Source organism: Trichechus manatus, unplaced genomic scaffold (assembly GCF_000243295.1).
Source record: "Trichechus manatus latirostris isolate Lorelei unplaced genomic scaffold, TriManLat1.0 scaffold00008, whole genome shotgun sequence".
In the NCBI taxonomy this organism is placed as follows: domain Eukaryota; kingdom Metazoa; phylum Chordata; class Mammalia; order Sirenia; family Trichechidae; genus Trichechus; species Trichechus manatus.
In genome coordinates this window covers 18400583-18471907 of record NW_004443944.1, presented here as the reverse complement: position 1 = coordinate 18471907, position 71325 = coordinate 18400583, and the positions used below count along the sequence as shown (strand labels likewise).

Genomic DNA, 71325 nt, shown 5'->3' with positions numbered 1-71325 from the left:
GGATCTTTGCTGTGGAGGGATGGCGTGGTGCTTCTGCCTAGAGCGCCATTTTGCCAGAAGTCTCTCTCTAGAACCAATATCTTATAGTAAAAGGAAGACTGATTTGAAATCAGACAGTAGAGTTCAAACTTGCCCCTGTCATTTTCTAGCTGTGTGACCTTGGTCAAATGACCAATCTCTTTGAAACTCTTCGTAGAATTTTCTTCATCGTAAAATGGGATGTGATATCCACAATTTACGGTTACTGAAGAGTTAGCGATAACCAATGGAAAACATGGTAGATCTCAATAAATAATAGCTGCTGTTGGTCATTCCTTTCCTTCCTTAATTATGCAGGATTGAATTGTGTCCCTCCAAAGTATATGTTGGAATCCTAACCCTTATACCTGTGGATGTGATCCCACTTGGAAGTAGAGTTTTCTTTGTTATGTTAATGAGGCCATATCAGTGTAGAGTGCGCTTGAATCTAATCACTGTTGAGTTATAAAGAGCAGTATAGACCCAGAGACAAGCGAGCATATACAGGGGAACACGGATTCTACCGGATGATGGAAGCAGATGAATCTACAAGCCCAGAAACTCCAAAGATTGCCAGCTACTAGAAGCTGAAATAGACAAAGAAAGGACCTCCCCCTAGAGTCACATGCTGAATTCAGACTTCTAGCCTCCTGAACTGTGAGAAAATACATTTCTACTCTCTATTTTTATTTCATTGTGTTTTAGGTGAAAGTTTACAGCGCAAATTAGTTTCTCATTAAAAAATTTATACACAAATTGTTTTGTGACGTTGGTTGCAATCCCCAAAATGTGTCAGCACTCTCCCCCTTTCCCTTCCCACCCTGGGTTCCCCATGTCCATTTGTCCAAGATTCCTGTCCCTTCCTGCTTTCTTATCTTTGCTTTTGGGCAGGTGTTGCCCAGTTGGTCTTGTATACTTGATTGAACTAAGAAGCACGTTCCTCACTTGTGTTATTGTTTGTTTTATACGCCTATCTAATCTTTGGCTGAAAGGTGGCCTTTGGGAGTGGCTTTAGTTCTGAGTTAATGGGGTGTCTGGGGGCCATAGTCTCGGGGGTTCCTCCAGTCACCGTCAGACCAGTAAGTCTAGTCTTTTTTTCGTGAATTTGAATTTTCTTCTATATTTTTCTCCCGCAGTCTCCGGAACCCTCTATTGTGATCCCGGTCACAGCGACTGGTGGTAGTAGCCAGGCACTAACTAATTCTGGGCTCAGGCTGGTGGAGGCTGTGGTTCATATGGTCCTTTAGTCATTTAGACTGATATTTTCCTTGTGTCTTTGGTTTTCTTCATTCTCCTTTGCTCTGAACGTGATGGGACTGATAGACGTGTCTTAGATGGCTGTTTACAAGCTTTTAAGACCCCAGATGCTACTAACCAAAGTAGAATGTAGAACTTTTTCTTTATGAACTATGTTATGCCAAATGACCTAGATGACCCCCGAGATGATTGTCCCCAGCCCCCAGCCCCCAGCCACAGTAACTCGATTCCTCTTAAGTGTTTGAATGTGTCTAGGAAGCTTCTATGGCTTTGCCTTCGTCAAGTTGTGATGACTTCCTCTATATTGTGCGTTGTCTTTCCTTTCACCAATGTTAACACTTGTCTATTATTTAACAAGTGGTTTCTCCTCACCACCCCTCCCTTCCCTCATAACCATCAAATATTGTTTTTTTCTGTGTGCAAACCTTTTCTTGGGTTTTTAGAATTGTGGTTTCATACAATATTTGTCTTTTAGTGATTGACTTATTTCACTCAGCATAATGCCCTCCAGATTCATCCATGTTGTGAAATGTTTATCTTGATGGGCACCTAGGTTGTTTCCATCTTTTTGCTGTTGTGAATAATGCATGGGTGTGCATATGTCTCTTCCTGTGATGGCTCTTATTTCTCTAGGATGTATTCTTAGGAGTGGGATTACTGGATCATATAGTATTTCTATTTCTAGATTTTTAAGGAGGTGCCATATAGTTTTCCATAGTGGTAGTACAAATTTACATTCCCACCAGAAGTGCATAAGCGTTCCAATTTCCCCACAACCTCAACAACATTTGTTATTTTCTGTTTTTTTTTTATTAGTGCCAGTAATGTTGAGTGAGATGGTATCTCATTGCAGTTTTGATTTGAATTTCTCTAATGGCTAATAATTGCAAGCATGTGTCTGTTAGCTGCCTGAATGTCTTCTTTGGTGAAGTGTCTGTTCATATCCTTTGCCAATTTTTGATTGGATTATTTGTCTTTTTGTTATTGAGGTATCAAAGTATTATATAGATTCTATAGCCAATTTTTTTTTTCCTAGTGTGTAGGTTCTTTTTTTTACTCTTTAGGTGAAGTCTTTTGATGATCATAAGTGTTTAATTTTTAGGAGCTCCCAGTTATCTAGTTTATCTTCTGGTGTTTGTTCATTGTTAGTTATGGTTTATATTGAATTTATGCCATGTATTAGGGCCTCTGGAGCCCCAGTGACCCAGTGGTTAAGTCTTCAGCTGCTTGGCAGTTCAAATCCACCAGGTGCTCCTTGGAAACCCTATGAGGCAGTTGTACTCTGTCCTGTAGGGTTGTTATGAGTCAGAATCGACTTGACAGCAGTGAGTTATTAGGGCCCTGTCATGGATCGAGTAGTGTCCCCCGAAAATATGTGTATCAATTTGCCTAGGCCATGATTCCCAGTATTGTGTGATTGTGCACTATTTTGTTATCTGATGTGACTTTCCTATGTGTTGTAAATCCTACCTCTATGATGTTAATGAGGTGGGATAGGCAGCAGTTATGTTAATGAGGCAGGACTCAATCTACAAAATGGGATTACGTCGCAAGCCAATCTCTTTTGAGATATAAAAGAGAGAAGCGAGCAGAGAGACAGGGGACCTCATACCACCAAGAAAGCAGTGTCGGGAACAGAGCACATCCTTTGGACCTGAGGTTCCTGCATGGAGAAGCTCCTAGTTCAGGGTAAGATTGTTGACAAGGACCTTGCTCCAGAGCTGACAGAGGGAAAGCCTTTCCCTGGAGCTGATGCCCTGAATTTGGACTTCTAGCCTACTAGACTGCAAGAGAATAAACTTCTGTTTGTTGAAACCATCCACTTGTGGTATTTCTGTTATAGAGGCACTGGATAACCAAGACAGAGGCTTGGTTGGGAGTGAACAGATTGGCATTTGCCATTCAGGCAGAGGAAAGCCAGGGTTTGGTATTGATGCTCCTTGGCTGAGAGCTTACGACTGGGGAGTGAGAAGCTGCCTGTTAGCACACTATTCAGGAGGACAGGGATTACATCTGGGGACGGAGGGTGGTTTTTCTTCCTCCCCAATGAGAGACACTTGGCAATGTCCAGAGACATTTTTGGTTGTTACAACTTGGGAGGGGAGAGGAGACCTATTGGCATTTAGTAGGTAGAAGCCAGGGATGTTATTAAACATAATATGATGCACAGGATAGCCCCCTCTTCTCCTGCCACAACAAAGAATTATCTGGCCCCAAACATCAATAATGCAAGGTCGAGAAGCCCTAAAGAAAAGTAATGGGTATAAATGCATTTTTATTAGAAAAATATTTTCAGTATTAACAGCATGATAGGGAGTTGGTGCAGTAGGGGGCAGTGCTTGATGAGGTATGCTTGTACTTATTTGGCTGAACAGACCTTGTGTGTAGGTGTAGCTAGCCCTTTGAAAAACAGACACTCTGTACCCGCGTAGCCCTGGGGGATCTTTCCCATGACTCAACGACTTGCTCTTTCTAAGTCAATCTGGGTGGCAGTGTTACTGTAATTCCAGAAGATGGAGGGCAATGTAAGGTTTATTAAAACACATTAGAGAAGCTAGCAGGCAACTTTTACTAGTTGTCTAGCACTTATACTAATCAAATGATTCTTACTAACCTATGTCAAACATTCTCAATTTGGCACTGAGGGAGGCACTGGGCAGGAATTGATCCCACTTACACACAGCTGAATGGCTTTTGGGAGTACCTGAGTGGTGTAAATTTTTAAGCGCTTGAATACTAACCAAAAGGTTGGTGGTTCAAACCCACCCAGAGGCACCTTGAAAGAAAGGCCTGGTGATCTGCTTCCAAAAGTACACAGCCTTGAAAACCCCTATGGAGCAATTCTTTAAACCCACCCAGAGGTGCCTTGGAAGAAAGGCCTAGCGATCTGCTTCCAAAAGGTCGCAGCCTTGAAAATCCCTATGGAGCAGTTCTACTCTGCACACATGGGCTCGCCATGAGTTGGAATGGACTCGAAAGCAACTGGTTTTTTTTGGTGTGATTTTTGGGTGAGGACATGAGATGAGGGCAGGGCATTGGTTCTCCTCACAAGTGCAATCATATTGTTGCTGGACTACTATGTTGAAGCCAGTCTTCTGGATCTGGGGTGGCTCAATGGTTCCTCTTCCCAACCACAGTCCCTCAGGGATGGGGCCCAGGCAACCAAAACCCAATGCTGTCTTCCATTTGGGCTTTCCCTTCCAATCCAGGTCCTTTCTTTTGTCCTGTCACAGGACTCAATGGTCCATGATAAAGTGGTGATGGAAAGGAGCCTGTAGTGACCGAAGCCTTTTTATCTTCCTTAAAGATGAAGGAGGATCTTATGTTATTGTTGTAGCAGAATAGAACTGCTCCATAGGGTTTTCAAGGCTGTGACCTTTCAGAAGCAGATCACTAGGCCTTACTTCCGAGAAGCCTCTGGGTGGGTTTGAGCCGACAACCCTTTTGTTAGCAGTCCAGTCCTTAAGCACGTATGCCACCCAGGAACTCCTAAAGAGGGCCTCATGGAGCCGTGGGGTGGGGGTGGGGGATGTTTTCATTTGGATTTAGGACACCATCCCACAAGGATGGACAGAGTGCTTAAAAAATGTTGAGTATTAACACCCTGCTCCATTTGATTGTGCATAGGAAAGGGATGGAAAAATACACATCAAAGCTGTTAGCTGTTATCCCCAAGAGCTCTGGAAAGGAGAAGGGGAAGGAATTGAGAGGGACCATTCACTGTTTAGAAGGAACCCTGCTGGTACAGTGGTTAAACCCTCTGCTGATAATGAAAAGTCAGCAGTTCGAACCCACCAGGATAAAGATGTGGCCATCTGCTTCTGTAAAGATTACAGCCTTGGAAACTCTATGGAGTGGTTCTGCTCTGTCCTGTAGGGTCACTAGGAGTCAGAATTGGCAACAACAGGTTTTATTCACTCTTCAATTTTATGTACTTTTGAATTATTTGCATTTAAATGGGTTTCTAAATAACTTAAGTAGCCCTGGTGGTGCAATGGTTAAGCGTGGCTGCTAACTGAAAGGCTGGCAGTTCACACCCACACAGCAGCTCCACGGGAGAAAGACCTGGTGGTCTGCTTCTGTAAGGATTACAACCAAGACAACCCTATGGAGCAATTCTACTCTGTCACTTTGGGTCACTACGAGTCGAAAATTGACTCAATGTGGCAACTAACAACAACACCACAAGTAACTTTTATCATTGAAAAAATTAAAGTTAAAAGAAAAACAAGAATAAACAAAATTAGAGGAAAAGAGATTTGAATATGTATCAAAAGTCTGGAGATATAATAAATTGGTATAAAACCCTTGAGTAGCAATTTGGCAATATTTGTTAAAAGTATAAAGAAAATGTTCATAAATGTTGACACAATAATTCCACTTCTGATAGTTTATTCTAAGGAAATGTTTCTAAATATTAAAACAAGAGGCTTTATACCTGTCTTAGTCATCTAGTGCTGCTATGACAGAAATACCACAAGTGGATGGCTTTAACAAAGAGAAGATTATTCTCTCACAGTCCAGTAGGCTAGAAGTCCAAATTCAGAGTGCCGGCTCCAGGGGAAGATGTTCTCTCTCTGTCGTTTCTGGAGGAAGGTCATCGTCATCAGTCTTCCCCTGGTCTGGGAGCATCTCAGCGCAGGAACCTCAGGTCCAAAGGATGCACTCTGCTCCCAGTGCTGCTTTCTTGGTGGTATGAGGTCCCTCTGTCTCTCTGCTTGATTCTCTCTTTTATATCTCAAAAGAGATTGACTTAAGACACTATCTAATTTTGTAGACCTCATCAATATAACTGCCGCTAATCCATCTTATTACATCATAGTGAAAGAATATACAACACATAGGGAAGTCACATCAGATGACAAAAGGTAGACAATCATTCAATACTGGGAATCACGACCTCGTCAAGTTGACAGATATTTTTGGGAACACAATTCAATCCACGACAACACCCAAGTATGGTCAATAAACAGCAATTAGAATGGGGGAAAAAAAGGAAATAACATAAATTTTCAAGTATATGAGCAGGTAAGAAAACTGTCATAGTCACAGAGGAATGTCATGCAGAAATTTAAGTAATGTTTACATAAACATAGGAAATATCCATTATACGGTTCAGAGAAAAAAAGAAAAAACATACACTTCAGTAATTTAAAATTACATAAAACATTATAGGTGAATGTGTCACTAGGGAAATTAAGGCTTAGGGGAAAAAACAGAAATTACATCTAGAAGTTAATAATGAATGTTTGGTGGTGTTTTTCTTTTAAAATTATCTCAATTAGAAAAGTATTTGTGTTACTCACATAGTGAAAAAAATGTATTTTAAGTCAGGCAAAATGGCATTTGTGCATTGATTAGTGCTTTATGATCTGTTTTTGTTCATTCAACAAATCTTTATTGAGGGCCTACTATGTGTTAGGCACTGCTGAAAAAAAGACACAATCCTTTGTCTTTACAGCGTCTAATGCCTAAAGGGGAGAGAAACATTAAATAGTAACAATGAAATATATAAATACATGCTGTGATAAAGATCATGATAGAGAATAGAGTAGAATAGAATGCTTGATGAAGATTCTGGGTGAGAGATTACATATATGTGGACCAGCACACGTGTTTGCTTTGGGTGGGAAAAGGGATCCCTGAGTGGCCCAAACGATTTGCACGATTTCCACAGCAGTGCTATGGAAGAAAGGCCTGGTGATATGCTTCCATAAAGATTACAGCCAAGAAACTCTATGGAGCAGTTCTACTCTGTAACACATGGAGTCACCATGAGTCAGAATAGACGGCAATGGGTTTTTTTGTTTTGGGTGGGAGAGGGCTTGGCACATTTGCAAAACTGAAAAAAAGATTAGCAAAGCTATAACAGTGTGAGTGAGGAAGAGAGTGGTGAGAGCAGAACTAGAGAGGAGGCTAACTTGACAAGATTCAGCAATGGATTGGATTTGCGTAGGAGGCTGAGGGAAGAGAGATGACTTCTTAGATGTGAAAAATAACGTGCGTTGGACCTAAACATATCACTGAACTTGAAAGAACACTGTGTATGTGCTTGATGAATTGATATGCCAAAGTGGGTGGTAAGGAGGAAATCGATAGCAAAAGAGAAGGAAAATTGTGCAAAAGGGTAAATATGTTAAGTCATACACAATGTGCTCTCTACTGGACAACACTTAACAGGAATGGAAAATTATGGATGGGTCTTTAGAGAAGAAATTAATAGCAAAAGGCAAGAATGTACAGAAGCATAAATATGATGAATTAGAAAAATATGAGCTACGTTTAGTAATATTTATGAAAAAAAATGTGCTATTAATTCAGAAGGCTCTTAACCCAGTAGTTCCCAATCTTGCTATACAACAGAATTACCTGGGGAAACTTTTTTTTTTTTAATTCATACTTCTAGGGGGGAGAAAAAAAAGCCAGAACACTGACCACTGGTACTGGTCTTGCACCATTGACACCACCATAATCATCCCTGCCACCTGCCACTGCTACCCACTGGAAATGGGATGAAACTGTCGCAGTTGCTGCCACCACCAGACTGAATTCTCCATTGTCTTTGCTTCTTTGCTTACTCTCTCCCAATTTAGAGTGTGAGGTGAGAGTGTCTGAGTGGCTGAGCCTACGTTGTATATCCATTTCCTAGCTGCAAGGGAGGCTGGAAAAGTGAATATGCTGGTTATTTGTCTACTGTCTCTCAGCTTCAAGCCCATCCTTCTATACTCCTCCCTGTGATGCTGGAAATGGGACTCTACAGACTATGTTTGACCTCATTCTTTTGCCAGTTTGTCTCTGGTTAGGCTCTGTGAATGGGAGGTACTGGGAAGAAATCGACAGGTAAAATGAGGGGAGAAGGGATTTTCTTGTTTCTAACCCCTGTCAGCATCTCTTCAGCAGCAGAAAACAGTTATACCTCCAATCTCTAGATCTTTCTGGCACTCTCCAAGCCAGCCGCACTGTACCTCCTCAGAAATACCAGCACCACAGCCTTCCTATCCAGTGGTCCAAGCACCACTTGAGCCATGTTCCCCTCAGTGGTCTGAACACCAGCTGCAGGGCATTTTGGAAGACTGAGTGCCAGCCACACAGTCCTACTCTTTGTCTCCCAAGTGATGTGAGCACTTGCTGTGCCTGGGCCCATTCTATGAACTCCTAGGTTCTGATAACCTCACATCTTTTACTCTCCCAAATCTAGGGATGATAGATACCTCAGCTTCCCCCAGTTTGGTCTTTCAGCCTTCCAGTACTCAGGCAACTAATTCCCAGTATTAAATCCTCTCTGTGTGAAATACCCAGCCTGGTTTCTATTTTCCTGACTGGACCCTGACTATTCATGTGAGAGACTGGCCTCTTCAGTTTCTGTAGTGGAATGTTTTTCTGCCTCCCACCAAGACTCTTCTGGCAGAGAATTCTTCAAATGTAGGCATGAGATTAAGGAGCTGAGTATTAAAAAATACAAGATGACAAATAGCTACTATATACACCTTGATTTCCAACTAGGTTGTGAAAGCTGGCAATATCTTGACCTGGATTTTAGCTCCAATTTTGTGACCGACTTGCTATGTGACCTTGAAAAGACCATTGCCTACTAGAAGCTTCTATTTGTACATGTGTCTTTAAAAAGGAGGTGAATTGGGGTGGTGGAACTAACTTTAAGTCCCTCAGCTTTGACATTCCCTGAGTTTCCAAACCATCTACAGCTTCCTCTGGCTCTGGAGGTAGCTCTGAGGAGACAATAAGAAGGAGAGGAAAGATGAAGGGATCTTGGGTCTGCATGGCACCTTAAGTAACACCTGAAGACTCCTTTTGAGGTCTAATAGGAAGAGTAATGAACAAATACTTGGCAAGGAGGGCTCTGAGTTCATCCCTGAGCAGAACAGATACTGTCAACTGCAAGGCACACTCTGACCATCTCCAAGGGCCTCTCTGGTCCATTGGTCCCTAGGACAGAATGATTCTGTTTCAATCATTCATGTATGTCATCCCCAATCAGAGACTGAGAGGTGCCAAGTAGATGGACAACCACCAAGTGCTTATCAGGTTTGGCAGGGTTCCTGAGCTAAATTTTCTCAAATTTAGAAGTACTCTTTGACATCATGCAGCCCACCACCTACATCTTGCAGACGGGAAACTGAGGACCTGAGAGGAGTATGTCTGTGCCCTATCCTGCTACAACCAAGTTATGTATTCAGCCAGGGATCAAGTTGAGATTTTGATCTGAATATCTTTTTTCCAGCTGAATGCCCTTCCCAGAGGATGTAGACCCAAACAAGAAGGCTTAATAGCTTCCCAGTGCTCACTTGTTGATACTTTGGTCTGGATCACAAAGATGCATAGGACTGGGATAGGCCTCACAAGAGAACAGACTAACTCCTTCAGAGGTGTGGAGGCAAGAGCAAATGTAAATGTGGGGAGATGCTGTACATGAAGACAATTTGGCTGAACAGGCATTTTGCAAAACTTTAAGTTAGTAGTGTTTTGAAGGCCTTGAGCACCACACTTCCCTGGCCCCCAACTCTGTTCAATGATTCCAACGTTTTCTAATCTTCTACACCGGAAGCAGGTACCAACAGACTTTTTGAGTCTTTATTGTTTCCACTGCTCCACTGTCCCTTAAACATCATCCAATTCACATGTTCTGAAACTTTAGCATCACTTCACAATACTTGTTAAAAATGAAGATTCCTGGTCTCCAGCCCTAGAGATTGTGATTCACTAGGTCTGCAGGATCCAGGTTTTAAACAAGTCCCCCAGGTGACTCTAATGCAGGGTGTTTGCTAACAGCATTTTCAGGAAGAGTATTCAGTTCAATCAGCCCATTTTAAAGAGGGAGAAACTGAGAGATGAAGAGAGGAAAGGTCTATTCAACAGCGAGTGGATTCCAGCATCTCTTAGGGCCTCTTGACTCAAGTCATACTAAATAAAGAACTTATTTGAAAAGAGATGTCAAGGTCTTAGTGTACTATAGTGACTGAGCCTCTTGATGTGGCCTTCCTTCTCAAGCCTGGTACCCTCTTATCTTGCCAATTCCTTTGGGCATTCCTTTCTTCCTTTCCACAGGTGTCTCCATGCTTTTACTCTCTCCCTCCTCTCCTCCTTTCTTCTCCCTTCTGTCTACTCCCTTCCCATCTGTTCCAACTACCTATTGCTGTGAATAAATTTTCCAAAGATTTAGCATTTTAAAACAACCATTTTATTTATCTCAAGATTGTGGGCCAGGAATTGGGGGTGGAATCAAGTTGGTGGTTCTCACTTGAGGTCTTTCACATGGCTGTGGTCAGCTGTCTGCTGGTGCTGTGGTCATCTGAAGGCTCTGTTGGCTAGGGCAGCTCATTCACGTGTCTACAGATTGATGATGATTGGTGACTGGCAGAGCATCTCCACTGGCCTCTCCAGCATGGCTGTCTCACGGTAGTGGGACTTCTTACATGGTAGCTGGCTCCTCACAAGCAAGCATCCTAAGAGGAACACGTGAAAGTTGCATGGCTTTTTCTGACTGTCTTAGTTTCGTAGAGCTTCTGTAACAGAAATACCACAAGTGGCTGGTTTTAAAGGACAGACATTTATTTTCTCACAGTGCAGGAAGCTAGAAGTCCAAATTCAGGTTCCTGGCTATAGGGGAAGGCACTCTCTGTTGGCTCTGGGGGAAGATCATTGTCTCAGCTTCTGTAGCCCTGGCATTCTTTGGTTCCTTGGCAATTTGCGCGTGGCATCTATTATCCCATGTTTGTGCTTGCTCCCGTGTCTTCTTTATATTTCAGAAGTGATTAGGTTTAGAACACATCCTATGCTGATAATGGCCTCATTGACATAAGAAAGAAAACCCATTCCCAAACAAGATTACATCCACAGATATAGGGGTTAGGATTCCAACTCATATTTTGAGGAGACACAATTCAATCCATAACACTGACTTAGTTTTAGAAGTCACATAACATCATTTTGCTTTATTCTGTTGGTCAAAGCAGTCACTGTGCTTGCCCAAATGCAGAGGGAGGGGACATAGACCCCACCTCTTGATGGGAGGCGTGTGAAAGAATTTTGGAACCCTGTTTTAAAACTGTCACATCATCCAATATCTTTTCCTCTTTCACCTCTCCTTTCTTCTCCCTTCCTCCTTATCTCTTCTTTACTTCCCCATATCTCCTCAGTTCATGTGTCCTCCCAATTATTTTCTATTTTGGAATTTCTGTACCACATTATGGAACTGTCTCCTTTACTGCAGTCACAGAAAACAAGCCCACGAGCACTTTCAGTGATGGATTTTCCATGAAGTTGTTGGACCTCAAGTTTTGGCGTCCTTCACTTCAACAGGTTCCTTTTAAGACTCAGGGAGTGGCCCTTGAAATATGTTCATGGGGTCAAGTGATTTGTACTACCAGTTAACGTAAGATATTCTAAACATAATGAATTAGAATGCCCTCCCTTTCCACTCTGACTTTCCCTTTGTCGTGATTCCAGGTGGCCTTGGAATGGCTGCCAGCACTCTTGGCATCCAGCTAAAAGGAAGCAGAGTTGGGAATACATTTCGTTTGGAGTTAGTGGTATATATTTACGTTGTGCCCAGTCATTTCTACATACAGTTAAGTTGTTGCTAGCTGTTCTGGTGTAGGAATGGCTGCAAGAAATATTCCCATTGTCCAGTGTGCCAACTCCCTTGGCATCATGACATGAAGGCATGAGGCTAGAGGCTGTATTCCAACAGGAATGTACCTGACACTAGAAGGATGTGGGTAGTGGAGTGGAGGAGAAACAAGACTTGAAATGCATGGGGCCAGCAACCAGTCTGTGGAAAATCCTTCCAAACATCAATTATACAAAATTATCATGTTGTTAGGTACTATCGAGTTGGCTCTGACTCATAGCAACCGTATGTATAACAGAATGAAATGTTGCTCGGTCCTGCCCCACCCTCACATTCATTACTATGTTTGATCCCATCGTTGCAGCCACTATGTCAATCCATCTCGTTAAGAGTTTCCCTCTTTTTTGTTGACCTGCTACTTTACCAAGCATGATGTCCTTCTCCAGCAATTGGTTCCCTCCTGATGACGTGTACATAAAATTATAAATAGAAAAATAAGTTCTGATGGAAGCCTGTTCAGAACAACAATTGTTTACTGTCAAATTATACTCGATAATTCAATATATAATTTTAAATGCACCATGCTTTTTTCTCTTTTTTGGTGATGTTGTGCAAAACAGCGTTTATCAGAATTTCTGTGTTTTTAGGGCACAAACCTGCAGCAGAACCACAAACAGTAAGTATGGTTGTGCATTCAGGCGTGGGTTTTATACATCCCACTTATAATCAAAAATATATTTTAATCAACCATGTTAAGTGAAAGACTGAATTGTCTTCCCATTTTCTCCATAGAAATTGATTTTTACAAAAGTAATGTTATACATGTAAAAATTAATTAAAAGGACATTACATTGTTTCATGAATTTTGTGAAATTTCTGGTAGTTTTCAGCTTTAAAACAATTGTAATTCATTGTGATTTTCTTTCTTGTTTTAAACATATATTCACTTTTGCATTTAACTTTTTGTTCTTTTTTTTAAAGGAGACCCTAATTTTATAACAAGATCCCTAGGTGGCACAAGGATTTTCCTTACAACTGGACCGGTAAACGACATCATGACAAATGGTAAAGAAATGGAAGTTCTTAAGGATTTTGTTCTTCTTGGATCAACAATCAATACCCATGGAAACAGCAGTCAGGAAATCAAAAGACATATTGCATTGGGAAAATCTGCTGCAAAGGACCTCTTTTAAATGCTAAAAAGCAAGGATGTCACTTTGATGACTCAGGTGCACCTGACCCAAGCCATGGTATTTTCAATCACCTCATGTGCATACAAAAGCTGGACAATGAAAAAGGAAGACTGATGAAGAATTGATGCATTCGAACTGTGGTGTTGGTGAAGAATATTGACTATACCATGGACTGCCAGAAGAATAAACAAACCTGTCTTGGAGAAAGTACAACCAGAATGCTCCTTAGAAGATGGAAAGATTTCGTCTCACTTATTTTGGACGTATTATCAGGAGGGACCAATCCCTGGAGAAGGACAGCATGCTTGGTAAAATAGAGGGTCAGTGAAAAAGAGGAAGACCCTTAACAAGATGGATTGACACAGTGGCTGCAACAAGGGGCTCAAACACAGCAACGATTGTGAGGATGGCACAGGATCAGGCAATGTTTTGTTCTGTTATATGTGGGGTTGCTATGAGTCGGAGTCGACTGGATGGTACCTAACAACAACAAAGGTGGTGCAAAAGGTTTGTGCTCTACTGCTAACCTAAAGGTTGGTGATTCGAATCCATCCAGTGTTACCACGGAAGAAAAGGCCTGCTGATCTCCTTCTGTTAAGATTACAGCCAAGAAAACCCTATGGGGCAGTTCTACTCTGTAACACATGGGATCGCTATAAGTCTGAATTGACTCAACGGCAACAAACAACAAGAATTTTATAAGCCTTAAAACCCATTGCCTTCAAGTTGGTTCCGACTCATAGTGACCCTATACGATAGAGTAGAACTGCCCCGTAGGATTTCCAAGGAGCAGCTGGTGGATTCAAACTGCCTACATTTTGGTTAGCAGCCAAACTCTTTAACCACTATGCCACCAGGGCCCCACCTGATAAGCTTTAGACCATATAAAACTTGATCTTCCCCTGCTATGTTGTTAAGTCTTATGACAATTTTGCCGGGGTTATAGAATCACCAGAGTTCTAAATGTACAGATTTTAATACTCTTTACTCTCATTTCTGTGTCACCAGAAAATCCAGTGACCTCTTGTTCTGCATATAACTGCAGACAGAGAACAGATGTGAATTACTGAGCTTCAGAGATATCAGGCCTCACAGAGCACTTTACTAGGCAAAGTGGGGGCTTCATAGGAATAAATGGGAGCCCTGAAAGTTGAAGAGATAGGATTACATTCCCTGTTAAGGGGTTAAAGAGGGGAGGACATTATGTTTGAAAAGAAGCTGAGCTGGAGGAAAGGGAGAAAGCAAATCTTGGTGGGCAGTTTGGGGAACATCCAAGATCTTGGCAGCTGAGACTTGGCTAGTGGAAGTGAATATGGCACATTGATCAGGCATCTATGGAGAGACCGTTGGATTATAAGCCATATCTTGGGGGTTGTTCCCACTCCTCCTCAGGTTAGCCAGGAAGATGATGAGCCTGTGAGATGAGAGAATAAATAGGGTGAGAAGCTCGGGCTCTGCCCCTCTTACGAGCCAAACCTTACAGTTAATGGAAGGAGATGGGCTCATTGTTACATCCTTCCACAGGAAGAACCAATAGAAGCCGAGTGGCTTGTTTGGACTCACAGAGTGATCATATGTTCTGATTTGTCCAGTAGAGCCTAGCAGAGCCTATTGCCCCAGTGTAATGATGAAGGATACCCCTTTCACTCTCAAAAGTGTCTTGGTTTGGCCAATAAGTGATGTGGTTGCCCTGACTATAAATTGCCTTAAAAGAAAGATGAAGAGAATTGGTCATGAGGGTTGGGAAAAAGCAAAGGCCTGGAATGATTGGCTGGTCAATGGTGTCTAGCACTGGGCTGGGGTTACTATGCCTACTTCTGACTTGGCTTTGGACACGCCTCCATCTCTGCTTCCTTTCTTTGCACCCTCCACTCACTTCATACTTGCCAGCTTCGCTTTGACTACTGCCTCCCTTATCATCCCCTCCTTTACCAAAATAATCCTTCCACCTGTCTGCATGGTGTATTCTTATCCCCCTGTTTGGAGCTGGCTCTGTCAGTGCCAGGTCTGCCAAGGTCATAGCCATCTTGGAATGAACCAAGTGACACCCAGACCGCCCAGTGTGGCCCTGGAGAGGATAGGAGACTGGGGCCCCTAGGACTTACTTTTTTTATGGCAGCTGATCATGCAGATAGATTCAGACTGGAAGTTGTTACTGTTCCCTAGGCAACCACCATAGATAAATTTGTAGCAGTTCTTGGTTTCCCTATTATACCACCAGCGTGGAATGTACGCCAGGCAGGGGCCAGTATCCTCGGGCATGCTGCATATGTCTGCAGGGAGACCACAGAGCAGAGCTGTTTGGGTGTCCGCCTCCTTTGAGAATGTAGAACTCCTCCTTCTTCTGACCATTGCTGTCATTGTCTCCACTGAGAGTCAGGTGACTTTGGCTCAAGGCTCTTCTCCTAATTCTGTGTGAATCTTAACCATTCACTTTATCTCTCTGGTCCTAGACATCCTCATCTGTAAAATCAGAATACAAAATCCCACCTTGCTTGTTTTACAGGGCTGTTGTAAGGAGCAAATGAGACCATACCACATTACCTCTTTTGCTGTGCCTCCCTCACAGCTGAACAACGAAATCTAGCTGGTTTTACCTCTTAAACAGCTCTCCTTTACTTCCCTCCTGCCACTTTCTTAATTCAAGCACCATTATTTCTGGCCAGAACTGCCATGAAAGGCCACCAACTGATCTCCAAGACTTTTACAACCTACTCTACATTGGTTTCCAGAATTATTGATCCACTGGGCTCAAGATACCAACCAAAAAATACCCAAACCCGTTGCCATTGAGTTGACTCCGACTCATAGCGGCCCTGTTGGATAGAGTAGACCTGCCCCATAGGGTTTTCAAGAAGTGGCTGGTGGATTCAAACTGCCAACCTTTTGGTTAGCAGCCTTAGCTCTTAACCACTGTGCCACCAGGGCTCCAGGCTCAAGGTAAGTTCTAGCAAACCCCAGAAAGACCTCAGAATCTGTTTCCTCTTTCTCTTCTCCAGCTTTAATTCTTATCACTTCTCCCAACACCCATCTTTTCAAACTTCATGGTCTAAAAATACCTAGCTCTTACACATTTCCATGACTTTGCACATACCTGGAGTGCCCATCCTTCTCTTGCTAACTAGATATACTCCTATTCATCCTTCAAAACCCTTCCTAGACATCAGCTCTTTGCTGTGATGTCTTTTCTGGTTCCATTCTTTGTCCCTTGCTTTTCTTTACTGCTTCTCAATTTGCACATACATTTGTCATTTCTATAACTAAATGGTCACATCTTCTGACTCGTCCATGAAAATGTGAGATTTTTGAAGGTAAGGATTATGTCTTAGATCTTCTTGGTACACCAGTTCCTAGCAGATAACCTGGTACAGAGTGCTCCAGAAATGTTCACAGTGAAAAATCAAATTTATCCTGAAAGCATTTTTTGAGTACCTGTTCTATACATAGTGCTATAAGTTACAAATAGAGTTCTTTAGAAGCTCATAGTCTGAAGCACAGCAAAAACGATAATTATAGCATTTACTAAAATGTCGAGCACTGTTCTAAGCACTTGACATATATTAACGTGCAGAATTAATGAGGTAGGTTCTCTGATTGTCCTGATTTTACAGATGAGGAAACCTATGCTCAGAGGAGTTATTTGCCCAAGGTCACACAGTTGGTAAGGAATTTGAACACAGATAGACCATTGCTTTTAGGATCAAGACCAGATTCTTTAACCTGCCTTGCTGGAACCCTCCCTACCTAGTCCAGCTTCATCTTTCCCCACCATTCTCATCCGTTACTATGCTCACACTTACTCTCTGCTCCCTGGCCTCCCCAGGCCTCACCATGCTGCCTCCCAACACATGACCTTTGCACATGCTGTTCTCTATGTCTGGGAAGCTCTTCCCTTCAATCTTACCTACCAACTACCCATCTTTCATAAGTTATGGATCCCTATTTCTGTGAAAATCTTTCCTGACTTTCTTGACCATGTTGAGCAAGTGAATTCCATCATGGGCCTCAGGAGCACCAGTAAATATTTTTTGAATGAATTTGTCCTGAATAGTCCTTGATAGTCTTCTTTAGAGCCCAATGATATGGGCAGAAAGTAATGAGTGTAGGAGGTCAAAGATGGTCAGGATTTATATAGACAGAGAGGCCTGGATAAAAAAGCCAGAAAATACAAATCGTATACCTGTCTCTTAGAGTTATCATATCACCTGACAAAATCTTGGCAGTTCATTGGACTTCAGTGGCTACTTGGCATCTCAGAGAATCACAGACGAGTAGCTGAGAGACCATGTGGTCCAATACCCACGCTTATCTTATGAATGAGGAAACTGAGGCCCGGAAAGCAGAATGACATTGCTCATGTTACATACTGTAATAGAAGCAGGAATGAAATCAAATCCATGCCTCCCAAGACCAGCACTTTTAGGATTTGTATCAAGTGGAGGATGTGCCCAGACTCTTGGTCAGAGACCAGCCCAGCCCAGTGACCCAGGGGAGGGGTCTGACAAGGACAGAAAGGGACAAGGGCATTAGGTAATCAGGGGCTCTGTATATTACCTTGTCTGAGGTCTAAACATTTCTTTCCACAGCTGTATGTGCAACACTTCAGGCTCCCGGGGCAAGGTCTGCGTATAGAACATTGGTCCCTTTCTTGGACTTCGCATTTTACTCTGATTCGGGGACATCTCTCTGAGGGAGGGGGAAGATATACTCACTTGGGCCTTGAAGAAGCCAGCATCCCTCTCTTCCCAGGCCTAGGGCACCACTGTGGAGTTAGGGAAGCTTGTTTTCACTTACCCTGTTCCCAGAAGGCAGTGAACTCCAGGGGCTCAGGATTTTCACAGTACTGTCCATGCCCCCAGCCCCATAACAATTCACTATTTAATCTCTAAACACCCACCCCAAACCCTCACCACCCTCAAGGTTCCTGGGAGAAGGACCCTCTTCTCTAGGGCCTTGCTGCCTTTGGACAGTCCTCTCGGGGGCGCTATAGCACATGGTGATCAAGATATCCATTTTTAGAGTCAGCTGGTGGGCTTTTGAATTCTGTGCAACCCTTAGTACTCATGCACCCTCTCTGAACCTTGATTTTCTCATTTGCCTCACAGGATTGTTTTGAGGATGGATACCACCAAGCTTATAAAGCCATTGTCATGCTGCCTGGAGCATAATAATAATGACTAATATTGATGAAGCACTTACTATGTGTCTGGCCTTTTTTCATTTAATCCTCATTACAGCTCTATGGCTAAGTCTCACCAATGCTCACATTTTATAAATGAAGAATCCGAAACAAAGGCAGATTATGTGAACTTGCCCAAGGTCACACGGCTACTGAGCAGTAGTGGTGTGTGGTTCCTCAGCATGTTCTTTCAGCCCCTACTGAGTATTCAGTATATTTTAGCTGTTAATTATGAAGTCTTCATAGCTCAGCATTCCAAAGGATTTCTGGAAACTGTTTTTTACCCCAAAGCCAAGGCTCCCCTGTGGGCATGGAGGTGGGGAGACTCTTGGGGGCTGCAACAGGAAGATGTGGAAGCTGATGAGGGTGGTGCTGGAGTAGCAGCCTGTCTTTCTTGTAGGGAAGGCCCTTAGGTTTCCCATTTCCCTTGGTCTGTTTCAGAAGCACCAGGCTCAAGCCCCTCCAGGAGGCACTCCTCCTCAGTATGGCGGTGTGGGCTCAGGTGCCACAGACTCAGGTTCTTTCATTCACCAAGGGAATCTTACCAAGAGGAAGAGGGCAGAAAGAATGACTCCAAATGTATCTCCTCCCTCCCACCCAGGATCCCAGGCTGAGGTGGGGCAGGGGGCATTCCTGGGCTATGAAATTGTTCTTTGTTCCTTCCTCCCAGTCAAATTCCCTTTCACCAGAGCAAGCACTGAGTTCCCAATACTTACTGCTTCCGAATCCCTCAACCAGTGCAAGCTCCTGGACACTCCGCAGGAGGATGAATGGTACCAGGATTGGGAGAACTCCCGAGGGCCCCATTTTAGGAGGAGCTGGCCTGGCCAATGGCATAAAAATGACGGACTGCTGCTCAGCAGCTCTTGCCTCTGAACATTGGCTACCCTGGCCCAACCTAGCACCACAGGAGCCAGCACCACTGGAGACAAGCCAGCCACACTTCCTCCACTGTGGAGCACCAAGACCCTGAGGCCATCAGTGAACTAGCTGGCACCTACAGACCCAGCCCTGGAGGCTCTTGATAGGTGACTCCTAAACCTTAGTTCTCTGGGCTGGGCTAGCCATCTGGTCAACCAGGGAGTGGGGACAAATCTTGTTCAGGGTTTTCCAGACTCCCTTAGTGGGAGGGAATGCTCAACTTCAGGTTTCCAGGGGGAGTTTGGAAGTCAAGGATATCCTTCCTCTCCATTTTTACTCTTTTCCCAACATGTTTATTATTTTCCTTACACTATTTCTTTTTCTTCTCTCTGTGTTTCTTGCTGTGCTTTTACTTTGTGCCTATGCTTCTTGCTGTCTTTTACTCTGTTCCTCTCTCTTTCTTTCTATGGGTCTGTCTCTGTTTGGATCTCTTTCTCCATCTCCTTCACTTTCCTTATGTCTTTCTTCTTCTCTTTTCCCCCTTGGCCACCCCTTTTCTTTAGCCCTTGTCAGAAAGTAAAGGTATCACCATGAGCGTGGTGTGGAGGAGGAACCAGATTGATTACCAAATCTTCAGATCGTTTCCGTCAAAGTCGTGGTCCTTTGAGAGCAGAATATGTTAGAGTTAATTGAAAGCTTCTATCTCTGGGTGCAATTTGGAATAGGTGATGCAAGAGGGAGCTGATAAATGTCAGCCATGGCTTCATAACTAGCTGTAGCAGTGGGGCCTGAAGATTGTTCTACTGAGCCTCTCAACTTAAGTCTTGAAGCCTCAGTAAGAGAGTGAACTCAATGTGGGGTATGAATGAATCTGAACAATGCAAATGGTAGACTGTCATAGGCACTGTTGTTGCCCCACCCCAGTACACTCTTGGCTCACCTCTGCTGTCCCCTGCAGCTGCGGGGGACAGTATCAGTGCACACTGACAGCATCTACCTTAAGTGCCAGAGTCTTCTCTGCTGTGGGTTTTCTCTGGCTCCATGGAAGCTTGTTCAGCTTGCATATGGGCAGTTTGGAAGACCAAGTGATTTAATACAGAGGCATCCAGTGGGGCATGGGAATCTGTGGATGTATGCCTCAACTTCCCCACCACTGGAGACGAAAGAGGAAAATTTGGACGTATGATTTATATGGTCCCTTAGAAGGTCCCTGGCTGGAAGGAACCACAGTTTCCCACAGTGGTAACCAGTCCGTTATCAACTCTTCTCTCTTCCCTGTATCACTTACCCCACTCTCTCCCTTGTGCTTCTTGGGAGACTTCCCAGATAAACTACTTGCACCCATGCCCTTGTCCCAGGGTTGGCTTCTTGGGGATCTAAACTCAGACAATGCCCACAGGCCCTTGTCTTAAAGGCTTTTACAATGTTTTGAAGAAACAGAAGAAGGTAACAATATCCCAAGGGCTGTCAACTCCCAAGGTTCTGACTGTCCTTATTCCCTGCAAAGGTGTCCCCAGAAGCCCCAATGACCCCTTACTCTCTGCAAAGTGTCATGTGCTGAACAGACATGAATTAGTCAGCCTCAGAGGCACAGGACTCAACAAAGCACTTTACTGGGAAAAATTGGAAGTTACACAGCAATAAATAGGGGCTCTGAAAGTTGGAGATTAAGAAGCGAGGCATAGAGAAAGGGTCACAAGGAAAAATATTATGTCTGAAAAGAGGCTGAGCTGGAGGAGGGGGAAGCAGATGCCAGGGTTCAGTTTTGAGAAGAGCCAGGCCTTGGAAAGCTGAGAGTGGAACAGTAGACGCCATCTTTGAGCAGCAGTCAGGCGCATGGAGAGAGCCTTGGGTCCTCAGCCAAATCCTGGATCACTCCAGTGCATCCTTATCCCTCCAGAACGGGGAGCCTATTGAGAATGTAGGAGAGACCAGGTAAGCAGCTTGGGCTGAGCTTATCTTCAGAACTAGTCTAGAAAATATGTTTGTACATCTTTTCACAGGAGAATGTTAAGAAGTGGGTTTGCTTTTCGATATATATATGTATATGAAAACTCCGTTGCCATTGAGTCAGCTACAACTCATGGAGACTACATGTGTGTCTGTGCTCCATAGGATTTTCAATGGTTGATTTTTTGGAAGTAGATAGCAGGCCTTTCTTCCAAGGTGCTTCTGGGTGGACACAAACCTCCAACCTTTTGGTTAGCAGCTGAGCGTGTTAACTGTTTTCGCACCACCCAGGTACTACCTGGTGGCTATAAATCTCCTTAAAGGAAAAACAAATGGGTGTGGATTGCTGCTAAAGCATTGTGATGAGGAAGTGAATGGCCTGGAATGGTGGGTTGGTCAGTAATGTCTGGTCTGGGCTGGACACAACCTTCTGGAATTGGTCTCTGAGATTTCACCACTTCTGCATCCTCCTTTACCCCTCTTAGCTCCCCTGACAATTCCCCTCCTTGACTGTATTATTAATAACCACCTTCCTCCCTAGCCTCAGATCCCAGAAACTATTCTGCCTACCCCTCTGCAAGGTGCATTCTCACCCCCGATGGGAGCTGGTCTGTCAGCACCAGGTCTGCCGAGGTCATAGCCATCCTGGAATGGGTCACCCAGCACCCAGACCTCCCAGGGTGGTCCTGGTGAGGATGGAAGACTGGGGTCTCTGGGACTCACCTGTTTTTGGCAGAAGTTCTGGCAGAGGGATTTGGATTGGAAGTTGTTGTTGTTCCCATGGCAGCCACCGTAGATGAAGCTGCTACAGGTGTTATTTTCCTTATCATACCACCAGCGACGAAAATAAGCCATGCAGAGGCCAGCTTCTTTTGGCAATTTGCATATGTCTGTAGGAAGAGCCTAGAGTTGAGTACTCAGGGTGCTGTCTAGGAAAGAACAGTTGTTATTCATTCCCCCTGGCAACCACCATAGACAAGACAGGAGTGGGCTCCTTTTCCCTTATCATGAGCCTAGTAGCTTTAATGCATTTGCATAGATTTGCATAGACATTTGGCATCTGCCTCCCCAGGGACCATTGGCCTCCCCCTTCTCTGGCCACAGGCCTCATTGTCTCCACTAAGAGTGAACTTTGGTTCAGGACTTGGTTCCTTACTCATTGTGTGCACATCAACCACCCACTTTACCTTTTAGGTCCTTGACTTCCTCATCTGTGAAATGGGAATGCAATATCTCACCCTGCTTATCCCCCAGGTCTATTGTGAAGGGCAAATGAGGTCACCCTCATGGCCCTCTAAGTTGTGAGCTCCTTGACTGTATCTGGTTGTTCAGTTCTAGCACTGGGCCGGACAGAGAGCAGCTACTCAGTATATACGTCCTAAATGAATCGAGGGTATGGAAATGGCTTGAAAATTATAAATTATAAGCCAGTCACTCTGTCTTCCAAACTGTGCCAAGGAAAGGGAATATAAGTAAAGGACAAGTTCACACAGGGCAGAGGGTAGTTTTTCTGTGGCCAATTACTTTTTCCTCCTTGGGACACTAATCTACCGCATAAATTTTTTTAATGATCATTTGTCACTTTAGACTTTATATTGCAGTGAGTTTGGATTCCAACTAAACTATGAGTTTCATGAGTGTAAGTCCCCACAGCCAAACAATGAACTCCTGCTGATTTTTACCTCCTAATAGCTCACCTCTCTGCCTCAACATCTCAAGCCTGGGCTGTTGAGATAACATTGAATTGATCCTCCTGTCTCCAGTCCTGGCCCCTCCAATCAGGCCTTCATGTTGCCTACAAGAATGAAGGGTCTGATGGGTCTGAAAGTAAAGCTGATCATGTCATTCCACAGATAAAAACCTCCATTACTCCAGACAAAGTCCTGCCCATGATCCATAAGCCCCTTCATGACTCTAGCCTCCTCTCTGACCACAGTCCCCCTTTGAGCTACATGCTCCAGCAATACTCAACACACCATGCTATTTCACATCTCCATGCCTTCCACCCGCTATCCCCTCTGCCCACAATGGTTGCTCATTTACGACATGCCTATTTTTCCTTCAGAGTCTGTCTCAGCCATCAACTCCTCTGTGATGTCTCTCCTAACTCCGTCCTACATCCCACGCCACCATGGGTGCCTGAATGGATCCTGTGTTTGTCTACAGTGCTTCAGAATCTTGTGTTCATGTTTGTCATTTTGTTGCGTGGGTTGTGTCTTATTTCATCTTGGAATTCCAATTCCTAGCAAGCAGTCTGGCACAGTATAGGATTTATGGAATGTTGAGGATAAAAGAAATGTATCCTAAGCTGAACTAAATCCATCTTTCATCGAACACATAAAAACAACAAACAAAAAAACAGTTACCATCAAGTCAACTGCAACTCATGGAGACCCCATGTGTGTCAGAGTAGAACTGTGCTCCATAGGGTTTTCAATGCCTGAGTTTTCAAAAGCAGATCACCAGGCCTTTCTTCCAAGGTGCCTCTGGGTGAACTCAAAACCTTGAACTTTTCGGTTAGCAGCCAAGCACTTTAACTGTTTGTACCACCTGGGGACTCCCATTGAACACCTACTACATGCTTAATGCTTCAAGGGACAAAGAAAAGACATGATCTCTGCTTTTTAGGAAGCTCCCAGTCAAGAATAACAAATAATAACTCTAGCTAATATGTCTCATGTGGCTACTACGTGCCAAGCATTGTTCTATGCATTTCATGTGCATCAATTTATTCGATCCTCAAAATAACCTTTAACATTGGTCCTTTTGTGATCTGAGGAAACTAAGGCACAGAGAAGTAAAGTTGTAAATACGCCCATGATAAAAAGCCTGGTAAAAACTGGAGCTAAGTTTTGAATTCAGGAAGTCTGTATTCAGAATACTCACTAGCAAAGGACCAACGTTCCGCCCCCTTCACCCACCTATCCACTCTGGTCCATTGTCAAGTCCTGTTTACGTCCTAAGTATCTCTCAAACACATCCCACTCTTCTCCATCCCCTCAGCTACCTCCCTCATCTAAGCTACCACTTTCTTTCATCCTGAAGTCCTTCAAGACACTCTGCTCCTCCTTCCATTTCCCACTCTGAAGAAATGGAATGAGCCTGGTCATGTCACTGCCCCACGCTAATGGATTTTTTATTGCTTTAGGATTAAGGTGAGACTCTTTAACCTGGCCTACTCGATACTGCACCAGTTGATCCCTAACTACTTAGGATTGTTTTTTCTTGTACCATGCTCGAGTTTACTGTCTGCTCTCTGGCCTCCCTAGGTCTCACCATGATGCCTCCCACCACTGAGCTTTTGTACATGCCATTACCTCTGCCTGGAAAGTCCTTCCACCCAAGTTTTGCCTAAATTATTACTCATCCTTCTGTCTCAGCTCCAGGTTGCCTTTCTCAGGGAAGCCTTCCCCAGCCTCTCTGACCACATTGGGTAGTTCTAATCCTATTATGGGTCTCAGAAGCACTTAGTACATATTTATTAAGTAAATTGATAATCCTTGATAGTCTTTTGGGAGCCCAGGGAGAGAGGCATGAAGTTAAGGTTGTGGCAGCAAAGAAAAATATCTCTGGTCTGGAGTGGTCAGGGAAGGCTTTCTAGAAGTGGAGGCTGGTATAAGGTTGGATTTGTATAGGCAGAGAGGTGGCCACTCTGGAGCAAAAAGACAGGAAATACAATTGTTTAATTATCACTTGCAGCAACAATGTTGATATCTGTTGGGCCAACAATGGCCACCTGGTGACTCAGAAAATCATAAAAGAGTAAAAATTAGCCAAGAGACCATCTGGTTCAATCCCTCAACTATACCTATCTTTCGTCTGGGGAAACCAAGGCCCATACAGGAGGAGGACATTACCTAATATCACACACCTAGGGCTTCAAACCAGTTTGTTTTGGTTCAAACGCCTGCTAAGAATTTGCATTTCCATCCCAGAAATACTGAATCTGAATCTACAGTTTAACAAGATCCCCAGGTGATTCTTATTATAATAAAAATTGAGAACTACTGCTCTACTAGTGGTTCTCAGAATTGGTCCCTAACTGGCAGCATTAGCATCGCCTGGGAACTTGTTAGAAATGCAAATTCTCCACAGGGGCTTGAAATGGAATGAACCAGTTGGAAACCCTGCAGACACCATATTAGGGGTAGTGATGAATCTGAGTCCCAGGTCTCCGAAGTCCAGCAATCTTGCCCAGAGAACAGCCCCCAGTCAACCAGGGGATGATGCCAGCCCAGTTAAGTAGAAGTTGAGGGCATGGGTAGGGGGGCTGGTTATTCTAAGACTCTATTACCTTGTCGGAGGTCTAAACATTTTCTTCCGCAGCTGAAGAGGCAACACTTCTTGTTGTCCTGGCAGTGTCTATCCTTCTTACAATGATCCCTTTCTTGGAATTCACATTGTTCTTTGATTCTGGGGCATTTCTCTAGGAAAGGGTAGGCATACCACTTTGAGCCTTGGAGGGCACAGCACCCAGCCTTCTTCAACTCAAGGCAATGCTGGGGGTCAGGGTAGTTTGCTTTCATTTTGTCAGCTCCCAGGAGTCCTTTTCCTCTGGGTGCCCTCATGTATTTCCCAGCACTGCCTATGCTACCCTCCCTCCCAACCACCCCTTACTCTCTGCCTTCTTACCCCAGACCCTAACCCACACCTCTAAAGTAGGGTTTTGCAGCCTCAGCACTATTGACATCTGGGTGAGATTATTCTTCATTGTGGGGGACTGTCTTGTACCTTGTAGGATGTTTAGTAGCATCCCTAGCCTCTCCCCACTAAATGCCAGTAGCAGCTCCCAGCTGAGACAACCAAAAATGTCTCCAGACATTGCAAATGTCCTTCTAGGGGCAAAATCATCCCCATTGAGAACCATTACTCTAAGCTTACCTGGTCACTTTGACATTGTTGAAGAGTCAGTGCCTGGGAGTTCCCTTGGGTGGCGCTATTGTATAGTGATTAAGATCATTCACCCTGGAGTCAGAAAGTCCCCTTAAGCTTCCCAGATTCCTATACAACTAACGTATAGTCTCTCCCATAAAGACTAGATCCTGTGACCCTGCCCCCCCTCCATCACAAGAAGGACCCTCTAATTCGAAGGGGCAGCAAGTGGGGGTTGTCTCAGGTCTGGGTTCTTGAATTCATGGAAGGGATATTCCACAGGGAAGGAGATGGGAAGAACTATTCCAAATATTTCCTTCATCTCCCAAACCAGGACCTGGGCTAAGATGGTGGAATACAACCCAGGCCTAAGAAATTGTTCCTTGTTCCCTCCTCCCAGCCAACTTCCCTTTCTCCAGGGCAAGGGCTGAGGGCCCAGTACTTACTGGGGAAGAGCCAGTCATTCAGCCCAAATCCCTGGCCATTTGCTAGGAGAATGAACAGCACCAGGATGCTCAAAAGTCCAGAAGATTTCATTCTGAAGAGGGGCTGGCCTGTCCGGTAGTTCCAGAACTTGGAAGTGTCTGGCGGCTTTCGCCCAGCCTATTCCTTCAGTAGCCAGTATCTTGGATATGAGAACTGGAGACAAGCCAGCCACCCCCTTTCCTGCTGGGAACGCCAAGTTCCTGAGCAGGGACTGGCATCCACAGTCCACAGCTCTGGGGGAGAGGTCTCTTATTGGATGACTTCTGATTCTCAGCTCCCTGGGCTGGGCTGGGTTCTCTGGTCAGCCAGGGGAAGTGGGCAAAGTTTGTCTCACACTTTCCAGGCTACCTTAGGAGAAGTGATGTCGCCCTCTGGGATCTTCATTTTGATAACTTTAAGGTCGTGGATTGTCCTCATTCTCCATTCATTTCCCGTTTTATCTGTTCTCCTAACTGGCACAACTCTTCTGTTTGTCTCTGACAGTGTGTCTTTATTGATCACTTGGTATCATTTTGTTTCTCCGCACCTCTCGGTGCCTCTCTCTGACTTATCCTCTTTTTCTGTGGGTCTCCCATGGTCTCCACATCTCTTTCACCCTCTCCCACACTTTTGTCCCATCCGTCTCCCTTTTCTCTTCTCTTTGGGTCATCCATATTCTTTGGCCAAGGCCAAAGAGTAAAGATGTTGCCACGGAGCAGGCTGTGGAGGAGGAATCAGGCTGGTAACTAAGTCTTCAAATACAGTCTGTCAAGGTGGTGTTGCTTTGTGAGCAGGAGAGAATGATAGAGCTTATAGGGAGAGTCTATCATCTGGTACAAGCTCCTGTTCATTTGAGGAGGAATTGAGAGATGAAGAGACCTGCCTGGAAGACTACAACTCAGTAAAGATCAATAACACAACAGAGTTGGATGGACTGCAACTGGGCCAGTGGAAGGGTTAATGGCCAGTGGAAGGGTTAATGGGCCAGTGGAGGGTGCTGGAGAAGTTGGGCAGCTTCAGCCACGGAACCCAAAATATCAGCCAGTCCATCAGTCCTGGTAGTGGGAGAGACACTGTTCAAAAGGTAAATGTTATTTGTAGGTTCCCCTTTTCCTTCTCTAACTAGCTGTTGCCCTTTTGGGCCAAGATTTGTTCTCCAAATTGTCCTACATGAGGGACAGAAGCCATATAAACCCAGCCTTATCATCAGTGAGTGACTATGTTGTCTAAAATTTAGGATCACAGACAGAGCCCCCATGAGAATTCCACCCCAACACTTTCACAATCTCACTTGAAGAAGATCACACAAGCAGACTAGGGAATTAGATTGCTAATGAACAACCAAAATGTCGCAAGTAGTACTGTCCTTCCTACTCCACTCCCTTCATTCTCTCAACCTCAACCCAGGAGACAGTGGAAACCTGGAATATCTAGGTGGAAGGGCTCTGCAGACCCTTCGATGCCCATTTCCTCATCTTACAGGTAGGGTGCATAAGGTGGAAATAAGTGAAGATGCTGACTCAATGTCACCTAGTAAGTGTCAGAGCTAAGGTTAGGATGGAGTTGAGCCTGTAAGTTCTTGCCATAAGTCACTAGGGAATCTTCTGATATTGGTATGGATATAATATTTTATTGAAGGTGATGAAGAATGATGAGTCCAAAGAAGATGAGGTAATATCTTTAGTGGGGACAAAGGATGAAGACTTATAGAGCTAGAATATGTCCAAATAGGTCTCCCATTGCCGTTGAGTCGATTTCAATTCATAAGGCTGCATCCTTCCGTCAGTTTTCTTGAGAACACATTCTGGTTGTTCTATCCCATTCCATCTTGCCTAATTTCCAGGCCCACCCAAGAAATCTCACTTTCCCAGCAGGTGAAATGTAACTATTACATTCTACTAATGAAGCCTGTGCTCAGAATGAGTAACTCTAAGAAGCGCTAAGAATCCTGGCCTTTATCTGGCAACTCCTGCTTATTCATTAGACTAAGACTTGTCACATGCACTTAATTCCTGTCACTGGCTTTCTGTGTTGCTCCCTGTGCTCTAACTGTATTAATGAGTCACTTGTTTGTTTCCCTAAATAGGCTCTGAGTGCCATTGAACAGGTCTGTATCGAGAACCTTGTGCTTAGAACATGGATAAACCCAAAACCCATTGCTGTCGAGTCACTTCCGACTCATGGTGACCCCATGTGTTTCAGATTAGAACTGTACACTATAGGGTTTTCAATGACTATAATCTTACTAAAGTAGATCACCAGGCCTTTCATTTGTGACACCACTGGATGGATTTGAACCACCAACCTTTCAGTTAGTAGCTGAGAGCAAACCAGGTTTGTATCACCTGGGGACCTTTTTGAACATGAATAGGTCCAGAATAAGCACTCAGTATATTCCGATGGATGAATGAGGTGGATAGGTAGAGAGATTGGTAGATATATGGATAGGTATGTAAATATGTGGTCAGATGTGTGGTTGGTAGAGTGATGAATGGGAAGACAGTTGGATGAGTAGGAGGTAGTTGGATGAGTAGGGATGGGTGAGGGTAGCATGGATACCTGGGTGTATGAACACATGGATTATGGATAGGTGGATGAATGGCTGGGTGAAGACATGCAGTGGGCTGAATATAAGGATGGATAGGCTAATACTGGAATGGGTAGGACTATAGATGGAGGCTGTTTGAATGAAAAGTGGATTAATTGATTGGTAGGTAGATGAAGGGGAGATGGGTGTAGAAATGATGGATGAGTGCGTTGATGGGTATGAGAATGTGTGTGTAAAAGATGAATAGGTCGATATTAGATTGGTGGAGGAAAGACTGTATATACAATTAGCATCTTGATCTATAGAAGGAAGATGAGCAAGAACGTTAAGTGTCTTAGTTTTCTAGTGCTGGTGTAACAGAAATACCATAAGTGGGTGGCTTTAAAGAACAGAAATTTATTTTCTCACAGTTCAGGAGGCTAGAAGTCGGAATTCAGGGTGTGGCTCTAGGGGGAGGCTCTTCTTTGTTTATTTTAGCTTCTAGTAGTTGTCAATCCTTGGAGTTCTTGAGTTTGTCGATTAGTCTGTCTCTGTCTTCATCGTCAGATAGTGTCTATTTTCCCTTCCCTTTGTATCTGCATGTATGTCTCAGTGTCTACACTGCTCTTTATATAACTCAGGATCCACCCTACACTGGTATGACCTCAACAGATTAGTTACATTACATTAGACTAGATTGCATTATGGAAAGATGACTACATTACATTAGATTGTATTACATCCACAGGCATAGGGGTTAGGATTTGTCATGGATTGAATTATGTCCCCCCAAAAAATGTGTGTATCAATTTGGCTGGGCCGTGATGCCCAGTATTATGTGGTTGTCCTCCATTTTGTGATTGCAATTTTATGTTAAAGAGGATTAGGGTGGGATTGTAACACTCTTACTAAGGCCACATCCCTGATCCAATGTAAAGGGAGTTTCCCTGGGGTGTGACCTGCACCACCTTTTATTTTACAAGAGCTAAAAGGAAAGGGAAGCAAGCTGAGAGTTGGGGACCTCATACCACCAAGAAAGCAGTGCTGGGAGCAGAGCACGTCCTTTGGCCCTGAGGTTCCTGTGTAGAAAAGCTCCTAGTCCAGGGGAAGATTGATGAGAAAGATCTTCCTCCAGAGCTGATAGAGAGAGAAAGCCTTCCCCTGCAGCTGATGCCCTGAATTTGGACTTCTAGCCTACTAAACTGTGAGCAAATAAATTTCTCTTTGTTGAAGCCATCCACTTGTGGCATTTCTGTTTATAGTAGCACTAGATGACTGAGACAGGATTCCAACACATATTTTGAGGAGACACAATTCAATTCATAACAGTAAGTGAACGGACATTTGGGTGAGTGGATAAGTAGGCAGAAAGATAGGTTGAAAAATATGCCAGTGGAGGGCTAGGTGAATAGGGTTTGTATATTTGGATGGGTTGGTGAGCGGATGAATTTGTGAGTAAATGGATCAAGTGGTTGCCGGATAGATGGGGATGGATGGGTGGAAACATGAATGTATGAATAAAAAATTAACCAAAGTTAAAGGTATGAAAACAGTTATATAGAGAATAATTTTTGCTGTTCTAATGTAAAATATTTGAAAATATAGAAGAAATGAACCAATTTTAGCAAAATACAAAAGACCAAAATTTACACAAAAGGAGGTAGACAGCCCATACAAACTAAAAGATGAAATGGAAAAAAAATTATTAAAAATCTATACTGTTATAGAAGGAACTTGACCTAGATGCTTTTGGAGCTGAGCTTTGTCTACTCGTCCAAGAATAAGAATTGCTATATTATCGATAATATTCCAGATCATAGGAAACCAGTTGGGAAGGTCCCCAACTGGTTTCCTATGATGATTTATTGAAAGTAGCATGACCCAAATAGCAAAACCAACAAAAACTATAGACCAATTTTTTAGGACTATGTTGTTGTTGTTAGGTGCCGTAGAGTTGATTTTTGACTCAAAACAACCCCAAGTGACAGAGTAGAACTGCCCCATAGGGTTTTCTAGGCTGTAATCTTTATGGAAGCAGATCTCCAGGTCTTTCTCCTGCAGTAGGTTTGAACCACCAACATTTGGGTTAGCAGCCACTTAACCGTTCTGCCACCAGGGCTCTTTTTTTATGACTATCGATGTGGAAATTCTCAATAAGTTATTTGCTAAAAGAACCAACAGTGTATTAATACAAGTATATACCTCAATATGATTAAGGTGATTCCAGTAATGCAAGCACAGTTTAACGTTCAAAAATTTAATAATATAAATTATTATACCAAAAAATTGGAAGAAAAAGATCATCATTATATGACTAGATGCTTAAAAAGAATTTGATAAAATGTCATTTCTAATAACAGCTGTAAATAGACAAAAGAGAAATAACCTAAGCATGATAAAATCTATTTATCCCAAACCCAAGAACAAATGTCATTTTATACAGAAGAAACTATTGACTTTAAAATAAGGAACGAGACAGGAATAGCTGTCATTGTCTTTATCATTAAACATTGTTTTGGAGGGTCTATACAATATAAGAAGACAAGGAAACAAAGAAGTCATACAAAATTGGAAAAAAAGAAAAGTCAAATTTATCATCATTTTCATATATGATTATATATAAAAACAAAGTAACCCTAAGAAAGATTGTTACAATTAATAAGACAATTTAGATAAAAGACAAATAAAATTGATAGCTTTTTTATTAAACTACTCATAATTAATGTAAAAATGCCAAAGGGGCCAGGCACTTCAGTCCACAAACAAGCAGCACTTCTCTTGTGTTTTGCAATCATAATCCTGCTGGCACTTGGGTTCTTCAATCTTAAAACAGTTTTCGGGCTTATGTGGACAGTGACTGCTTTTGACTAGAGACAGACAGATGGAGTCAGGCACCACTGGTGTAAAACTAGACATTTCACCGTGAAACACTTGGTCATAGGTTAAGACATATTTGGGGAATCTTGGGAACCCCAAGCGGTATTTGAAGAGCATCAAAAAGTATTGTCATCTCTGACTAACAATCTGATAGAATTCCTGCCTGCCCCTACAAAATTAGTGGATTTGGGTTCTATAATCCCAGAGTACCAGAGGTGGAGGAGTATTAGAGAGCATCCAGAACTTCCTTGGTTTATAAATTGTAGATATTGAGGACCGTATAGGTGGAAGTGAATTGCTTAAGTCCACACAGAAAGCCCATAGAAAAGTTGAAGTCAATTGAAAAGCCTTTTGCTGTTTCCGCCATACCCTGCTGTACCTGAAAACACTGACAATCCCTGGGACATGCCCATGCTATCCCAACACAACGTGGAGGAAAGAGCACCAGCCTCAGAGGCTGGAGAGTTGGCTTCTATCCCAACAGCATTTTGCTACCAATCTTTTTCCCAGCACACCACACAGGATGTGACTATGCTGTGCATACTCTGAAGTTCTGTGCAGACATGAGGGCTTGTTAGGAACACACTTAATGATTATTAACCATTAACTTTTTTGTATGAATCGGTGGATATTGTCACCTTGCAGGGCATTGGAGAATGAGAACAAGTAACTTTTCATGGGGAAGATGAGAAGTGATGCATGATTGGTTTTAAAGAGCAGCACAATTGCCTCCAGAGGCCGGGAGGGCAACATGAGAGCACTGGGTGGGCACTGAAAAGGAAAAGGTTCCCAGGGGAACTCATTGGTCAACCAACCCAAGGGGCAGCTGAGGTTCGAGACACCCCCCCCGCCCCCATTCAGTGGGACAGCCTAGTATCCTTGACCCATGCCCAGGAGACTTTGGGAGGTATTTCCCTAGTCCTCACCTTTCCCGGACTTGGCGCAAACAAAGCCACACGCGGATTCACAACATTTGTCAGTCATGGGGCAATCGTAGTCACTCCTGCACGAATTTGGACACTGCATATGGTTGTTGAAAGGAAAGAGCGGGCACTGTCCCTTCTTGACTAAAAGAAGAGTAGATGTCAGCTCCGGCTCCTTCAAACCCCACCCCATCCCACCACCCTTTAAACAGCTTTTCTTTCCTTCAAAGCTAGTATCCCTTCTTGTGACTTGGTTCCCCTACGCTGTCTACCTCTAGTAGGCTGTGGGGGAATGAAGTGTTTTACCATATCATAGAGTGTAGTAGGAAGAATGCTGGATTTGGTGTCTGAAGCCCCATGGTAAAGTCCTAGTCCTGCCACTAAATGAGTGACTACAGTTTCCTTCTCTCTAAAATGGGGATAATTATGTGAAATCTAAAAAAAAAATTAATGTAAACAATTTTAGGAGATTTGGTTTTCCTTTGAGTGAAATGAGGAGCCATTGCAGTGTTCTTGGTAGAAGAGTGTGACATGATCTGACTCATGTTTTCAAAGGATCATTGTGGTTACTGTGTTGATGTTGTTGTTGTTAGGTGCCATTGAGTCGGCTCTCGCTCATAGCCACCTTATGTATAACAGAATGAAATGTTGCCAGGTCCTGTGCCATCCTCACAATTGTTGCTATGTTTGAACCTCTTGTTGCAGCCACTGTGTCAACCCATCTCATTGAGGGTCTTCCTCTTTTTCGCTGACCCTCTGCTTTACCAAGCATAATGTCCTTCTCCAGCGTTTGGTCCCTCCTGATGACATGTCCAGAGTAAGGGAGATGAAGTCTCATAATTCTTGCTTCTAAGGGGCATTCTGGCTGTACTTCTTCCAAGACAGATTTGTTTGTTCTTCCAGGAGTCCATGACATACTTAATATTCTTCACCAACACCACAGTTTGAATGCATCAATTCTTCATCAGTCTTCTTTTTTTCATTGTCCAGCTTTTGCATGCACATGAGGCAACTGAAAATACCATGGCTTGGGTCAGGCTCACCTTAGTTGTCAAAGTGACATCTTTGCTTTTAAACACTTTAAAATTTGCCTAATGCAACACATCGTTTGATTTCTTGACTGCTGAGCATTGAACGTTGAACAAGATGAAATCCTGGACAACTTCAATTCCTTTGCCACTTCTGGTGATGTTTATTGGCCCAGTTGGAAGGATTTTTGTTTTCTAATGTCTGCTGATATTAGACTATAATAAGTCAGGATAGGATCAGGGAGACCTGTTAGTGGACTGTTTCAGTAATTCAGGTAAGAGGCGATGGTGACTCACATTAGAATGGCAGCTCTGGATGTGGTAGGAAGTGGTCAGATTCTGTTTCTATTTTCAAGGCAGAACTAAAATTATTTCATAACTTAATGGAAGATCCCTAGTGCATACTAGTTAAGAGTTTGGCTGCTAACCAAAAGGTCAGCAGTTTGAATCCACCAGCCATTCCTTGGAGACCCTATAGGGCAGTTCTACTCTGTTCTCTAGGGTCGCTAGGAGTTGGAATTGACTTGACAGCAATGGGTTTAACTTAATGGATGTTGACTGAGAAAGAGATGCATCAAGGTGATTTCAAAGTTTATTCAGCCAAGATTGGGAAAGCTATGGATAGAACAGATTTTAAGTGGGGGAGGGATGATAAGGGGTTCAGTTTTAAACGAGTTAAGTGTGAGAAGTTGTGAGATATGCAGGTGGAGGTGTAGAGTGGGAAGTTATAGTTGGGAGTGAGGTTTAGGCTGGAGCTATAATCTTGCAGGTTATTGGCCATTACCAGTACAACAAGTTGCCATCGAGTCGATTCTGACTCATGGCAGCCCCATACCTGTCAGAGTAGTACTGTGCTCCACAGGGTTTTCAATGGCTAATTTTTTGGAAGTGGATCACCAGGCCTTTCTTCCAAGGCACCTCTGAGTGGACTTGAGCCTCCAACCTTTTGGTTAGCAGCTGAGTGTGTTAACTGTTTGCATCACAATTCTTCAGGATTTTATGCAGGGCTCCTGTTGTCCTCATCTGATTGCCAATTCTATGAGGCAGGAATTGTTTCTTTTTTTCCTCTTTCCCAGGTTGGACTCAGACAGACTATGATGTGTTTGACTCTTAGAAGTATTGTCATGTTCTCCTTGAGCCCCCAAACCTAAATTTCCCACAAACTCTAGCCCAAGCCCATTTTTCTGGTCTCTTCTTGCCGCTGTCTCCACTTTTGAGAGAGAGGGCCAAAATCTGGTTCATAGCACTGGCTTCCTAACAGCCTCCCACAAAGGGAAGCTTTGGTCCTAGTTTCACCCAGTCGGGCCACAGGATTGCCTTGCTCATCCAGGCTCACTGGGCCCATGTTCTTATTCCAGCTCTACTTCTGACCCACTGTGCATCCTTGGGCAACTAATTTTCCCTCTCTGGCTGTTTCCTCATCTATAAAATGACAGATGTCACAGAGTCATAGGAGGTAAAAATCCCAATGCTGCCTTATAAAGCATGTAGTGCTGCATTTTGAAGATCAATGGTCATCTCAATTGTTACCATTTAGTGAGCCCACACTATCTAAGCCTTTGCGTCCTCAGTTGCATATAATCCTACCAACAACTCAGTGAGGTGTTGCTATTACTCCAGTACTAAAAAAACCAAACCTGTTGCCGTCGAGTCAATTCTGACTCGTAGCGACCCATAGGACACAGCAGAACTGCCCCATATGGTTTCCAAGGAGCATCTGGTGGATTCAAACTGCCAACCTTTTGGTTAGCAGTCATAGCTCTTAACCACTATGCCACCAGGGTTTCTGACTCCAGTATTATAGATGAGGAAATGGAAACTCAAGGAGGTGGAGAAACTTGCAGTAAGTCGGAAAAGCAGGATTTTAACCCAGGTCATACAATTCCTAAGCTCTGCAGAGCACTGTCTCCCAATATGAATGTTGATTATCATTACACTAAGGAGTGAATCCACAGCCTTCACCTTCATCCCATCCCACTCTTCACTCCTGTGGTCTATACCTCCTCCAAGGAGTTCCAGAGCTGGCCTGTCTGTGCTTCATTCTTGGATGAGTCCTCAGAGTGATGCTCAACAGGTGGATGTGTTGAGGAAACACCTGCCTCCAAGGGGTACGCTTGCTTCTCATGCTCCACTGGTCAAAATTTATTAACGTTTTACGTACACTGTCTCATTTTTTTGGCACAACAACAACTCCATTACGTCAGTACTATTACTATCCCCATTTTATAAACAAGAAAATTGGAACTCGTAAAAGACAGGAAACTGACTGAAGACCATCCAGCCAATGAGTGACAGAATCAAGACTTGATTAAAGGTAGTTTAACCCTAAAGCGTGAGTCTATAGCTGCACTGGTATACTATTTCTAGTTGGACTAGGCTCTCAGACAGCCAGGGATCTGTATCTCACAGACTCGTGCGCAGGCCTTCTTGCAGTTAGCCTCGGAGAGGAAGTTGTTGACGTTCCCATGGCAGCCTCCATACACAAAACTTATGCACTGATGTTGTTTAGGGTCGTAAAAATAGCGCTTCTCTTGATCATGGCAGTCTCCTGGCTTAGGTGGCAGCAAGCAGGGTCTGAGGACCAGAAGCAAAGAAGGAAGAACATAATGAAGTGTAGGGATAAAGGTAGGGAGTCAGTTCCTCAGCCTTTGCGATAGTACATGGTGTTGTCACACAAGTCATAGAAAGAGCAATGATCAAAAAAGGCATAGGTTCTAGTCCTAGCTCTACTACTAATATTCTATATTGTATAGCTTCTCTGCTCTGTCTTGTGAAGGAAATTGCGAGGAGCAGATGAGAGTACTTTAGAGTTGATCTTTCTCCACTGGTCTGAGCTTTGGGAAGGCAAGCCTTGTTTAGCAACTGTATTCAAAGTGCCTAACATAATGCCTGGTATATAGAAGAAACTCAATACTGAGAAAGAAAAAAGGTATCCCATTGGTGTCTGGAAACAGACGTGATGCTCAGAGCTAAGCCACGTTATTCTCCTGTTGGACATAAACAAATCACAGAGCAAGCACGTCAGATAAGTCACTCTGAGACCGTGATAAAGTGAGACAAAACAAGATCACTGTGAAACCCACAAAATAGCAAACATTCCTTTCTCTTTGCTAATATGAGTGACTGATGCTTGTGTACCCATTAAAGCTTTATCATCATTCTAATCTGTTGTCTCTATAGATAAGACTCCCTGAAATATCCACGCATAGAATCGATCCCACTTTCTGACAGCACACAATCTACTTCTTAGATCCATCCCCAAATCACCCAACCAAAGCCCAAATCCCATAATAGTTTCTAACAGCCTCTTACTAAGATGCCTCGTGATTCTCTACGGTGAACACTCTTCCTTGCTGCAGTGAGTAATAAACTCAACTTGTTCAACTACTGGCCTGTTCATGGTGGTCTTTGGCCAAAGGGCATTGACAACAGATATTTGTTGAATGAATGAATGAATCTTTATAAAACTCACAGTCCCCTATGAAAATTAGATGCTCACTATTTGAGTTACCAGAAAACCTCCTTGAAGGACAAAGAGTTCAAAACCTGCCCTAGAATCTCAGCTAACTCAGGTTTGTATTTGCTCCAGTGCCAAGAACAGACTCTTGACACCTAGTGGGCAGGCAAGAAATATTAGTTATTTGTGAATGATTGAGTGTTGACAAAAGAAGACTAGCATTAATATTATCCATTGGTGCAGTGGTTAAGAGCTAAGGCTGTTAACCAAAAGGTTGGCAGTTCGAATCCACCAGCCACTCTTGGAAACCCTATAGGGCAGTTCTACTCTGTCCTATAGGGTTGCTATGAGTTGGAATTGGTTCGATGGCAATGGATTTGGTTTTTGGTTGGTTTATGCCTAGACTCGTGGTCTGTACTTGAGGGCTGGGAGTCAAATTAGGAGACGAGAGAAGCATGAGCTCTAGTCTGTTTGTCTTGCCATCAGAGAGAATTGCTGTCCCAGTTCTTGGGCAGAACAAGAAGTGGGATACCTCAAAAGGCACTTCTGCTCCCAGCCTGGATGGCACTACCTTTGTACGGATCCAAGCACGTCTTCATACAGTTGAAACTGCAGCACTTCAGGTAATCTTGGCAGTCGATATCCCTTTGGCAGCTAAAAGTCAAAGAAGTACAGTGGAGTCTCTCTTTGGGACACTTCCCTGGTTTCTCTGCAAAAAAGAAATGTCCAAATTCACGTCCCTTGAGAGTTTAAGCTCTTCTCCTCCCATGGCAAAGGTGGGTAGTGAAATTCTCCCAGCCCATCTTTACCTTCCATCTTCAGTTCTCGCTCTGCTTGCGTTTAGGGACACGGTCTGCCTCTTGCTACTTGTGACACATTTAAATGAATCTGAATCAGGAATTTATGCCCAGGTGCAAGGGCGAATTACTCAATAAGCAAGGTAAGCACAGGCTTACTTGTGCTTACTTACTAATCTGTAGTGAACAATTTCATATTTTTTTTCACCATATCGAAGATTTTTCTTCTAGGTGTGGCTGGCGTCTGTGTCTTGTCCAAACTCACAGCACCTTCCTACAGAATCAAAGCCTCTATACAAATTCACAATCCCTGACAGGGATGGATTACTCAGTAAGCAAAGTAAACACAAACACACAGAGATGTGGTGAAATCCATGTGAAATTGTTCACTACAGATTAGTCAGTAAGCACAAGTAAACTGTGCTTACCTTGCTTATTGGGTAATCTGCCCTGCCAGGTAAAACTGAAGAAGCAGCATCTTGGATTCCAGGGCAGGGGCTTATGTAGGGACTCCGGCCTTAAAATGAGGAGCTCCCATCTCCTATTGAAAACTAATCTTTTAATGCCTAATTCCTCTACCTCCAGTATCTTAGTCAGTAAGGGAAATTAGTGAGGAGTGGTGGAAACATCATGGAAGTAGGAGTCAGGAGCCTGGCTTGGGGCCCTGACTTCCTGTAAACTGAAGACCAATCTGAGTTTGACTACATAACCTTTAAGTTACCTCTAAGGGGGGAAGCAGTGATGGAGTGGGAAGAACACTGGAGCCAGACAGATCTGGCTCGGAAGCCTGGCTCAAATACTAACTAGCTAAATGATGTTGGGAAAGTGCCTTGCTTTGTTTGAGTCATAAGTTGCCCACCTGTAAAATGTGAATGACAATCCCCACCTTACAGACTGCTCACAAGAATTAAATGGGATGATGTCCATAAAGCACTTACCTTAGTATCCAGCACGTGATAGGAGTTTGGCAAGCATGAGTTTGCTTCCTTTCTTTTTGGCAAGACATGACTCCCTGTTTTCAGTGCTTGTGGTAGGCAGAATTCTAAAGGTGTACCACCAAGATTTCTGTTCCCTGGTTATTGAATCAAACCTAATATAGGTAATATTGTGAAGGGATTTTGCAGATGTAATTAAAGTCTTAAGTCAGTCGATCTTAAGATAAAGAGATTATCCTAATCAGTTGAGTCCTTTAAAAGCAAGGCATTTTTTTTTTTTTAACTGTTGGTAACACATGGGTTGCCATGAGTCAGAATCCATTTGAGAGCAATAGGTTTTGGGGTGGTTTTTTTTTTTTTTTTTGCAGAAGAAGTAGGAGAGATTTGAAACTCTTACAAGAAGGATCCAACATGCCACTGGTAGCTTTGAAGATGGAGAGGGCCACATGGCAGGAATGTGGGTGGCCCCTAGAACCTGACAACGGCCCCCAGCTGACAGCCAGTAAGGAAATGGGGACCTCAGTCCTACAAAGGCAGGGAAATGTATTCTGCTAACAACCAGTGAGCTTGAAAGAGAACCCTGAGTATCAGTTGAAAACCACAGCCCTGGCTGACATCTTGATTTCAGTCCAGTGAGACCCTGAACAGAGAACCCAGCCACACCATGTCAGATTTCTGACCTACAGATAATTTGTTATGCAGCACTTGATAGCTACAGTGCTTAATGGTGCTCCATGGCTCTAATCTGAGCTTCTCTCCCTTGGAATCTGACCAGAAAGGCATGATCCTTTTGGATGGTACTGAATATTAGAATTAAAGAACGTTAGAATTGGAGGGGCCATAGTTATCATTAGCACCAACCTCCTAATTTCATAGGTTGTAAAAAATGAGATCAGAATAGGATAACCCAGTGAAATAGGGGCAGGTTTGGGACTTCCAATCGATGACTCACTCCAGAAGCCCCATATCTTTCCCGTGGACTGGCTACTGAGACTTTTTCGTACTTTCCACCTTTACTTATCTCTTCATCCTACCCTTAATGACCTCCAAGGGTAGCCTGGTGCTTAAAAGACTATATGGTTTCTAACCTGGAGTGTACATTAAAATCATCTGTGCATCTTTCAAAAAAATATTGACTCTGGACTGAATCAGAATCTCTAGAAATTGAGGTATGCCAAAAAATTAAAAAGTTGCCATTAAGTAGATTCTGACTCATGGCAACTCCATGTGTAGAACTACACTCTGTAGGGTTTTCAAGGCTGTGACCTTCTGGAAGCAGATCACCAGACCTTTCTTCTGAGGACCCCTGGGTGGGTTTGAACCATCAACCTTTTGGTTTCGGGTGCCTTAACAGTTTGTGCCACCCAGGGACTACTAAAGTGAGGCTTAACCCATTAAAACCCATTGCCATCGGGTCGATTCTGACTCATAGCAATCCTACAGGATTCAGTAGAACTGCCCAATAGGGTTCCCAAGGCTGTCGTCTTTTCTTTTTAAAAAATTTTTATTTGGTTGTTGTTGAGAGTCAAGGGTAAACTCTTTACAGAAGCTGATTGCCACATCTATTTCCCACTGAGCAGCTGGTGGGTTGAAATCAATGACCTTTCAGTAAGCAGCCAAGCGCTTAACCACTGTGCCACGAGGGATCCCTGAAGTGAGGCTTATGGACCCAAATTTTTAAAAAGTGCCCTAGGTGATCCTGAAGCAGGCAGTTGAGCACCAGGGTATAGGCTTCTACTTGCGAGCCATTGTCCTAGCCTTGGACTCAGGGAGAGTTAAGCAAATCAAATAGGGACACCTCCAAAGGGTAAAAAGATGGCCTAGAAAGGGGAACCTAGGGACTGTGAGGACACACTACGCCTCTCGTCCATGCTGACTCACCCAGTTCTGCCTCCCATCTGCTTCCAGGAGCCACTTGTTTGGATTTCGGCCATTGTAGCTCCTTTCTCCATTGTCAGCTTGAACTCTCATTTAGAATCCTCCTCCCTCCCTGGCCACCCCTTCTCAGCCCTTACCTGCGTGTCTAGTCTCCTGCCTGGAACACACTCCCCAGGACTTCCTCTGCATTCACTGGGGATGGTCCCCAGAGTTCTGACCTCAGTCCTCTTCTGTCATTTTCTAGACATACTTCCTGGGTGGGCAGCTCCATTCCCTTCACCCCAACTGTGAATCCCTCATCTCCCTCCTGACCCATCTTCTCTTCTAAGATCAAGGTCCTTCTCTCCAAATGCCCAGGGAAAGCACCTCTGCCTCAACATGTTCAGAACTGAACTAGTGTCTCCCCACACTCAAGCAGTCCTTTCTCATTCTCTGTTCTCCATCTTGGTATTCAGCATCAATAGCCCCCCAGTCTGTTATTAGAATCCTGAGAGTTATCCTTCCTTCCTCCCAGTCTGCCACCCCAGCACCCTGTCAGTCATTAGTTCTGTCTACTCTGTTTCCTCAACCTCGCTCCAAACCCCATCTCCTCTCCTTCTTTGCTACCACTTCCTCAGGTCAGTACTTGACCCCTCCTCCATTTCTCTCCTCAACTATTGCAATAGCCTCCTCACTGACTCCTGCCTTCAGGCTCCTGCCTGTTGTTGTTGTTAGGTGCTGTTGAGTCGATTTTCCACTCGTAGTAACCCCATGTGACAGAGTAGGACTGTTTCAGGGGTTTTCTAGTCTGTAATCTTTATGGGAGCATCACCAGGCCTTACTTCTGCGGAGCTGTTGAGTAGGTTTGAACCATCAACCTTTCCGTTAGAGCACTTAACCATTGGGCCACCAGGGCTCTTTGGCTCCTGTTTAGTTAATGAAAGCAATTACACTTGGAAAAGACATGTATCAGGAAATGTTAGGGAAGTAATTTGGGGGAAACAGGTGAGGAGAGGATTTGGGGCGCCCAGGGTGGGGGGAGTAGGGATAGTGTTCTGTGGCCCTGAATCCACACTAGAGGTGGCCTTATCTGACACTAGTACTGGCCCTATGTCTAATCCCCAGTCCCCATGAATGCCGCCTATACAAGAGCAGCTGCAGCCTTTCTGTACCCACTTTTGAATTTGAGGAATGACCATGAGGAATGACCTCCCCAAAAGAGGGAGAGAAGCAGCAGGAGAACTAAATTCCTCCAGGAGAAGGTGGAACTGTGGAGAGGAAGACGCCTGTGTGGGATGAGAAGAAAAGAGGGGTGACGGTCAGGCCTGAATCAGCAGGAGACCCACACATGTACAGAGGAGCCTTAGAGATGAGCCACCCAATTCCTGCCTTCGCGGATGAGAGAGCAGGCCCAGCACTGGGGAGGGCGTTGTCTGAGATCGCATGGTGAGTTTAGCAGGTTTAGGTCATCCAGTCCTGAATCCCCGCCCGTCGCCCCACACTCTGCTGTCTGTACTCTGTCCTACCCAGACATTGACCACCGTCTCCTCCTGGGTAAGAGGCCACACCTGAATGATCACAGGGGTTTGTTGGGAACAGTTTGCAGGACTGGTTTGCCCCCAGCCACTCCTGGGGCAACCTCAGACATTAGTGAGCACTTTCTCTTTGCTCCAGTGACCACAAGAAACTAATGGTATGAGGTTTTCAGGAGGGTCTGGGCAGATCTCACTGGGTCTTGGTGCCCCAGGGGCAAAAGAAAGACCTTAGATGAACTTAGGTTAAAAAAGAAACAAAACAAAACTCAAACCAATGACCATCAACTCATTTCTGACTCATGGTGACCCCATATGTGTCAGAGAAGAAGTGTGCTCCACAGGGTTTTCAATGGCTGATTTTTCAGAAGTAGACCACTAGGCCTTTCTTCCGAGGTGCTTCTAGGTGGATTCGAACCTCCAACCTTTCTGGTTAGTAACTAAGTGCTTAATTGTTTGCGCTACCCAGGGACTCCTAGGTTAACACAGGGGTTCCTCTTATTCATTCTGATGCTATCGAAGCCTAGGATATTATGATACTCCCAGAAAACCAGATAAACAGATTATCTTCCCCTATCCACTTGAGCCTCTATTTTCCTTACATCTCTTGGTGGCCCTTATGTATTTTTTTATTCTAAGGTGTGAGGATCTGATAATGCCTTACTGTATTAATCTCTTGGAGTAAATGCACTTCAGAAACAGCAAGAGAGAGAAAAGAAGAGGGAGAAAGAGATAAAGGGAGATAGGGAGGGAGAGGAAGAGAGAGGGAACACCTTTATGACAAAATATACATCTGCATTTATTGGTGGAACTTCAAGTATTGAGAGGGTTATGAAGATATCTTGGGGTAGAGTCTTTCCCAGAGCTTCTGAAGTCATACTATGTGGCTGCCTAAGAGTAAAGGCTTGTGGAGATTTATTCTTTTATTCAGAATTCTAATCCTGTATTCTCCCCAAATTTTCCAACAGTGCCTGGACTGGTCAATAATGAGAATTATGGCCGTAAACACAGTGATCTAGATTTGGTCCTGGCTTGGTCCCTTATAGCTCTAGCCTGTCTCAGATTCTCAGTCTCCTCATCTGGAAAATGGGAAATATACCACCTACCTGGTGGCGTTGTTGTCCTTATTGTGAGGATTAGATGAGATAATGTGAAGACTTAATGCACAGTGGGAATAGACATAGATGTAGACATACTGGCAGAATCTCCACATTGGGTCTAAGACTCTACCAGGCTCAGTTTATGCATCCTCCTAGATTTTTTCCGCATCATCAGCCTGTGGGCCTTTCCCATATTTTCAGTGGACAGCCAAGTCACTACCACATCACCTTGTCCCCATTACCACTCACTGTCTCAATCTTCCCCAAGGTGATGGCCAGGCTTTGGCATAGACCCCATGATATTCACCATGGTGAGAGAAGGAGTGGCCCTGGATCCTAGAACCAATATGACAAGACCGATGGAGGCCATAAATCTTCTCAATACTTCCGGGCCCAGATGAGGTACTGTGCCTCAGAGTGCAGAAGCTGCCCAGAAGGGCCAGGTAAGACTATTCAGAAGTATGGGGAAGCTAACATGCGTGACACAAACTTGGATCAATGAGAGAAAGGGAGATGGGAAGGATCTGGGCAGGAAATGCATCTCCTCCTTTTCTCTCTGATAGACTGGGGCTATTGTGGTCATCACCTTTGCATGGAGGGAGATGTGGTTTTCAGTAGGAATATACACTGACTCCTGTGTGGTAGTGAACAGCTTGACTGGTTGTTCAAGAGTCTGGAAGCAATAAAACTGGAAAATCAGGCAAGGAGGTGCAAGTATCCCATCACTAGGAAGCAGCCAGCCAGGAGAATGGTGGAAAAGTTTCCACCGAAGTTTCAGCTAAGGTGTCAGTTTTAGGACAACACCTTGTTATGTTCGGGTCTCATCCTCCAGAATTCAGTATATAAAATGAACCAGTGGCTGATATATAGAGCGCAGTTCCCATTATCTAAGTGAACTAGTCCAGTAATTCCTCTCACCATCACTCCCAGTGACCCACTTGTGGTATTTGTCTTTCCTGCTCCTGCAAGCTGAAACTTCTGTGCTAGACAGAGGTCTTATTCCCTGGTGATAGAGCTGATGGGGAGACACTTTGGTCACAGGTAAGTGTTTCACTCAGCTGGAAGCTGTAATTACCACCTAGTCACTTTAGGTTCCTCATTAAGGTGAACATCAGACAAGAAAAACGAGTCACTGTGCTGGCTGGGAAGGAGTCCCGGTGGCTCAGTTGCTAACCACAAGGTGAGTAGTTTGAACCTACCAGCCGCTCCGGGGGAGAAAGATGTAGCAATCTGCTTCCATAAAGATTACAGCTTTGCAAACCCTATGGGGCAGTTCTACTCTGTCCTATAGGGTCACTACAAGTTGGAAAATACTTGACAGCAACGGGTTTATTTGTTTAGATGATAAAGGATATGAGGAGTGAGATGAGGTTAAAAGGAACTGTTCCATTTTAAGCAGAATTTAGAGGAAATAAAAAGGAGCAAGGACTTGCTGTGTTTAAAAATAAAACCATTCTGAAGTTGGCTCACTAATTTACACCCTAAATTAATGAAAAAGACATACACACATAGATATATTCTGAAGAATTTCCTGAATTCAGGAATAAAATAAAAAACAAAACAACGTACATATTTTCAGAAGAAAGTTTGGCCATAAAGTACATCTATTTAGCTAACGGTGTTTTAAATATATATGCTAAGGAAAAAGGTATAAGGAGAGGGGAAGGAGAGAGAGAGAATGAAATAGAGCTGCACTAAGCATTTGTTCCACACAATATATATGTGCAGTAGTCAAAAGGATTCAAACATGCCTGAAACAGTCCTGCCTGCTGGAGGAAACTCTGGGAAGTGTATATGAATGACTTTAAGGGTTTCCTACCAGGAGAAAATATGCATGGCGTTTGCTGCTGTCTTTGCCTAGCGGTCTCTTCTAGATTTTTGCAAGACTCTCTCTTTCACTTCATTCAGGTCTCCATTCAAAATCACTTCTTTAGAGATTTCCCAGCTACTTTCTCTAAAATAACGTACTTCTGTACTTCTATCACTTTCTATCCCTGCTTCACAAGTGTATATTCCATGGGCAGTCATGATTACTCAGTTCTAATAACTCTTAGCTTCCTTGCTTCTTTCTTCATTCTCAATGGGCAAATCCCACTGATTAAACCCATCTATCTACCTACTCTATACCTGCATCTCAGCAGATGATTCCTTTTTCCTCATAGATCTAATCACTTTTCCAAATTATATGATACATTTGTTTAGTCATTTTTAAAAATTCATCTCTCATCCTAAAGGGGAAGCTCTGAGAGAGAAGAGCCCCTGTATGTCTTGTTCACTGTTTTCCCAGTGCCTAGAATAATGCTTGGAAGATAGTAGGTCCTTGTTATGGATTGAATAGTGTCCCCCAGAAAGGTCTGTTGACGTCCTAACCCCTGATACCTGTGAACATGACCTTGTTTGGAAATAGGATCTTTGAAGATGTTATCATTCAAGGGTCATCTAGGTAATTAGCATAACACAGTTCATAAAGACAATGTTCCACATCTTCGTCTGGTGGGTAGCATCCAGGGTCTTAAAAGCTTGCGATTGGCCATTTATGATCCAACTATTGGTCTCTTTCTCTCTGGAGCGAAGGAGAACAAAGAAAACCAAGGATTCAAGGAAGCAAATAGTCCAAGGGACTAATGGCTCACTTGAATCACCAAACCAAAAAACCAAAGCCGTTGCTGTTGGGTTGATTCCGACTCATAGCAACCCTATAAGACATAGTAGAACTGCCCATAGGGTTTCCAAGGAGCAGCCGGTGGATTCGAACTGCTGACTGAGGTGTTAACCACAGTGCCACTAGGGCTCCACGTGAATCGCAGCCTTCTCTAATATGAGACCAGAAGAACTACATGGTGTCCAGCTACCACTACTGACCACTCTGACCTGGATCACAATAGAAGGTCCTGGTTAGAATGGGTGAAAAAATGTATAACAAAACTCAAGTTCATAAAAAAAAAAGACCAGACTTACTGGCCTGATAGAGATCAGAGGAAGTCCTGAGACTATTGACCTAAGGAAGCCTTCTAACTAGAAATTATAGACACTCTCGGAGGCCATCTCACAGCCAAATAATAGTCTGGCCTATAAAATAAACAACCCCCTTGAGGAAGGTTCTCTTCAGAAATAATCAACTGTAGGGGACCAAAAGGGCAGCATTTGCCTAAAAGCAAAGACGAAAAGGCAGGGAGGGGCAGGGATACCAGACGAATAGAAACGGAGAGCCCAGGCAAGAAATGGGGAGAGTGCTGACACATTGTGGAAATTGCAACCAATGTCACAGAACAATTTGTTTATGAAATATTGATGGGAAAACTAATTTGCTATGTAAACTTTCAACTAAAACACAATAAAATGTTCAAAAAAAAAAAAAAGGATGTCATCAGTTAAGTTAGCATGGAGTCACTGTGGAGTAGGGTGGGTCATAATCCAATCTGCATGGTGTCCGTATAAAAGAGGAGAGACATGAACAGAGGAAGGTCAGCCATGTGAAGATGTATCTTTGAGCCAAGGAATTCCTGGGGGTGCCAGAAGCTGGGAGAGACAAGAAAAGATCTTCCCCTAGGGTCTTCGGAGGGAACATGGCCTGGCCAACAGGTTGATTTGGACTTCTAGTCTCCAGAATTGGGAGATAATACATTTCTGTCTTATGAGTCACTCATTGTGATATTTTGCTACAGCAGCCCTAGGAAATTAATACCCAAACCAAAAACCCGTTGCTGTCGAGTTGAGCCTGACTCATAGTCAACCTATAGGACAGAGTAGAACTGCCCTATAGGGTTTCCAAGGAGCAGCTGGTGGATTTGAACTGCTGACCTTTTGGTTAACAGCCAAGCTCTTAACCACTGCTCCACCAGGGCTCCTGGGAAACTAATACAATGCTCAATAAATATTTGTTGAAGGTTAATTTCCACTGTCAGGCAATTGTCCTCTTATATTTTCTACCTAGATGAGCCATTCTCAATCCAGCCTACACATTATAACAATCTGGAAAGATATAAAGAAAGTTTCAATTCCGAGTGCCCACCTCAGAACAATTAAATCAAATATTTGGACATGGGGCTCAGGGTCCATATTCTTTTTCCAGCTCTGCAGGGAAGACAGGAAAGAGATACATATAAAAAGGAAGGGGACTTCTGGTTTCTACTCAGAGACATAGAGAGCTGAAAAAAAAGTCACAGCAAAACTTACATTGAAAAAAAAGACGGACAACTTTTCTTAAACCCACTGGAGTGCTGAGGTGACAGGGCAGCCAACTAGTCCAGAATCAAGGGAAAGCAAGGTACCTGTTAGTAGAGAGAAGACTCCGTCATTGACTTGCCTGGCCTGACACAGGTAAGAAGAGATCAACTACAGTGATTAGCAAACTGCTAGAGGCCCAGGATGCACTGGCAAAAGAGGGGGAAGCCCCTTGGGAGCTGCAAACATGGGGGAGTCCTTACCTTCTGGTAGGCTTTTCCTCCAGGAAACCCACTGAGCACTCAGAAAAGATTTGGAGTGTTCTGCAAAAGTCCCCGTTGCGGTGTAGACCTGGGGGTGGGGTGGGGGCGATCAGTGCAGCAGCCACTATGGAAGAGGCAAGAAACTCCGCCTCAAAACTTGTCTCCTTTCTTCCCTACTGAACCCAAGCCTTAATCTGCTGGGGAGAGAACAACCCACACCACTGCCCTTAGGGGAAGAGTGAAATCCCACTGCTGTTAGGGGAGGGGCAGGAATATGTGCCTGATTCAGAACTATGTCCTGGGGGCAGGGGAATGGCAGGGACACTGAGAAGACCACACCCCAGGGACCAGAGACACAGTATCTGCCTAAAACCCAGGCTTCATCAAACAGAGATCAGACCCAATACCCCCATCTCTTGCCTCCAGGACAAGCACTGAGAAACAAGTAACTTGCAATAGACACTCACACTCTGCAAACCAGCTTGAAGAGAAGACTTAGGGCTGAGGGTGGAGCAGTCATCTGGGGAAAAAAAATCCTCTGGCAAAACAATCCCCACCGTTAACACAAGGTATCCCCAGAAATGTCTGGTGCATTTAGGGTAATCCTAGCAGCAATAAACCTCAACCCCAGCCCAGCTCCTAATTAGATTAACACAAACTTCCACCCTAAAGGCCTAGATGTTGTTAGTTGCTGTCAAATTGATTATGAGGCATGGCAACCCCATGTGTGTGAAAACCCTGCTCCATAGGGTTTTCAAGGCTGTGGCCTTTCAGAAGCAGATCGCCAGGCCTGTCTTCTGAGGCACCAATGCGAGGGTTCAAAACTTCAACCTTTAGGCTAGTAGTCCAGCACTTAACCATTTGCACCACCCAACTACTCCAAAGGTCTAGTAGAAGGAACCAAAAATTCCAAACCCGTTGCCATCGAGTAGATTCTGACTCATGGTGATCCTGTGTGTTACAGAGTAGAACTGAGCTCCATTGGGGTTTTTTTGGCTATAATCTTTATGGAAGCAGATAGCCAGGCATTTCTTCTGCTGGGTGAGTTCAAACTGCCAATCTTCAAGTTAGCCACCAAACGCAAACCATTTCTGCTACCCGGGAACCTAGTAAAAGGAAATGCATACCCATTTCCAGAGATTAAAAACTGTTTCCCAGTTTTGGATCCCTTACTGTCCCATTGAAAACAGTCATAAAGCCTGGACAGAATGCATGGAACACTTTTTTTTTTTTTAATTGTGCTTTAGGTGAAAGTTTACAGCTCAGGTTAATTTCTCATACAAAAATTTATACACATATTGTTTTGCAATCTCTAAAATGGGACAGCACACTCCCCCTTTCCACCCTGGGTTTCTTGTGTCCGTTCAACCAGTTCCTGTCCCTCCCTGCCTCCTCATCCTGCCTCCGGGCAGGAGCCACCCTTTTGGTCTCCTGTATCTGATTGAACTAAGAAGCACACTCCTCAGGAGTATTATTTTTTGTTTTATAGTCCAGTTTAATCTTTGTCTGAAGGGTGGGCTTTGGGAATGGTTTTAGTTCTGAGTTAACAGAGCATCCAGGGGCCATAGTTTCAGGGGTTCCTCCGTTCTCTGTCAGACCATTAAGTCTGGTCTTTTTACGTGAATTTGAGTTCTGCGCCACACTTCTCCCTCTCCATCTGGGACTCTCTGTTGTGTTCCCTGTCAGGGCAATCCTTGGCGGTAGCCAGGCACCATCTAGTTCTTCTGGTCTCAGGCTGATTTAGTCTCTGGTTTATGTGGACCTTTTGTCTCTTGGGCTAATATTTTCCTTGTGTCTTTGGTGTTGTTCATTCTCCTTTACTCCAAGTAAGTTGGGACCAATTGATGCATCTTAGATTGCTGCTCGAAAGCTTTTAAAACCCCAGATGCCACTCACCAAAGTGGGATGCAGAATATTTTCTTAATAAACTTTGTTACATGCATGGAACAATTTGAAGACTCTGAAAAGCCAGTAATAGCAGGAGGATTGAGAAAGGAATCCAGAATTGAAGCACCACATTACTGGTGGCGAATTTACTGGGTTTTTCCCTCTGGTATATGCTGGCTAACCTGAAATGAGCATTAAGGTGGAGACAGAGAGAGCTTCAGGAGACCACTTGATGATCACTGTTAAAACAAAAATCGTATTAAGCCGTTAATAGAAATTGACTGAAAGTTATTTAATATACCATTTTCAAATCAGGCAACACTTCTGACTAGAGTCAAAAATGCTCCAAAGAAGAAAGAACTTCCAAAGTTTCATATACCCTATTTTATCACTGTATATTTCCGCAGTAAAAGGGCTGGAATAGAACTGATAAAAGAGTTTGTGGTCAGGGAGGATTCCATACAGCATTGTATTGAAAAACAATTAAAATAATTACTGATTTACCCTAATATGTAGCTCTAGTCTGACCTTTGGAGTTTCTGTTGTCAAAACTGCACATAGACAATTCTTTTAAAAGAGCATATACCTGAGGCAAAAACTCTTTACTAATTAATCTAGACCATTGTTTGATGTAAAGGTAACTTTTTGAAAACCAGTATTCTCAAGGCTCAAGTTTCAAAGATCATCTCAGGATGGTAACTTGGGTGTGTCACCACAACCTCCCTGGATCCAGAAATCTGGGCTTCATGAGAATTAAAAGTCCATTCCTCACCAGTAAAGGGAACTTCTAATGCTCAGAAAGAGTGTGGAAATCCCTTGCTTTGCTTTTTTTCTTTCTCCTTCTTTGTTCTGCTGTACCTTAGACCCCCAAAAATCTGTGGTGGAGATGGCAGCAGCTGGTAATGGGGGCTGGCAGGAGCCAGAACTCTGAGGGAGGGTGTGATGGTTAAAGTTGTACGTCAGCTTGGCTGGGCCATGATTCTCAGTGGTTTGGCAGTTATGATGTAGCTTGGCAGTTATGTAAAGATGTAATTTGGCAGTTATATAATGCTGTAATCGACTCCATGATGAGATCTTCTATGAGCAGCCAAACAGTTGAAAGTGAATTTCCTTGGAGGTGTGCCCTGCCCCAGTATATAAATGGATGTTCCAGCAAGGCTGTTGCTCTGGATCCTACATCTGGCTCATCATCACCTGACCTTGGGTTCTTGGGACTTGAGCTAACAGCTTACCTGCTGATCTTGGAATTTGTTAGCCCCTGCAGCTAAGTGAGTCAGGAGAAGCCTCCAGCCTGATCCCTGACCTATGGACTTGGGACTTGCAGGAGCTGAGCAACCCAAGATAGGCAAGTCAGATGGCAGGCTTCTGGTGCCAGTCTTGAGAACTGGAAGTCAGATGATGATGAGTCAAATGCACGATTCAGAGCAGAGCAAAAGCCAGTGAGGTTTACCAGAAAGTCAATTCATATTAGCCGCAGGCCACACCCACAAGGAGACTCTTCTTCAACTGACTGGCTGCTCACAGCAGATCACATCATGGAGGTGATTACATTATATTAGGTCTCATCATAGGTGTGATTACATCATTACATAGCTTCCAAACTATATCATAACTGCCAAACCACTGAGACTCATGACTCAGTCAAGTTGACTCACAACCTAACCATCACAGTCTACCCCTTGTCAAGTTAGCACTGGTACACCATACATAACGGCTCCTTAAACCATACATAAGCTCTAAATAAAGACTATTATAAAGTCAGACTTGTGCCTAACATCACACAACTAACATGCATATAACCAAAAACACACTAGACCTGTTTACATCTTATATTTTATGAGTGAAGAAAACAAAAATATTTGATGCACACTTTAAGGAAGAAATACTCATTAACAATTACAGTCGTTACTTCTGCAACTGGTCACAGACATAGTCATAGCTGGTATTTAGAGCTACCTTCTTCTACCACCCTTTCTGTATTCCCTTTACTCTCAGCAAGCACCTCAGCTGTTCATGGTTCTTTGCCTAGTGGGCTGACCCAAACCTTCATTCCTGAAGGGTCTGGACCATTAGTAGTCATGTCAGATTGGGTTGCAGTAGTTTTCCATTGACTTTAATCACAGGGCATGGTAGTACTAAGAGGTGCCCTAAAGGACCTCCTGCATTCCAGACATACTCTTCTTTACCTCCAGTGTGTAATTCTAATCCTATTTCCTCTTGGTAATCAAGATGGATCACACCCAGACAACAAGGTAACTCTCTTCTTTGCCTGTTGATCCAGAGGCATAAAGAGCCCAAAGTGGCCAGGTGGCATTCTTAACTTTCAGTTCAATAGAATCAGTGATGTGTCTCCAGGTGGGAGTATTCCTCCCTTTGGAACTAAGACCTTTAGACAACTACAGCATAGGGTCTTGGGGACAGGAAGCAAAAATTTTGTGAGTGGGTCACTAGGGGTAATAGTGAGTGGTGCCACTCCCATTTCCACCACTTGATTCTTGAACCCATGGATCCTGGCTATGGGAGAAGAAGCACCATATATTGGACACTGGTTTAAAGTATATACAACCTCCTGGAGAACATTGCCCCAACCCTGCAAAGTATTGCCACCTATCTGGCACCATAATTGTGTCTTTGGAAGGCCATTCCATTGTCCTATCAAGCCAGCTGCTTCAGGATGATAGAGAAACATGGTAAGACCAGTGAATACCAGGAGCATGGGCCCATTGCCACACTTCATTTGCTGTGAAGTGAGTCTCTTGATCCGAAGCAATGCTGTGTGTGATACCATGACAGTGGATAAGGCATTCTGTAAGTCCATAAATGGTAGTTTCGGCAGAAGCACTGCCTGAGGAAAAGCAAATTTGTATCCAGAATAAGTGTCTATCCCAATAAGGACAAAACACTTCCCTTTCCATGATGGAAGTGGTCCAATGTAATCAACTTGCCACCAGGTTGCTGGCTGATCACCTCTAGGGGTGGAGTCATACTGGGGACTCAGACTTGATCTCTGCTACTGGCAGACTGGGCACTCAGCAGTGGCTGTAGCCAAGTCAGCCTCGGTGAGTGGAAGTCTATGTTGCTGAGCCCATTAACCTCCATCCCTGCCACCACAGCCACTTTGTTTACGAGCCCATTGGATAATGACAGGAGTGGCTGGGAAAAGAGGATAACTGATTTCCACAGAATGCATCATCCTATCCACTTGATTGTTAAAATCCTCCTCTGCCAAGGTCACCATTGGGTTAGCATTCACATGAGACACAAATATCTTCACTTTTTTTCACCCATTCAGAAAGATCTATCCACATAACTCTTCCCCATATATCCTTGTCACCAATTTTCCAATCAGATTCCTTCTATGTCCCTGACAATCCAGCCAATGAGTTGACCACAGACCATGAATCAGTATACAGTTGCACATCTGGTAATTTCTCTTTCCAAGCAAAGTGAACAACCAGGTGTGCTGCTGTAAGTTCTGCCCATTGGGAGGATTTCCCTTCACCACTATTCTTCAAGGAGGTCCCCAAAAGGGGCTACAGTGCTGTCCACTTTCGAGAGCTGCATGCATATTGAGCAGAACCATCTGTTAATCAGTCATGAGTTTTCTCTTCCTCAGTCAACTGATCATCAGGAACTCCCCATGAGGCCACAGGTGCAGACTGGGAGATGGAAGGTAATGTGACAGGAGTGGAGACCATGGGCATTTGGGCCAATTCCTCATACAACTTACTTGTGCCTTCTGGTCCTGCTCGGGCCCTATCTTTTATATATCACTTCCATTTAATGATGGAGTGCTGCTGTGCATGTCTGACTTTCTGGCTCTGTGAGTCAGACATACCCAGTTCATGATGGGCAGCTTAGGCAGCATGGTAACTTGGTGGCCCATGGTTGAGCATTCAGTCTCTAGCAAGGCCCTGTAACCAGCAAAATCTGTTTCTCAAAAAGAGACTAGTTATCTACAGAAGATGGAAGGGCTCTGTTCCAAAATCCTAAGGGTCTGTGCTGTGATTCACCAATAGGGGCCTGCCAAAGACTCCAAACAGCATCTATCTGCCCCTGACACTTCCAGAACCATTGGATCAGCTGGATCATATGGCCCAAGTGGCAGAGTGGCTTTCACAGCAGCCTGAACCTTTTGAAGAGCCTTCTCTTGTTCTGGACCCCACTCAAAACTAGCAGCTTTTAGAGTAGTTTGATAAATAGGCCAGAGTAGCACACCCAAATGAGGGATATGTTGCTTCCAAAATCCCAGGCATTGTGCCTTGTTTTTAGTTGTAGGGGGGGCCAGATGAAACAACTTATCCTTCACTTTAGAAGGAACATCTCAATATGCCCCACACCACTGGACCCCTAGAAATTTCACTGCTGTGGAAGGCACCTGAATTTTTGTGGGGTTTATTTCTGACCCTCTAGACTTCATTTGCTGATGTGGCATGGCTCAAAATGAGAAGAAACAGCTGCAAACACTCATTAAAAATTGGAATGTTGAATGTACAAAGTATGAATCTAGGAAAATTGGAAATAGTCAAAAATGAAATGAAACAAATAAACATCAATATCCTAGGCATTAGTGAGCTGAAATGGACTGGTGTTGGACATTTTGAATCAGACAATCATATGGTCTGCTATGCTGGGAATGACAACTTGAAGAGGAATGGCATTGCATTCATCATTGGAAAGAACATTGCAAGATCTATCCTGAAGTATAACGCTGTCAGTGATAGGATAATATCCATATGCCTACAAGGAAGACCAGTTAATATGACTATTTTTCAAATTTACGCACCAATCCTTAAGGCCAAAGAGAAAGAAATTGAAGATTTTTACCAACTTCTGCAGTCTGAAATGGCTCATGTGGTTGTAGGGACGGGCATGTCCCAAGTCCGTGGGTCAAGCGTCAGGCTGGAGGCTTCTCCTGACTCACATAGCTGCAGGGGTTGACGAACTCAAGATTGACAGGTCAGAGGGCAGGCTGCTGGCTCAAGTCTAAACAACTGGAGGTCAGATGATGATGAACTGAATGCAGAATCCAGAGCAGAGCAAAAGCCCATGAGGTTTGCTAGAAAGTCCATACGGGTTGGATGCAGGCCACGCTCCCAAGAAAACTCCCCTTCAACTCATTGGCTGCTCATAGCAGATCTCATCATGAAAGTGATTACATCATTACATAGCCGCTAAACTACATCATAACTGCCAAACCACGGAGAATTATGGCCTAGCCAAGGTGACATACAACCTTAACCATCCCAGGAGGTAAAGAAGAGTAGGTCTGCAGTACAGGAGATCCCTTAGGGTGTCTCTTAGTACTACTATGTCCTGTGATTAAAGTCAATGGAAAACTACAGCAACCCAATTCTGAAACGACTGCTAATGACCTAGGCCCTTCAGGAATGTGAAAGCCATGTGTCCAGCTGCAGAAATGAGGACTGTAATTGTTATGAGTATTTCTTCCTTGTAAGTGGGTATCAAATATTTTTATTTTTTTATTCATAAATTATAAGTTGTAAATAGATAGGGCTGTTGCATTTTCAGTTGTATGCATGTTAGTTGTATCATGTTAGGCACAAATAGGACTTTATAACTGTCTTTATTAAGATATTATGTATGGTTTAAGGAGATGTGTACAGGTGCCAAGAAAGGGTGAATTGTGATGGTTAAGGTTGTGTGTCAACTTGGGCTGTGATTCTCAGCGGTTTGGAAGTTATGATGTAGTTTGGCAGTTATGTAAGGATGTAATCAACTCCATGAGGAGATCTGCTGTGAGTGACCAATAAGTTGAAAGGGAGTTTCCTTGAGGGCGTGGTCTGCCTCCAGTATGTAAATGAATGTTCCAGCAAGGATCTCGCTCTGGCTCCTGCATCCGGCTCATCATCATCTGACCCTGGGTTCTTGGGACTTGAGCTACCATTTGTTGCCCTCTGCAGTCTGTGAGCCAGCAGTCTGTCATCGTCTGACCTGTCTGAACCCTGACTTGGGTTCGTCAACCCCGGCAGCTACGTGAGTCAGGAGAAGCCTCCAGCCTGACACCTGACCCACTGACTTGGGACTTGTCAGTCTCTACAACCACGTGAACTATTTCCTTGAGATAAATCTCTCTCTCTCTCCAATCTCTCTCTCTCTATATATATATATATATGCATGTATGTGTGTGTATGTATGTATATGCTTCACTGGTTTTGCTTCTCTAGAGAACCCAGCCTAAGACTGAGAGGAAGACTTCCTCATTAATGGGGAAAAGGAACTAAAAACAAAATCTACTCTCAACCTAGAAAAACCTCTTTCACAAAAATAGAAGAGAAAGAAAATCTTTATTATTGAATAAGCATTAAACCATAATGTGATACATCACAAACAATTGGCTAAAGAGATTGCAAAGCCAGAAAGGAATCTTACCCTTTATATCACTAAGTGAATACAACCCATTATATCCATGATTTCAAGATAAAATTGCTAATGTTCTGGTCATAACCTGACTAAACAAGACCCAAAATGGAGTCCCATGTGTTGATCTCCATGTCAGCAAATCAAAATGTAAGCTTCTACCTCATGTAAATGCCTAACTTCCCTAGGAACCCAAATCTAAGTCAATCAGTTGACTCTCCTGAAACAGAAACCTATGCTAGCTAATCCGGACCTGATTGATCAGTTTAAAATAGATCAAATTTCACCCCTTGACCCCCAAATAGGGAGATAAAATGCCTACTAGCCAGTCCAAAAATTACCCAGTACATCTTCTTTGTCCCCGGCTTATCTGCCTTTACAAAAGCCTTTCCACATGTACTGTGCTTTGGAACTCTTGTCTGACTTCCAGACCAAATGTTCCCTGGTTCATAAACTGAAAAGTAAGGCTAATGAGTTCATATAAAAATTTAATATTGTGAAAATTTTATTTTTAACACTAGCATCTTTATGGCCAGGTAGAGTTGCAATTTGGGGCCGTCTGATGTTACACAATTCTCCTTCCAGGAAACGGAAGACAGGGAGAATTATCTGAAGTTACATTTCAAAGAGGTAGCTGCCAGGTCCTTGAGGAAATACCTTTTCAAAGAGACAGAGAAAGAATTTACAATTTCAAGTTATCTAAAGTGAATTATGAAATAAGATGGGAGGAGGAGAGCCTCTTTCTTATTTTCAAGAGGGAGAATTAAAACCTATTATTTTCAATTTGTATTTGTCCGTAGTTCCAAGAAGTGGAGTGAATCCCCATTGCTGTTTTTCTCTCTTTATCCTCCCACCACTTGACTCTGGATATGGACACAGTTGTGGAAGTGCCCAGCTGAGTAGGGTGACCAAAGCCCCTGCTTTGTAACCAGAGAACCAAAAATACGATCCTCGCGGAAAAGGAGAATATAGGAGATTACAGAGAGGGAAGAACTTAGGAAAGTGAACCCATAATGTTGTTTATTAACTCCTGGGCTCACTCCTAAACTACGCATGCATGGATTTGATCCTATTCAACGTACCAAAGACCCTGAGAACTGAAAAAATAGACACATAACCACCGAGGTCCCAGGCCAGGCACTTAGGTGGTACATATGCAGGACAGATCCTAAATGAAACTGCTAGGCTTTGAAAATTGACTGACACTGGAACCATGACCCACGGAAGGCAGCTTGAAATTTGCATCCTTAACCTAACCATTTCAATTATCTGTGATTTAAACTAAACCCAGAATGTCATAACATAATGTTCAAAATGTCTAGAATACATCCCAAAATTGTGCAGCATATGAAGGAAAGGGAAAACATCAACTCACATGAAAACAACCAACATCACAAAACAATTAGTGTATAAATTTTTGAATAAGAAACTAATTTGTGCTGTACACTTTCACCTAAAGCACAATAAAATTGAAAAATAAATTAATCAATAATTACTTAAAATCAGTTAATTAGTCAACAGACTCCAATGCTAAGATTAAGTAAATGTTGGGATTTTCTGGCAAAGACTTTAAAGCAGCTTTTATAAAAATATTGCAGCAAACAATTGTGAACACTCTTGAAACCAATGTAAAAATAAAAAAGTCTCACCAAAGAAATAGAAGATATAAAGAAGAATGAAGTGAAAATTTTATAACTGCAAAATATAATAACTGAAAGGAAAAACTCACTGGAAAGTCTCAATAACATTGCAGATGACAGAGAAAAGAGTTAATAAACTTGAAGATAAACCAAAAAAAAAAAAAAAAAAAAAAAGAAGAAGAAGAAGGAAAGTAAACAAACAAAAACAAACCCAAACCCACATCTAGGTTAATGGGAATACACATAATTCATAAAGAAAATATTCTACATCCTACTTTGGTGAGTAGCATCTGGGGTCTTAAAAGCTTGCAAGTGGCCATCTAAGATACATCTGTTGGGTCCCATTCCGTCCGGAGCAAAGGAGAATGAAGAAAACTAAAGACAAAAGGAAAGGATTAGTCCAAAGAACTAATGGGCCACATAAACCACAGCCTCCACCAGATTGAGCCCAGAAGAACTAGATGGTGCCCAGCTACCACCACTGACTGCTCTGACAGGGATCACAATAGAGGGTCATGGACAGAGCAGGAGAAAAATGTAGAACGAAATTTAAATTCACGAAAAAAGATCAGACTTACTGATCTGACAGAAACTGGAGAAGCCCCTGAGACTATGGCCCCCAGACACCATGTTAACTCAGAACTGAAGTCACGCCTGAAGTCCATCTTTCAGCAAAAGATTAGACAGGCCTATGAAACAAACAATAACACACATGAGGAACGTGCTTCTTAGTTCAGTCAAGTATAGGAGACCAAATGGGCAACCCCTGCCCAAAAGCAAAGACGAGAAGGCAGGGAGGGAGAGGAAAACTGGACAAATGGACACAGGGAACCCAGGGTGTAAAGGGAAAAGGGAAGAGTGCTGATACAATGCATGGATTGCAGCCAATGACACAAAATAATTTATGCATCAATGTTTGAATGAGAAACTAATTTGTGTTGTAAACTTTCACCTAAAGCACAACAAAATTAAAAAAATTATTACTTTAAAAAATCAATAATTAATTAATTTTAAAAAACCCAAACCCACTGCCATGGATTTGATTGCAAGTCATGGCGACCCTCTGTGTTACAGAGTAAAACTGTTCCTTTGGGTTTTCTTGGCTCTAATCTTTAGGAAAACAGATTACCAGGCCTTTCTTTCACAGTATCACTGGGTGAGTTTGAACCACCAACCTTTAGGTTAGTGTTGCTGTTGTTAGGTGCTGTTGAGTCAGTTCTGACTCATAGCGACCCTATGTACAACAGAAGGAAATACTGCCTGGTCCTCCGCCATTCTCATAATCATTGTTATGCTTGAGCCCATTGTTGCAGCCACTGTGTCAGTCCATCTTGCTAAGGATCTTCCTCTTTTTCAATGATCCTCTACTTTACCAAGCATGGTGTCCTTCTCCAGAGACTGATCCATCCTGATAACATGTCCAGATTGAAAAAAGACTGAAGTTGTCAAGGATTTCATTTTACTTGGATCCACAATCAACACCCATGGAAGCAGCAGTCAAGAAATCAAACAACACATTGCATTGGGAAAATTTGCCACAAAAGATTTCTTTAAAGTGTTAAAAAGCAAAGATGTCATTTTAAGGACTAAGGTGTGCCTGACCCAAGACATGGTGTTTTCAATCGTCTCGTATGCATGGGAAAGCTGGACAATGAATAAGGAAGACCAAAGAAGAATTGATGCCTTTGAATCACGGTGTTGGTGAAGAATACTGAATATACCATGGACTGCCAGAAGAATGAACATATCTGTCTGGAAGAAGTACAGCCAGAATGCTCCTTAGAAGCAAGTGTGGTGAGACTTTGTCTCACATACTTTGGACATGTTATCAGGAAGGATCAGTCCCTGGAGAAAGACATCATGCTTGGTATAAATCAGCAGTTCTAATCCACCAGCAGCTCCTTGGAAACCCTATGGGGCAGTTCTCTGTCCTAATATGGTCACTATCAGTTGGAATTTTCAACATTTCTTTTTTTTTAGTGCACAATATCATATCATCTGCAAATAGGAATAGTTTTACTCCTTTCTCACCAATCTGGATGCCATTTATTTATTTTTCTTGCCTTATTGATATAGCTAGGACTTTCAGCACAGTGTTAAATAGGAGTGATGATAAAGGACTTTCTTGTCTTGTTCCCATTCTCAGGTGGAATATTTTCAGCTTCTCTCCATTGAGAATGATGTTGGCTGTTGGTTTTGTATACATTGCTGTCGAGTTGATTCAGACTCATAGTGACCCTATAGGACAGAGTAGAACTGCCCTGTAGAGTTTCCAAGGAGCACCTGGTGGATTTGAACTGCTGACCTTTTGGTTAGCAGTTGTAGCTCTTAACCACTACACTACCAGGGTTTCCTGGTTTTGTATAGATGTCCTTTATTATGTTGAAGAATTTCCCTTCCATTCCTATTTTATTAAGAGTCTTTATCAGGAATGGGTGTTGGACTTTAGTGAATGCCTTTTCTGCATCGATTGAGATGATTTTGTGATTCTTTTGTTTTCTTTATGGGGTGGATTATGTTGATTGATTTTCTAATGTTGAACCATCCTTGCATACTTGGTATGAATCCCACTTGGTTGTGGTGTATTTTTTTTTTTATAAGATGCTGAATTCTGTTGGCTAGAATTTTGTTGAGAATTTTTGCACCTATATTCATGAGAATTTTTGCAACTATATTCATGAGAGATATTGGTCTGTAATTTTCTTTTTTGTGGTGTCTTTGCCTGGTTTTGGTATCAGGGTTATGCTGATTTCATAGAATGAATTTGGAAGTATCCCTTCCTTTTCTGTGTTCTAAATAATTTGAGTAGTACTGGTGTAAGCTCTTCTCTGAATGTGTGGTAGAAATCTCCAGTGAAGCCATCTGGGTCAGAGTTTTTTTGTTGTTGCTGTTTGGAGTTTTTTTTTTTTTTATTATTACCTTTTCAATCTCTTTTCTTATTATGGGTCTATTCTGATTTTCAACATCAATTTGTGTTAGTTTGGGTAGGTAGCTTGTTTCTAGAAATTTGTCCATTTCTTCTAGATTTTGAAATTTGTTGGAGTATAGTTTTTCATAATACTGTGTTATGATCCTTTTTATTTCAGTTGGGTCTGTTGTAATGTCCCCCATTCCATTTCTTATTTGGGTTATTTGCATCCTCTCCTATTTTTCTTTTGTAAATTTGGCTAGTGTTTGTTGATTTTATTGTTCCTTTCAAAGAACCAACTTCTGGTTTTGTTGATTCTTTCTATTGTTTTTCTATTCTCTATTTCATTTATTTCTGCTCTAATCTTTATTTTTTCCTTTTTTTTCTGGTAGATATAGGCTTCTTTTTGCTGCTCTCTTTCTGTTTGTTCTAGTTGTGTAGCTGATGTCTTGATTCTGTCCCTTTCATCTTTTTTGATGTGTGCACCTATTGCTATAAATTGACCTCTGATCACTGTCTTTGCTGTGTCCCTAAGGTTTTGGTATGATGTGTTTTCATTCTCATTTGATTCTAGGAATTTTTTAATTCCATCTTTGATTTCTTCTATTACCAGTGGTTCTTAAGCAGGGTGTTATTTAGTTTCCATGTAATTAATTTTTTTCCTTCCTCTTCCTGTTAATTTCTACTTTGATGGTGTTGTGATCAGAGAAGACACTTTGTATTATCTCAGTGTTTTGGAGTTTGTTAAGGGTTGCTTTGGGGCCTAAGATGTGGTCTACTCCAGAGAACATTCCATGTGTGTAGGAAAAAAATGTGTACTTTGTAGCTGTTGGGTGGAGTGTTCTATATATGTCTGTGAGTTCAAGTTGGCTGATTGTGGCCTTTAGATCTTCTGTATCTTTGCTGAGTTTCTTTCTACACATTCTGTCCTTACCAAGAGTGGTGTATTGAAGTCTCCTACTATTATAGTGGAACTGTCAATTTCTCTTTTCAGTGCCGTTAAAGTTTGTTTTATATATTTTGGAGCCCTGTCATTGGGTGTATAGATATTTATTATGGTTATGTCTTCATGATGGATCATTCCTTTAATCATGATGTAGTGCCCTTTGTCTTTTATGGTGGATTTTGTTTTAAAGTCTATTTTATCTGGGATTAGTGTTGCCACTACTGCTCTTTTTTGATGGTTGTTTGCTTGATATATTTTTTTCCATCCTTTGATTTTTAATAAGTTTCTGTCTTTGTTTCTAAGGTATGTCTCTTGTAGAGAGCATATTGATGGATCCTGTTTTTTTATCCATTCTGTCACTCTCTGTGTCTTTATGGGTACATTTAGGCCATTTACGTTCAGTGTAATTATTGATAGGTGTGAGTTTATTGTTGTCATTTTGTAGTGCTATTTTTGTGGTGCTGACAATTTCTTTGCTCCTCTTACTCTCTTGTGCTGAATTTCTTTTGTTTTTATTTCTTTGTTTTTGTAGATTTTGTTTTTACTGGGACTTTATGGTTTTCTTCTCTATTTTGATGAGTAGGTTTGTTATCTTTCTTTGTGATTACCTTTAAATTTATCCTTATCTTCTTAAGTTTGAACCAAGCTATTATTACTTGGTATCACCTTGCCTTCCTCTCCATTAGAAAGTTCTATACCTACACTATTTGCTCCCTTTTTATTGTGCTGACGTTGTTGTCATTTGCAGATTAACCTCTCTGGTTCCCTGTTGTAAATCTTTTGGTTTTGAATAGTCCTTGAGAGTTCATTTCCTAGGTTGGTATCTGGCTGGTGCGATACTGTGTCCTAGATTCAGGCTGTCATCTGATGTTTGTTCTCAAGCCAAAGGACTGCCTTCAATAATTCTTGTAAGTTTTGGTTTGGTTTTTACGTATTCCTTTAATTTCTGTTTATCTGGAAATGTCTTAATTTCACCATCATATTTGAATGAGTTTTGAGGGACATATTATTCTTGTCTGGCAGTTTTTTTCTTTCAAGGTTTTATATATGTCATCCCATTGCCTTCTTGCCTGCATGGTTTCTGCCAAGTAATCAGAGCTTTGTCTTATTGTTTCCCCTCCGTATGTGACTTCATTTTTCTCGAGCTGTTCTCAGGATTCTTTCTTTGTCTTTGGTTTTAGTGAGTGTGATTATGATATGTCTTGGTGATTTTCTTTTGGGTTGTATCCTATATGGGGTTCATTGAGCTTCTTGGATGTCCAGCTTTTCATCTTTCATGATATTAGGGAAGATTTCTGTCAGCAATTCTTCAACGATCCTCTCTGTGTTTTCTGTTTTTTCTGCCTGTTCTGGAACTCTGATCACTTGCAAATTTTTGCTTTTGATTTTATCCCACATAATTCTCAGGGTTTCTTCATTTTTCTTTGTTCTTTTTTCTGATTTTTCCTCAAAGTTGTATCCAAGTGTTTGTCGTCAGTTTTGCTAATCCTGTCTTCCATTGTTTCAAACCTGTTCCTCAGCCCTTCTATCACAGGGTCCACTTCTGAAATCTTGTTGTTTATCTTTTAGATTTCTAATTGTTGTTTTTGTATGATTTCTAGTTGCGAATTTATTTTGGCATTTTGCTCCTGTATTACTTTCCTGAATTATTCCACATTTTTGTCTGTATTTTCCATGAATTTGTCTATTTTTTCTCATTTTTTTCTGCTTTTTGCTTCAATTCTTGGATAGCTCTGAATATTAGAGGTTTGAATTCCCTATCAGGTAGTTCTAGTGCCTTTTTTTTCTACTGGAAAGTCATCTGGTGTTTTATTTTGGATGCCAACTGAAACCATTCTGTCCTTTTTTAAATATGTTTTGATATTGTCTGCTGTCTTTGGGACATTCAGTAGTTATTTTCTTTGTTTATTGATTGTAGATTTGTTTGTTTTGTCCTGCTTTTTTGTTTTACTTGGTTATGTCTGAGCAGGTGGGCTGTGCGTTCTTTGTTGTTTGCTCTTCTGTGGACATGATATTTTTCACCTCCTTGTCCAGTGGGCAGGGCCAGTCACTCAGCTATGGTGTAGCAGGGAAGGTCCAGCTGAAGGGGAGTTGCTAGAATGGGTTGTTTGTGTGACATACTTGGGCTGACAAGATGAGCCAGTGGTCAGCACAGGGCAGATTCCAGTAGGTCGTGCCTGTGCTTCTTGGGAGTGCAATGTTCAGCACACAGTGCAGATAGACAGGAGGTAGGGGGAGAGGGAGGTGTGATGTGTGGAGCTAGGTTGGGTACGGAAAAGAAGAGAGAGAGGAGACAGGAACAGGGGCAAAAAAAAAAAAAGTGCTGAGGGAGTTTGCCATTGGAGTGGAGAGACAAGAAACCAAGAAATGGAGAAAAACAAAAAGGACAAAAAGAAATAGGTAAACTTAAAAATATATAAAAAATTAAAAATGAAAGAAAAAATATCCCCAGGGATCTCACTGGTGTGGCTGCACAGACCGGGGAGTGGCTCCCAAGGCGCACAGTATAGTGGGGCTATAAGGGGTGGAGATGATACACAGCACCAGGTATTGAGGAGACAGTAAAAGAAGATAAGTAGAAAGAGATGTGAAACCAAAAAATGAAGAAAAATAAAAGGAAAAAAGAAAGAGAAAACAAATAAAAAAGAAAGAAAGAAAGGGCTCCCAGGGATCCCACCAGTGTGGCCACCCAGACCGGGGAAAAGGACCAGGGAGCAGTTCCCCAGCTGAGCAGCACCTCACAGCCTGTCAAGAAGAAGCAAAGACAGCACACAGAGTCAGCTGTTCGAGATGAAGGAGGGGAAGGAGGTGAGAGGCAGGGAAGAAAACAAAAGAGGTAAAAAAAACAGTACCAGCAACAAAGAAATGGCACTGAAGAAGCTGGCTGGTGTGGGCGGGGTGAATTCATGCGGCGTGGAACTGTCACTTTCTGTGCTGCAGTCGTGGTCTGCAGTCACGATCAGCTCTCCAGGACGCCAAGAATCCTTCCGCCAGGAAGCAGAAAATTGGCCTGCCGGGAAACAGCAGACTGGCTAGCTCGGAAGCAGCAAAGGTCAAGCTTGGTGGACACAGGGTTAGGGGTGGGAAAGCATGTACTGCTGGTTACTGGGTGCTCAGTCTCCTTCTGGGAGCTCCATGAATCTGCTTTCCCGTACTCCCTGTTGGCTAATCTCTGGCAGGAGTCCAAGATGGTGAATCCATGCTGCGTTAGCTGATAGGGGACCTCCATTCGTAACTCTCCTCGCTCTCTTTCTCTGTCAGTTTCTTATACCATTCAGTGCTTGACTGAGTTCTTTACCTCTTCATTTAACTCTCAGGGTTCCAGGATTGATGTTCGTCTCTGTTTTAGTTATTTTTTTCAGGTCTCTGCAGTGGAGGGATGGTGTGGTGCTTCTGTCTATAGTGTCATGTTCCCAGAATTCCTAGAACATATTATTTTTGTTTGGCAATTTTTTTCTTTCAAGGTTTTATATATATGTCATCCTATTGCCTTCTTGCCTGTATGGTTTCTGCCAAATAATCAGAGCTTAGTCTTATTGTTTTCCCTTTGTATGTGACTTCTTGTTTTTCTTGAGCTGCTGTCAGGATTCTTTCTTTGTCTTTGGTTTTGGCAAGTGCAATTATGATAGGACTTAGCGACATTCTTTTGGGGTCTATCCTACATAGTGTTTGTTGAGCTTCTTGGATGGTCAGATTTTCGTATTTCATGATATTAGGGAAGTTTTCTGTCAGCAAATCTTTAATGATCTTTTCTGTGTTTTCCATTTTCTCTCCCTGTTCTGGAACTCTGATCATGCACAAATTATTGCTCTTGATTGCATCCCATATACTTAGGTTTTCTTTATTTTTCTTCATTCTTTTCTCTGAGTTTTCCTCAAAGTAACATCCATGGATTTGTCTTTAATTTCACTGATCCTGTCTTCCATTGTTTCAAATTTGCTCTTAAAATCTTCTATTTTGTTGTCCATTTCTGAAATTTTTTTGTTTATCTTTTGAATATCTAATTATTGTTTTATGAGAGCTAATTGTTTATTTATTTTGACATTTTTTCTTGTGTTATTTTCCTAAATTGTTCCATTGTTTTGTCTGTATTTTCCCTGATTTTGTCTGCATTTTTCATGATTTTGTCTACAGTTGTGTCTTTGTTTACCTTAGTCTCTTTCCTAATCTCTTGGAGAGCCCTGAATATTAGACTTTTGAATTCCCTATCAGGTAGTTTTATTTTGGTTGCTTACTGGAGTCATCCTGTCCTCTTTTTTTTTTTTTTTTTTTTAACATGTTTTGATACTGTCTGCAGTATCAGACATTCAGGAATTATTTTCTCCATTTTTTGAGTGTAGGTTTGTTTCATCCTGCTTATTTGTTTTATTTGATTATGGCTGGGTGGGCATGCTGGGCATGTTTTGTTGCTTGCTTGTATGTGGGCACAATAGTTCTCACCACCTTGTCCAGGTGGACAGGGCCAGTCTCTCAGTTCTGGTGCAGCAGGGCAGGTCCAGCAGCAGAGGGAGGGGCAGGGATGGGTCATTTGCAGCGTGATCCGGGGCTGTTGGGGCAGGTCTGGCAGCAGTACGGTGGGGCGGGGCTGGGGGTCCAGGGGTCTGTGCCAGTCATGCTCGGGGGCATGGTATTCTGCAGGGTGGGGCCAGGGGGCAGCACAGAGTGGGGTCCAGGGGTCTGGAAATCTGTGCTCGTGCTGCTCGGGGGAAGGATGTTCAGCAGGACAGGATAGAAACATTTCTACCTCTTTTATTTTGGTTGTTTTTATTTTATGTCTAGCTTAATTCCACTGTGGTCAAAGAATATACTCTGTTTTATTTCGATCTTTTCAATTTATTGACATTTGCTGAGACTCCATTTTTAGTAGTCCATGTGCTCTTGAAAAGAATGTATATTCTACAACAATTCTGTATTCTGTTGTTGTTAATCACAACTTTTAATTATGTTGTTCAAATCTTCTAAATACTTTTTTTTTTCTTTGCTTCTTGTTCTATCAGTTATGGGGAGAGTATGTTAAAATATCCTACTGGTCAATCCTGCTTCTGGCAGTAGCTAACCAGTTTATTTTGGAACAACCCTTGTAGCAAAGCCAAAATGAGATACCCTTGAGGAGTCTCAGCCCACACCTTTAGATGGCAATCCCCTCCCATCTCTGAAGCTTTGAGTTATCGCCAGGCTCTGAAGCAAGACAACCAAGTACAAAGGCTCAGGGTGTTCCTTAGCACACCTGGGGTGGAAAGAGAGTGTCCTATCTGCCTGGTGGCCCCATAGTTTTTTCCCAACTGCTTCTTTTATCTAATTGCACAGCAGAAAACAATTCATTGGGTTTGGGCTAAGGCAATCACTCTCTGTTCTCCTGGGCAGAATAGTAAGGACTTGTCTTCCATTGCCCATTCCAGTTAACTTTCTTTCTGCACAATACCCCTATCCAATCCTATTCCCCTCCAAACCTCCTACTTACAACCACAACTCTGGTACCTGAGATAGACTTATTTCAGGAAACTTGAAAACAGAAGGGGTTAGAGAAGGGGGGTTCATATATATATATTCATCACCAGGGTGCTGAGTTCAGGTTCAGCCACCTACCTGTACCTGTTTGTTCTCTTTTGTTAATTTTAGCATAATAATCCTTGCTCTCCAATGCTCTGCATGTTTTATGGGTGCAACATCAATGAACAAATGGGAAAAGTTGGCAAATTGGCATGTGCTCGGGTCACAAAACTTAGTACCAAGTTCATGACCCAATCTTGTCAGCTACTTCATCCCTTGTTGCCGGGGTGGGCATGGGTGGGGGAGAATAGGTTATCAGCCTTTCATTTCCTTCACATTCCCTTTCTCCCTTCCCTCGTTCCATAATTAATCTTGTCAGGGAGAAAAAATAACTTTCACTCTGAGGTATCTCAATTCCTCTCTATCCTTCAATGTCAAACCAAGCATCCCTTCTCCCAGGGAGCCTGCCCTGATACCGCAGCTCATAGCAACTCTTCTCTCCTCTATATTTTCAGGCACTGACTGCATATCCCATTGGCCTCTTTTCGTCATGTCCAGCCTGGCCTCAACTTATTTGAATCATATAAGTTAACCCTTCCTTGGGGTATGTTAAGAAAATTCTGACAATTTTAATGTTATAGAGTTTATTTGGTTTCGAAAAGATCCATGGATGGAAGCACATCTCCCAGCAAAAGATGGAGGTACTTCCCTGAACAAAAAGCCAGCTGGGAGTTTTAATAGCAAGCAAAAGGCAGATAGAGAGAAAGAAAACAGAATTTTTTTCCTTTACTTTGAAGTTGCAACTGGTCATGAAGTGTATCATTTTATCAAGTCATACAAAAGGCAAGGTAAGAGAGACATTGCCCTGGGCCCCCACCCCAATCCACAGCTGGCCAAGAAGACAATCCTGAAGGAGGTCATGTAGTGCTCTTCCAAGGCTTTCTAGCCATCCTCCATCTGTCACTGGTAGGGTAAGGCCTTACATTGGTCACCATGTTTCTGATTTTTTTGTCCATTCTGGTGCTCTCTGGAAGAGAGAATGGATAGGTATTCAGTAACCATGCAGTCCGGAGAAACAGATTTCTTTAAGTGTAACTGATCCTCCCAAACTCTAGGGACAGAGATATTTTCTATGACTTAGGATATATCCACACTAGGCTTCTCCCAGGATGTTTTAAGCCCAGTGAGCAGAGAGACATAAACGTCAGGCCTCCTGGGGTTTGGCTAAATCAGGCAAGCCTGCGAGTCAAGAAGGGTAGGGAGACTAAGACTGGGAGAGAGAAATAGGGTCCAAGTAAGGACAACTACTGGGATGTAATGGTGTAGTAAGGGGCTCTGGAGCTGGAATGAAGAAGCAGGGGCCCCCAGGTTGGATCAGATATTGAGACTGGGGAGGCATAGTCTCCTGTTGTTTCTCTCCTCTGAATTTGCGAATCTATAGTGTTTGAGCACTAGTTGAAGGGGGAAAAGTTCTTCTCAGTTCTCACCGGTTTTATCAAGAGGCATGCAAACTCTTCCACAGTAGGAATTGCAGCAATGTTGATCAATATGACATTCTGAGTGCAACCTGCAGATGACGGCATTGCACTGCGACACAGTGGGAGCCTTTTTGCAGGGTTTCAATTGTGGTGTTGGTAAAACTGAGAAGGAGTACATAATCAATAATTCCAAGAAAAAGAGTTTTGATCAATACTATCAGCCCCTCCAAGGCCCCAGGACTCACTTCACTGACTTTCCTTGTTCCTGAGAGATCTTTTTGTTTCCTGGAGTCAAGATTCATCCCCACCACTTCCCAACACACCCAGTCACCCCATGGAATTTAAACTCGTAGAACTTGAGTCCTGAAATCAATTTTCAATACAAACAGTCCTGAGAAATCTTCTAATCTTCCACTCCCAAGCCCACATAAAAACATAGTATTACTTCTAGTATCAGGAGTCCCTCCAGCTTGATAATTAATCATTTAGTTTTCCTTAATTATCCTGGCTTGAAAAAGGAGTCAATGTTTTCTATATGCCAGGACCTAGTTCTCTGCAACTGGACTGGAAGAAGCCATTCTGTTTACCACCCACCCCACATTTTAAGGCCTATCCAGAATACTTACATAGACCTGGCAATGCAATTACAGACTCAAGTCTTTCTTTCCAGCTTCCCAACACTGGCAGGACCACCATGCCAAAGAGTATCAGCAACAGGAGAACCAACTGCTTCATAATGTTGACTCTGGATATCTGAGTGTAAGCCTGGCAGGTGACCCAGGATTTTATCAGGCCCTGCTGGGGGTAGGGAAAGATTGCAGGGTGGGGAGTTGGGAAGGCACATGAATGGCCTCACACTGCCCTCCTCTGTCCATCACTTCTTGGCTGGGAATAGGCTTCCCATGAGGTACTTTCCTTCTTGTATACTTCATACTTCTCTCATTGCAGTATCTTTTGATAAACAGAAGTTCTTAATTTTAATGTACTTCAACTTATCAATCTTTTTCCTTATGTTTAGCACTTTTTTCTTTTTTACTTCTAAAATAAAATTTAAAGTTTATGGCTCAAGTTAATTTCTCATACAAAAATTTATATACATATTATTTTATGACACTAGCTGCAATCCCCACAATGTGACAACCTACTCCCCCTTTCCACCCTGGGTTCCCTGTGTCCATTTAACTAGTTACTGTCCCTTCCTGCCTTCTCATCCTGCGACAGGCATTGCCCTTTTGGTCTCATGTACCTGATTGAACTAAGAAGCACACTCCTCACGTGTATTATTTTTTGTTTTATAGTCTTGTCTAATCTTTGAAGAGTGAGCTTCAGGAATGGTTTCAGTTTTGGGTTAACTGATCGTCTGGGGACCATAGCTTAGGGGGGGTCCTCCAGTCTCTGTCAGACCATTAAGTCTGGTCTTTTTATGTGAATTTGAGTTCTGCTCCACACTTTTGGCCTCCTCCATCTGGGACTCTCTGTTGTGTTCCCTGTCAGGGCTGTCATTGGTGGTAGCCAGGCACCATCTAGCTCTTGGTCTCAGGCTGGTGGAGTCTCTGGTTTATGTGGACCCTTAGTCTCTTGGGCAAATATTTTCCTTATGTCTTTGGTTTTCTTCATTCTCCTTGGCTCCAAGTGGGATGGGATCAATTAATGCATCTTAGATGGCTGCTCGCAAGCTTTTAAGACCCTAGACACTACTCACCAAAGTGGGATGCAGAATATTTTCTTAATAAACTTTGTTATGCCAATTGACCTAGATGTCCCCTGAAACTATGGTCCCCAGGCCTCAGCCCCAGCTACTCTGTCCCTCAAAGTGTTTGGAAGTGTCCAGGAAACTTCTTAGCTTTTGCTTTGGTCCAGTTGTGCTGACTTCTCCTGTACTGTGTATTGTCCTTCCCTTCACCAAAGTTGATCCTTGTCTACTGTCTAGTTAGTGAATTCCTCTCCCTCTCCTCCCCTCCCTCCTTTTTTCTGTGTTTAAAACTTTTCTTGAGTTCTTACAATAGTAGTCTCACACAATATTTGTACTTTTGTGACTAATTTCCCTCAGCATAATGCCCTCCAGATTCATCCATGTTGTGAGATGTTTCTCTGATCTATCATTGTTCTTTATCATTGCATAATATTCCATTGTGTGTATGTGTCATAATTTTTTTATCCATTTGTCTGTTGATGGGCATCTAGGCTGTTTCCATCTTTTTGCTATTGTGAACAATGCTGCAATGAACATGGGTGTGCATATGTCTATTCGTGTGACGGCTTTTTTTTCTCTAGGACATATTCCTAGGAGTGGGATTGCTGGATCGTATGGAACTTTTATTTGTAGCTTTTTATGGACGTGTCAAATCGTTTTCCAAAGTGGTTGTACCATTTTACATTCCCACCAGCAGTGCGTAAGTGTTCCAGTCTCTCCACAACCTCTCCAACATTTATTATTTTGTGTTTTTTGGATTAGTGCCAGCCTTGTTGGGGTGAGATGGTATCTCATTGTAGTTTTGATTTCCACTTCTCTAATGGGTAACGATCATGAGCATTTCCTTAGGTGTCTGTTAGCCACCTGAATGTCTTCTTTGGTGAAGTGTCTGTTCATATACTTTGCCCATTTTTTAATTGGATTATTTGTATTTTTGTTGTTGAGGTGTTGCAGTATCTTATAGATTTTAGAGATTAGACCCTTATCAGATATGTGGTGGTCAAAAATTTTTTCTCAGTCCGTAGGTTGTCTTTTTACTCTTTTGGTGAAGTCTTTTGA

At 42.9% G+C, this 71325-nt stretch overlaps 3 protein-coding genes across 3 annotated transcripts; all 3 read right to left on the bottom strand.

Moving 5' to 3' along the window:
• Positions 1–15150: 15150 nt before the first annotated feature.
• LOC111822754 (WAP four-disulfide core domain protein 6A-like) lies at positions 15151–19042 on the bottom strand. The gene is made up of 3 exons (XM_023742241.1): positions 18952–19042; positions 17611–17742; positions 15151–15329 (listed from the first exon to the last, which is right to left on the bottom strand). Exons 1-3 carry the CDS (start codon positions 19040–19042, stop codon positions 15151–15153), a joined length of 402 nt encoding a protein of 133 aa, XP_023598009.1.
• A 1926-nt stretch (positions 19043–20968) lies between these two features.
• Positions 20969–26455, bottom strand: LOC101349679 (eppin). The gene is made up of 4 exons (XM_023742235.1): positions 26365–26455; positions 25341–25472; positions 21640–21936; positions 20969–21006 (listed from the first exon to the last, which is right to left on the bottom strand). The coding sequence occupies exons 1-4, from the start codon at positions 26453–26455 to the stop codon at positions 20969–20971; spliced, it is 558 nt and encodes a 185-aa protein (XP_023598003.1).
• A 5206-nt stretch (positions 26456–31661) lies between these two features.
• WFDC8 (WAP four-disulfide core domain 8) lies at positions 31662–43529 on the bottom strand. Its single transcript, XM_012558650.1, has 6 exons — positions 43423–43529; positions 41961–42070; positions 37775–37904; positions 36146–36312; positions 32714–32854; positions 31662–31777 (listed from the first exon to the last, which is right to left on the bottom strand). Exons 1-6 carry the CDS (start codon positions 43527–43529, stop codon positions 31662–31664), a joined length of 771 nt encoding a protein of 256 aa, XP_012414104.1.
• Positions 43530–71325: the final 27796 nt, after the last annotated feature.

Coding starts and splice junctions, on each gene's coding strand:
- LOC111822754 (XM_023742241.1), bottom strand. CDS start 19,042: ATGGGGCCCTCGGGAGTTCTCCCAATCCTGGTACCATTCATCCTCCTG. Junction 17,743..18,951: donor GGTTGAGGGATTCGGAAGCA/GTAAGTATTGGG, acceptor CCCCTCCCTCAG/AGAGATGTCCCCGAATCAGA. Junction 15,330..17,610: donor ATGTTTAGACCTCAGACAAG/GTAATATACAGA, acceptor GTCTCCCTGCAG/ACATATGCAGCATGCCCGAG.
- WFDC8 (XM_012558650.1), bottom strand. CDS start 43,529: ATGTGGAGATTCTGCCAGTATGTCTACATCTATGTCTATTCCCACTGT. Junction 36,313..37,774: donor ATGAAGACGTGCTTGGATCC/GTACAAAGGTAG, acceptor TCTGGTCCTCAG/ACCCTGCTTGCTGCCACCTA. Junction 31,778..32,713: donor TTGCGCCAAGTCCGGGAAAG/GTGAGGACTAGG, acceptor GTCTGTCTCTAG/TCAAAAGCAGTCACTGTCCA.
- LOC101349679 (XM_023742235.1), bottom strand. CDS start 26,455: ATGAAATCTTCTGGACTTTTGAGCATCCTGGTGCTGTTCATTCTCCTA. Junction 25,473..26,364: donor GAATGACTGGCTCTTCCCCA/GTAAGTACTGGG, acceptor ACCCTTTCCTAG/AGAAATGCCCCAGAATCAAA. Junction 21,937..25,340: donor ATGTTTAGACCTCCGACAAG/GTAATAGAGTCT, acceptor CTCTTCCTACAG/ACATATGCAAATTGCCAAAA.